Source organism: Schistocerca cancellata, chromosome 2, assembly GCF_023864275.1.
Source record: "Schistocerca cancellata isolate TAMUIC-IGC-003103 chromosome 2, iqSchCanc2.1, whole genome shotgun sequence".
Lineage (NCBI taxonomy): Eukaryota > Metazoa > Arthropoda > Insecta > Orthoptera > Acrididae > Schistocerca > Schistocerca cancellata.
The window spans coordinates 1,145,222,696-1,145,294,784 of record NC_064627.1 but is presented as its reverse complement, the minus strand read 5'-3'; positions in this window follow the sequence as shown (position 1 = coordinate 1,145,294,784).

The window sequence follows — 72,089 nt, the reverse complement described above, 5'->3', positions numbered from 1 at the left end:
TCAGTGAAATGAGCGAATAGTTGAAAAGTAGCAGTATACAACAGATGATCAGGTAAAGAAATTTGTGGAGAAACATAGCCGGACGTATGGATGGTAGAGACTACAGGAATTTTCCATGCTGAACATGAACACATATGAAAAGTCTGAGACGACGACCTAGTGGAACTGGATAAATGCATATAGTTGGAGATCGTGTTTTGTAGGAAAGTCTGGAGTTGACATCAGACTGGTAATAACGACGAACTATTTACAAGGAGAACTAGAAATTCTACACATCGTGCATTTTTAACACTCAGTGTCTATCTGAATCCTACATGTCTACCGCTTTCGATTATGGATCGTCTTCACAGAGCGAAAGGTGAAAAAGAGAGCAGGAAAAAATTTATTCCATGTCCCTCTTAGGGTGATACGACCTCAAAGCTGTGTTAGTGAGAATCCACAACCAATAGTCATCATTAACAGTTTTATATTCAGGTTAGTGATAATGCAGTGACAAAAATAGTTGTTTCTGGGATGACTGTTTACGAATGAATACTTCTGAGAGATCACAACGTAAACTTGTGTCAGAACAGGAGAAGAGGGAACAAGGAATTAAGAATAAACGGAAATGAGTTAACTGCCTAAAAAGCCAAAAGGAAAGTCTTGACAACCAGCATTCAGATATACACGAAACTTGTCACCTGAAGAGCTGTAATAAGGGAGAATAAAATTGGCAGATAAACTAGAAAACGAGAAGTGAAATTGTACCGTATCTGGTTTTAGCTCTATTCTTATCGTAAAATGTTTTTGCATAGGCTCTTCCTTTCGAAAACGATATCTCTTGGCGAAATTTAGTAGCAGTGAAACTAGCCTACTTCCGTGGTTGGCGGCTCGACAGTCTAGTTATCACGAAGAATTTATTTTATGTCAAAGTGAAACAATCTGAATACTGATGGAATTATAATTTCTTCATAAAGAAGCGCATCTCCGTATCTGCAGGTAAGTATACATTCCAAAAATATATCAATTACACTTCGCATTAGTTCGTAAATCAACAAGAAACCGAATTTATTGACTTTACGTTGGTTATACATGACGACTTGGCTCTAAAGAACATTGGATCATTCTGAAACAGAATAAAACTGATATAACCTGATATAGAGACAGAATGCGGCCAAGTTAGATCTAATGAGGTAATGCATGAAGTGAATGATCGACTGTTTTTATGTGCGCACGCTACACGCTCCTGCACATCATCCCGTAATCTCTGAAGAATGTCTCGGGACATCCTGCTACCGATCGGGATTTGTAACCTCTCCCTACGCAGCTCGCGCTGTCCGTAGCAATCACGCATTTTACCAGAGCAAATTACATCTTGCAGCAAAGAACGTAAAACACAACCTGGGTGGTATGCCGGTCATGGTACGGACAAAATAACGCGGTAAATAGGCAGTAAGAACAGAGAACTGTCGTCTACATACAGCTAATTGGAAAAGAACTGTGCCATTACAGAGTGAATTAGGAATCCAGGTTGGTCATAAAGTCGCCAACAAGGTATCTTTGGTCTGCAAGCATTATGTAAGTTACAGGCTGTTTCCACGAAATAAAAGCAGTCTGCTGAAGGACAGTTATTTTCCTGGCGTGGACATAAGCAGTGGTATAATCGTGCATGGGAAATAGGTAATGTTCACACCTTCTTGCAAAACACTTGGGGTGAGCTCTTTTTCTTTTTTGAGTAATTATCAAACACCGCACTGTCCGTGCGATTTTTCGCTTAATTGCATAAGAAGCGTGTTCAACAAATTGTGATGACAAGACGTTCTAGGGATACTAACGCATAACAGAATTCAAACTCTGTACATCCTGTTTATCAGTCTGTTCATTTTGTTGAATTATTTCGTGGCATCCAGCAGATACGAAATCTGAGACGCGAAATTTTAACGCTGTGCGAGAAATAACATTTAAAAATGACAGTTAAATTTCCAAACAAAGCTAAGTTGTAGCGTAAATTTTTAGAGATTTTATAAAGTACCTACACTCTACGGTGTATTTGAGGTCTTGCCGATAGAATATATTGATTGCTATTGCACGAGTGTTTGTTACTGCGTACAAGGACCGAAATGTAAAAAGTTGGTAATAAAGTTTCACTGCCATCGACCGTAGTTTTGATTGCCAGTATTGAGTTTAAGTGAGTTTAGAGTGCAGAATAAGACGGTCGTCTTCTGCTAAACAAGCAAATATTTAAATATAGTCTGTGACTGTAATGACTTTGAAATGACACTAGTATAGTGTGGCAATGACGAAGCAGCAACTTGACAAAATACACACGCTCTAGCTTGCATGTAAAAGACACGTGTACCATAAACACAAAAGCCGTTAATTTGAAATGCAATTTTGTTAGTTACCAAAACGATCACCAATAATAATCAATGACTAACAACACTTTATGTAAACCGAACTGTTACGTAACTCACGATAATGCTATCTGTTTGAAGGTATGCTTAATCGTGACAAAGACTGATTATTACTCTTTACCTATTATTCTCTAACCGATGCAGTTAAAATTTTCATACACGGCAACATTAATTTTTGGTACTAATGTTACGTAGGCGTACATATGTAATATCATTTACAAAATACAACAGAAATTCCTAAAACTACTTTGACTACAAGAAACCCAGCATACTTTTGTCATAGCAAACGAATTTCAATTAAATCACTTTTCATTTAAGCTGATCATCTGCAGTAGTAGTGCAGTGATTCTGAAACACTATAGTTACTATTGCTTTTGAAGACAATAAGTACAGCTGAAAACCAGCTGTAAATTTAACTAGATCTGGCTTGCCCTGCTAATGGTTAACGACTCAGGTCAATGAAGTTTCTCTCGATAAGTTTGTTGTTGTACTAAACACTCTATAACGTTCCAAAAATTTACTAAGAGGTTGGCATACTTACTACACAGCTACAAAATATTATCTGGATCTTACTTTGCGATGCGTTGTTTGCGGTGCGAAGTAGCGCTTATTATTGGATCCATTATTAGCAACAGCCTCTTCTTGATCAGCGAGCAGCTTGGGCCACACAGTATTCTTCATTACTTTTAAAATCTTGTGTGTCCACATACTTGCTCGCCCACTTAAAATTTGCCTGGCCACATATCACAACAAAAGTTTCAACGCAAAAAGACTCCGGCATTGGCGCACCAACACATACATCTGCTCCACACCATAGTCGCTTCCGAACTACATCTCTGCCTTCAACCCAACGACTGCGCACACTCGCGCCAACGATGTTACTGTTACGCGATAGATATTCGCTGAGCTCTATACAACATAAACTTCTCTGACATGGCCAGCGTCTTTACTACAATGATTTGACTTAAATAATTCTACTTATCCCATCAACTTACGTTACATTTTCATAAAAACTAATTACTGATAAAATTCATTAACACGTACACTATGTGATCAAAAGTATCCGGACAGTTCCAAAAACATACGTTTTTCATACTAGGTGCACTGTGCTGCCCCCTACTGCCAGGTACTCCATATCAGTGACCTCAGTAGTCATTAGACATCGTGAGAGAGCAGAATGGGGCGCTCCGCGGAACTCACGGACTTCGAAAGTGGTCAGGTGGTTGGGTGTCACTTGTGTTATACGTCTGTACACGAGATTTCCACATTCCTAGACATCCCTAGGTCCACTGTTTCTGATGTAATATTGAAGTGGAAACAAGAAGGGACACGTACAGCACAAAAGTGTACAGGCCGACCTCGTCTGTTGACTGAGAGTAACCGCCGACAGCTTAAGAGGGTCGAAATGTGTAATAGGCAGACAACTATGCAGACCCCACACAGGAATTCCAAACATAATCAGGATCCACTGCAAGTACTATGACAGTTAGGTGGGAGGAGAGAAAACTTGGATTTCATGGCCGAGCGGCTGCTCATAAGCCACACATCACGCCGGTAAATGGCAACGGCACACAATGTGGCGATCCGATGGCAGGGAGTGGGTATGGCGAATGCCCGGTGAATGTCATCTGCCAGCGTGTGTAGTGCCAACGGTAAAATTCGGAGGCGGTGGTGTTATGTTGTGGTCGTGTTTTTCATGGAAGGGCTTGCACCCCTTCTTGTTATGCGTGGCACTATCACAGCACAGGCCTACATTGATGTTTTAAGTACCTTCTTGCTTCCCACTGTTGAAGAGAATTTCGGGAATCGCGACTGCATATTTCAACACGATCGAGCACCTTTTCATAATGCACGGCCTGTCGCGGTGTGGTTACACAACAATAACTTCCCTGTAATGGACTGGCCTGCACAGAGTCCTGAACTAAATCCTATAGAACACCTTTGAGATGTTTTGGAACGCCGACTTCGTGCCAGGTCTCACCGACCGACATCGACACCTGTCCTCAGTGCAGTATTCCGTGAAGAAGAGGGTGTCATTTCCCAAGAAACCTTCCAGCAGCTGATTGAACGTATGCCTGCTAGAGTGGAAGCTGTCATCAAGGATACCGGTGGGCCAACACCATATTGAATTCCGACATTACCAATGGAGGGTGCCACGAACTTGTAAGGCATTTTCAGCCAGGTGTCAAGATACTTCTGATCACATAGTGTATATTTAAAAGAAATGGTTATAAACTCGAGAAAGCAAATAGCCGAAAAATGAGTGAGGCACTGTGTTGTAGTTGTACAATTTCCAGACTGAATCCTTCATTCCACAACAAAGTACGTACTGCTATGAACTTTCCACCTTTGCGGACTGGGACCGAAACTTGGACCTTTCCATTACGAGGGTAGTATTCTACCGCTTGTACTTCCTAGCTCTCTGAAGCCTGAAAGAGATTTGAATGGATTCCCTAGAAACAAGATATTCGATTCTTTATGTGTCTTTCAAAAATTATTGAGAGACCTAGTTTTACCCATACAAAACAACAGTTCACTGGCTGACAAACTGAAGCAGCTAGAAGCGGAGGAGAAAACGAAATGAAGCTTCGTGGGTAGGGAGGGTCTACTATTTTCTATTTCAACGTTTACTGTTTCGAGTCAACTTTACAAAGAACTTCTATGATCTCATTTATGAATATGATGTTGCTCCGTCTGGCGCCGATTCACTTCTGGAGAGTGTCATAAAGCCATTGCAGCCTCTTCTGAGGCAACCTGACCCACAACTGTTGTAGCTAGTTCTTAATATCCAAGATACTGGCTCTGAAATGGAGTTAAAATCCGAGCTAGTCCTACACATATTCTATCGGGGACTGATCCGGGGATCTTATTGGCCACGAGAGTAACTCAACATCACCCGCACAGTTCATAGAGACATGTACCACGTGTGGCTACCATGTGTGGCCGAGCATTGTCCTGCTGGGAAATGACAACGCCATACTGTTGCACGACAGGTAACACTTGAGCACACAGTTTGCCTGTGACGCATCGTTGTGCTACCAGAGTTCCATGAGTCAGTACCAGGCGTGACTTGAAATCATACCCAGTGGCTCACCACACCGTGACGCTAGGTGTAACACGCTTTGCCTCTCCAAAGCATACTCGCTGACGATGATCATCCAGGATTGAGTAGAGCCGCTATTCATAGCTGAATACCGTGTTGCATCGAGGCACATGTCCAGTCCACCAATAAAGAGTTGGTGTGGCGTACATGGCGCAATCAGGACACTGACGTCATAGGAGGTCGGGTGTGGTAGTAGGTTTCCCCTAATTAACCTTTGTAATGGAGAAGAGAGGGAGTAGAGTCTCCTCGATTGTTTATTGTTGGTTCTAGAACTCGGGAACAGAGATTCGGAATTTGACGGGGACGGTGGCCAGCGGAAGTAACCAGTTGGAGTAAAAGTCCTCATTCCCTTCACACAAATTTTTTTACTGTCCAACACACTTATATATCAGGTGTCTGGCCAACTATCACTTTATTACGTGTAGAATCAGCTGGAATCCCTTTCAATATTATTCAGTCGTGTTACACACGTGCTTTAGCGTAGCACAGAGACACGTGTACTTTTTGTCATTCGTTCAGCTGCCCCTAAAGAATTGGCTCCTTGGCCTAACTTACCAGTGGACCCTTGGTCAGATTATTATGTCACTGACCCCTTGGCCTGATTTAATAACAATCAGTGGCCTCTTGGCTGAAGTTACTACTGATTAATGGCTCCTTGGCCTAATTCACAAGAGACATATGTTATTAGGTTACGAAGCCTTCCGTCCACCTTCCATTCATAGCTACCTTATTTTTCGGGACTTCTGGAATATTCTGTCTTAGTGTCTCCATATTCTACATCTACATTTACATCTACATCCATACTCCGCAAGCCACCTGGTGGTGCGTGACGGAGGGTACTTTGAGTACCTCTATCGGTTCTCCAAAAAAATGGTTCAAATGGCTCTGAGCACTATGGGACCCAACATCTGTGGTCATCAGTCCCCTAGAACTTAGAACTACTTAAACCTAACTAACCTAAGGACATCACACACATCCATGCCCGAGGCAGGATTCGAACCTGCGACCGTAGCGGTCGCGCGGTTCCAGACTGTAGCGCCTTTAACCGCGTGGCCACCACGGCCGGCATCGGTTCTCCCTTCTATTCCAGTCTCGTATTATTCGTGGAAAGAAAGATTGTCGGTATGCCTCTGCGTGGGCTCTATTCTCCCTGATTTTATCCTCATGGTCTCTTCGCGAGATATACGTAGGAGGGAGCAATATACTGCTTGACTGCTCGGTGAAGGTATGTTCTCGAATCTTCAACAAAAGCCCTTACCGAGCTACTGAGCGTCTCTCCTGCAAAGGCCTCCACTGGAGTTTATCTATCATCTCCGTAACGCTTTCGCGATTACCAAATGATCCCGTAACGAAGCGCGCTGCTCTCCGTTGGATCTTCTCTATCTCCTCTATCAACCCTATCTGGCACGGATCCCACACCGGTAAGCAGTATTCAAGCAGTAAACGAACTAGTGTACCGTAACCTACTTCCTTTGTTTTCGGATTGCATTTCCTTAGAATTCTTCCAATGAATCTCAGTCTGGCATCTGCTTTACCGACGATCAACTTTGTATGATCATTCCATTTCAAATCACTCCTAATGCGTACTCCCAGATAATTTATAGAATTAACTGCTTCCAGCTGCAGACCTGCTATATTGTAGCTAAATGATAAGGGATCTTTTTTTCTATTTATTCGCAGCACATTACACTTGTCTACATTGAGATTCAATTGCCATTCCCTGTACCATGCGTCAATTCGCTGCAGATCCTCCTGCATTTCAGTACAATTTTCCATTGTTACAACCTCTAGATATACCACAGCATCATCCGCAAAAAGCCTCAGTGAACTTCCCATGTTATCCACAAGATCATTTACCTATATTGTGAATAGCAAGGGTCCTACGACACTACCCTGCGGCACACCTGAAATCACTCTTACTGCGGAATTCTCTCCATTGAGAATGACATGGTGCGTTCTGTTATCTAGGCACTCTTCAATCCAATCACACAATTGGTCTGATAGTCCATATGCTCTTACTTTGTTCATTAAACGACTGTGAGGAACTGTATCGAACGCCTTGCGGAAGTCAAGAAACACGGTATCTACCTGTGAACCCGTGTCTATGGCCCTCTGAGTCTCGTGGACGAATAGCGCGAGCTGGGTTTCACACGACCTTCTTTTTCGAAACCCATGCTGATTCCTGCAGAGTAGATTTCTAGTCTCCAGAAAAGTCATTATACTCGAACACAATACGTGTTCCAAAATTCTACAACTAATCGACGTTAGAGATAGAGGTCTATAGTTCTGCACATCTGTTCGACGTCCCTTCTTGAAAACGGGGATGACCTGTGACCTTTTCCAATCCTTTGGAACGCTACGCTCATCTAGAGACCTACGGTACACCGCTGCAAGAAGGGGGGCAAGTTCCTTCGCGTACTCTGTGTAAAATCAAACTGGTTTCCCATCAGGTCCAGCAGCCTTTCCTCTTTTGAGCGATTCTAATTGTTTCTTTTCCATCTAGCAGGCAGAGGTTCCGGTTGGAACTTCCCTACAAGTATGCGAGACGTGGATCCTTTGCTATCCTTGGCCAGCTGTGAAGTGTTTACCTGCGTTGACTATTCTCAGTTGTCTTACATTCTCTAAACTCTCATCTACAGCTATGTGTCACGAAGTGGGGCACAAGCTGTTCGGGGATTGTAACTGAATATGTAACAGAAGTAACAGAAGTAAAAATATTCTACGTTCACAAAAAATGCGACGCCATTCATCAGCAGTCCATGTTGCCCAGTCACTCCAGCCGTTTCTGTTGTTATCAGCTGCCTATGTGTGGGACAGTAATTCCGTAATGTGGTCGCCCCTAGTCTCCGATCAGTGGTACGGGATGACACAAATTCCTACAGTGAATACATCATTTGTTTTCAGGTGCCAGGAGCAGATGCGAAGGACTTGAGATGCACTTGGTGCTGAATATGGCGATCCTCCGTTGAGTGATCTGATATGGTCAAACTGAACCTTGACGATTGGAAAGGCCATCCTCACATCATGTCACTGTCATATCCAAATGGCCATAAACTTGCGTGTATTATGACTGGAGACCCACGATGGCGCCGTGTCTCTGTCAGTGATGATAACAATGTCTCAGACGAGTCGTAACACGGACAGATTTTTCCACCAAACATAAATTATATGTTTCATATTTCAAGTTTCTTTTGTTTGGGTTCGCATTTTTACGTGGACTTGTCTAATTATTAATAATCTGTTGGTTGATACTAGGTAGCCTCAATATAACATCTCTGAAGAGTTGCATGTTTTGAGGATAATTTTACACTTGCTCTGACAGCACAGAGAAAGAGGACCTCCATAGTCTTGGAAAGCGACACGGGCTGAGGGCTGGAAGCAGCGCAGGTTTTATGGCTCTGAGAAAAATGGGACAATGGGGGCGTTTATTGCCTAGAATTGCTGTCCGTCGAGAAGCCGCTGGAATGGGTTCCTCACGGCAGCCGTGCCCTTGCTGAGAAAGAGTCTTGGGCGAGGTGTCGCTGAAAGCTTAAGATCGTAGAGATAGCAGCTTACAAGTGCTCCCACCAGCCCTATGAACACGGATGTATGTGCGAGAATGCCTGCTGCAGATGCGTGCTAAATGTCGCACAACCTCTCACGCCAGACGCCGAGGCAATTTGCAGCCACAAGGCAGTAAAACGATTCAGGTTGGCTGAAATTGTTCTCGGAAGAGTAGTTAACAATTAATTCTAGAAGTTCTAACGAACTGAGTACAAGTTGAAGGCGGCTGGATGACAATTCGAAAGTTAGACGTTAATACTTCTTTGCAAAGTTGACTGACGATTCTGCTGTGGTGCGCATGCACAAACTCTTGAGTCTGACATTTTAGTACCGAGCGAACGCTTGTTGAGAGGGTTCGGAAGCGGTTGGATACAGACTGCGGTGGAAAGAAGCCGTGAGGCGTGAAAGGTCGCAGCCTGCCATGGTCGTGCTAATAGAGGCGGAGGCGCCTTTGGTATTAATTGACGATTTTTGCTAATTTACCTCTTTGTTGCACTTAGTTTTTGCTTGCTTGCGCAGTCGAGTCATTTTGTCAGATTTGTGCAAGCATGCGTTGAGAGTAATATTTGTATCGTTGTTATGGCCAGAGACATTTTTATTGCGTAAATGTATTCTGGAATAATTAAAGTGTCAGTGCTAAAGAAATCTATTTTACGATAGTAAATTAAAGTCTTTATTGGTTTCTTTCATTTTTTTTAAAAAAAATCACTTACTTTTATATTTTTGTTGTGTCGTCTGTTGTCTCAACAATATCAACAGACTGTACATGTTCAAGTCTAGACTCAAGATTAATAATATCAGACTTGAGTTCCTCTCGTAACTAGAATTTCCTCGAATTTACGATTTTAATTATCATTAATCCCGTTCCGAAAAAGTTTAAAGTTCTGTTCCTGTTTGCTACCAGATTTCTTGATCTTGTCATTTATCTCCTCACGAAACGACTTGAAATTGCCTTCCTGTTTGCCATTAGATTCTTTGATCTCCCCACGAAGTTCGTCGTTCGTCTGCATCTACATATAAGTGATTACTCTGCTATTCACAATAAAGTGCATGGCAGAGGGTTCAATGACCCACCCTCAAACTGTCTCTCTCCGTTCCACTCTCTAACGGTGCGCGGGAAAAACGAGCACTTATATTTTTCTGTGCCAACCCTGACTTATTTTATCGTGACGATCGTTTCTCCCTATGTAGGTGTGTGCCAACAGAATCTTTCCGCATTTCGAGGAGAAAAATTCTGATTGAAATTTCATGAGAAGATCCCGTCGCAACGAAAAATGCCTTTGTTTTAATGACTGCCACTCCAATTCACGTATCATGTCTGTGGAACTATCTCCCCTATTTCGCGATAATACAAAATGATCCGCCTCTTCCTTGAACTTTTTCGATGTCATCCGTCAGTCTCACCTGATGCGGATCCCACACCGCATAGCAATACTCCTGAACAGGGCGGACAAGTACAGTGTAAGGTGTAAGCAGTCTCTTTAGTAGATCTGTTGCACCTTCTAAGTGTTCCGCCAAAGAATCGCAGTCTCTGGTTTGCTCTTCCCATATTATTATCTATGTGATCGTTCCAATTTAGATTATTTGTGATTGCAATCCCTAAGTATTTAGTTGAAATTACTGCCTTCAGATTTGTGTGACTTATAGCGTAACCGAAATTTAGCTGATTTCTTTTAGTACTCATATGAATAACTTCACACTTTTCTTTATTCAGGGTCAACTGCCACTTTTCGCACCATACAGATATCTTATCTAAATGATTTTGCTATTCGTTTTGGTCATGTGATGACTTTACAAGGTGGTAAATGACAGCATCATCTGCAAACAATCTAGGAGGTTTCACTTATCGAGCCTCTTTTTTATTTACTTGCTTTGTTTTATTATTATTTTTATTATTATTCGCGTAACAACTCATATATTGAATGAGATATTTTACTACGAAAAGAGACTCGAAATACCTTTTAACGGTGCTGTGCTATGCCTTTCTTTGGATCACTAATTTTTAACAAAAGAAAATGTAATATGTTCCTATTGTTCTGTATCTGGCTTTCTATTAAAGCAGTTATATTACGCAATGATTGTTCAGCATCGTAATTTTGCAGTGGATTTTTGTTAATAGTAAAACAACAATAAGCACCACGGCTAACCCGAGAACATGAGACTATCATCGGAGAAAAATAATGTTTTTACTATAAGGTTGCCAGACCAGAACTACGCACAGCAAGATTTCTTTCATGTGATGAAAATAAATTATCTCTTTTCACTATGAGTATTATATTATCAGCAGCCCGTGTCAGCCTGTAAAACACATCATAAAATCTGCAGCTCTGCTCTGCGACTTCGAAAGCTGAAAGAAATAATTTTTCACTTCACTATTACCTGACCGCTTCTTTGCGGTATGATAGGTTTCATGTACTGCAATTTAAATGAACCGCGGCAGCGGCTGGCTCGTTCGTAGCGCCGCTCTGTACCACGAATAATATTTAAACAACTGAAAATGTCTTAAAGGGATGGGATAAAATACCAGGCAAGCTTGACATGAATCATAATGCAAGGTTTCACTAAATGACTCTATTCAAACATTTAAACAATTTGAGTAGTACACACCTTTTTTAACAATCTTGCCAAATGGCGTACCTCTTACAAACTTGACAAAAGAATGCTACGCTAGCATACAATATCACGTCACAGGCTATCCTTCTCACACAACTCCAAGAAGAAGACAGAGAAATTAATGTTTGTTTGATATTTATCGTCTGTGGCGGTTTCATTACTCGCCGACACAGATATTATCTAAAATAAATAATAAAAAAATACATAATTTTATACAATAACAAAATCTGATACACATGTTTTCTCTTTATCACATAATATGTCTTTTACTAAGAGAAGTTACAGAGGGCTACTCAGATTGTCTAATATGTCGTTATTATAGATCAAGAACAATAGAGGGCCTATAACACTTCGTTGGGGAATGCTGGATATTACTTCTGTTTTACTCGATGACTTTCCGTCTATTACTACGAAGTGTGACCTTTTTGACAGGAAATCACGAATCCAGACGCACACCGGAGGTGATATTTCATAGACACGGAATTTGGTTAGAAGACGCTTGTGAGGAACGGTGTCGAAAGCCTTCTGGAAATCTAAAAATATTGAATCAGTTTGACACCCCCTATCGATAACACTCATTACTTCATGAGTTGAAACAGCTAGTTGTGTTTCGCAAGAACGATATTTTCTGAATCGGTACTGACTATGTGTAAATCGTTTTCTTCGAGGTACTTCATAACATTCGAATGCAAATCGACATAAGTGATATGGGCCTGTAATTCAGCACATTACTCCTATTTCCCTTTTTGGGTATTGGTGTGACTTGAGCAATTTTCTAGTCTTTAGGTACGGAACTTTCTGTGAACGAGCTTTTGTATACAATTGCTAAATATGGAGCTATTGTATCAGCATACTCTAAGAGGAACCTGACTGGTCATCAATCTGGACTGGAGGCCTTGCCTTTATTAAGTGATTTAAGCTGCTTTGCTACACCGAGGACACCTACTTCTATGTTTCTCATCTTGGCAGTTGTTCTTGATTGGAATTCAGGAATATTCACTTCTTCTTCTTTGGTGAAGGAGTTTCCCGAAAACCGTGTTTAATAACTCTGCTTTAGTGGCACTGTCATCAGTGACTTCACCATTGTTATCGCGCAGTGAAGGTATTGATTGCGTGTTCCCACTGATGTGCTTTATATATGACCAGAATCTCTTTGTGTTTTCTGCTAGATTCCGAGACGGAGTTTCATTGTGGAAATTATTAAAAGCATCTCTCATTGAAGCACGCGCTATATTTCGAACTTCTGCATAACTTAAATTTTGTAATCTCATTACTGAATTCTCTAATTTCATTATTGGATTTTCAAAACTATTTATTACTGGATTTTCTCATCTCATCAATTTGAGTTAGTGTTAATTGTGTAACATTATTATTGAAAGAGGGGAATACAAAATTACTTTGCTCTGTAGAAATAGAAGCAATACCTTAATCTCTTGTTAAAAAAGTCGGTTTGTATTACAATATTTTAATCTCCTGAACTGCATTAGTTCCCTGTAGTTCATCACGCATGACTGGCAAATAATACCCAGCACTCTGATTATCACAGTATTGTTCGGATGTTCCCTGACTGGAGAAGAATTTTCCACACTGTGTGTCAAATTTTCCGATACTTCATTTGAAGCAACCTCTGGAGTCTTTGCAAAACAGCTATCTCGCACAAAACTGTTCATTTCGCTGTAACAAAATAAACTCTGAACTCGAAAATTGCTGAAATAAAAAGTTTCAAATTAGTGCAGAGCAGCTAGAAGGCAACAAAAGCGCTATGCGACAATTGCTGAGTAAGTACTGTTGCATAAAATTTTCCAAATGCAATAGCAAGACAAGCGTCTCCAAGTGCGAAATCGTCCATCGAAACGAAATCCTGGCAGACAGGTCGACAGCTGAAACTGAATCGTCGTTATTTTACTTTTAACCTCGTGTACATTTGTTCTGCTGAAAGACGTACGCAGATACGTGACGTTGCATTTTTTACAATAATGTAATTCTGATTGAGAACAAAGGAAACAGATATTAATTACTTTTCCTACAAATCATAAAGAAATCAATTCTCAAGTGTCTACAAAATTGTTAAGGCTTTCGTGGCCACTTGTTGACAAACTGCCTATTGGCTTCTGTCTCGGGTTCTTCGGCCAACGTTCATCTAATGATTTTTCTGACGTTTCGCCAGCACGAGTGGCTGGCATTATCAAAGCTTCATCCTCCATTGCCGGTGGTGAACTGGAGGCGAGCTCGCGGCCGCAGACTATATGTACCTGGCGCGCCAACGTCCGAGGGCTTCTTCGCGGTCATTTCCGGTGCGGTTCTCCTCTTGCTACCTGCGACGGTCGTTCGCTGCAGTGCGGGAAGCCAGGATCCGTTTACCTTAAGGCTTTCCTCTTTCTTGTTGAAACTGTTCGCGTGTTTTTGGATTTCTACAGCTTCTCTAAACAAGCGCGAGTGATAGTGCTTCTCTACAGACAGAACTTCCGTGTCGGCGAATTTTATTACGTGGTCGGTCTCATTCAGTGCGTGCTCTGCCACGGCCGATTTCTCCACCTGCCCCAACCTGCAATGTCGCTTATGCTCTTTGATCCAATGGAGGACATCATTGCCAACACCGAAGCAACCATTCGGACCCTTCCTTGTGAAAGGGCAGAGGAAATACGCACTGAAACAGCCAGGATACTGCGCCGAGCAAAACCACCAACTTGCAACCTGAAGAAAGAAGAGGTACAAGCCATTAAGAATCTCAACGCCGACAAGAGTATATTGGTACTGCCTGCCGATAAGGGGAATGCGACCGTCGTAATGAAGACCGAAGATTATGAGCAAAAGATCCGAGACCTATTAGATCCGACGACGTACCGAAAACTAAGCGCAGATCTGACGCAGCGTATCACTCGGAATACGAATCGATTAATCAAGGCATCTTCTCTGTCGGCGGACATACAGAGAAACCTGTGCAACACAGAAGCCCTACCACCTCGGCTGTATGGATTACCCAAGATCCATAAGAACAACGTTCCACTGCGACCGATCGTTAGCGCTATTGGCTCGCCAAAGTATAAACTGGTGAAACACTTGGCCTCTCTGCTCCAGCCACACGTGGGAAAGACCGACACATACATTAAGGACTCAGGACATTTCATTGAGAAGCTGAAGAAACTGAAACTTGCGCCAAACGACATCCTGGTCAGTTTTGAAGTTGTTTCGTTATTTACCTCCATCGACGCGCAAGTCGCCGAAGTGGCGTCAAATCGAAAGACTTGCACCAGGCGAACGGCCTACCCGACGGGAGGCCCTCGTCACACGACATTTCATTTTTCATTTACGAAAGTGCCACTCAGCGACGCTCTGGAGCACATCGGTTCCATGTTCCCGCAAGACATCAAAAAGCTCTTCCATGCATGTCTCATCACGAGCTATTTCACGTGGAATGGCGATTTCTACGAACAGCTGGAAGGCGTCGCCATGGGTAGTCCTCTCAGTCCAGTGGTGGCCAACTTCTTCATGGAACAATTCGAAGCACAGGCACTGGACTCGGCGACTTGCAAACCTAAGTTGTGGTACAGGTACGTCGATGATACTTTCGTGGTGTGGAGCCATGGCGAAGAACAGCTCGGTGAATTCCTGAGACACTTGAACAGCCTCCATGCCAACATAATATTTACCATGGAAGTAGAAAAGGACAAGAAACTGCCATTTCTAGATGTGCTGGTCACAAGGGACGGCGAAAACCTGGGACACAGCGTGTATCGAAAACCGACACACACGGATCGATACCTGCACAAACTGTCAAACCACCACCCGAGCCAGAAAAGAGGCATGATTAGTACGCTCGTAACGAGAGCAGGACGAATATGTGAGCCTCAACACCTCAAAGAGAAATGCAACACCTGGAAACTGTTCTGAAGAGCAATGGGTACTCCACAAATTACATTAGAAGTGTAACAGAGCCAAACACTCGGCGAAGTAAGGAACCAGAAAAAGAAATGTCGGGTACGGCCTTTCTGCCATACATTCCCAGAGTGACGGACAGAATCGGCCGTATATTGCGCAAACACGGCGTAAAGACGATTTTCAAACCGACAAGGAAGATCAAAGAGTGTCTTAGATCGGCGAAGGAGAAAAGAGAACCACTTGCAATGTCGGGAATATACCGTATACCTTGCACATGCGGAAAAGTTTATGTCGGAATGACTGGACGATCCATTAACACCAGGATCAAAGAAAATAAGCGACATTGCAGGTTGGGGCAGGTGGAGAAATCGGCCGTGGCAGAGCACGCACTGAATGAGACGGACCACGTAATAAAATTCGCCGACACGGAAGTTCTGTCTGTAGAGAAGCACTATCACACGCGCTTGTTTAGAGAAGCTGTAGAAATCCAAAATCACGCGAACAGTTTCAACAAGAAAGAGGAAAGCCTTAAGGTAAACGGATCCTGGCTTCCCGTACTGCAGCGAACGACCGTCGCAGGTAGGAAGAGGAGAAACGCACCGGAAATGACCGCGGAGAAGCCCTCGGACGTCTGGAGGGTGAAGCTTTGACTCGTGCTGGCGAAACGTCAGAAAAATCATTAGATGAACGTTGCCCGAAGAACCCGAGACAGAAGCCAATAGGCAGTTTGTCTCAAGTGTCTGATTGCGAGTTTTAAAATATTCTCTAACAGTCTTAACAACTGTACCTAACTAACCTAAGGACACCACACAGATCCATGCCCGAGGCAGGATTCGAACCTGCGACCGAAACAGTCTCGCGGTTCCAGGCTGTAGCGCCTAGAACAGCACGGCCATGGCCACTCCGGTCGGCGATAAAAAAAAAAAGGAAGCAGTAAAGGCTATAATTTAGTATTTTCGCAAAATGGATTACATAAGTACTGACAAACTTTACACAGACTTTAATTATTGCACAATGCTTACAATCAATAAACACGTCTCTGACCATAACAAAGATACGATTATTACTCTCAATTTATGCATAGACAGGTCTGACAAAATCACTTCACTGCGCAAGAAGTACGTGCAACAAAAAGGCAAATTACCAAAAATCCTGAGTTAATATACCAAAGTCTCGTCCGGCGCTACTAGCACGATCACGGAAGGCTTCTGTCCACCGCAGCCTGCGTCCGACCACTTCCGACTCCGCTCCAACAACAGTTTGCTCGCCGCTACTCGCGATAATAATATCTCAGACTCAAGAGTTTGTGTGCACACCACAGCAGAATCATTGGTCAACTTTGCAATGAAGTCCAACTTTCAAGCTTCATGACTCATAGGGTGGGAGGTATTCCGTTTATAACGGGCGCAATGATTGGCCCCATGAATAGTGCGTGCCAAGGATGCAAGGTTTGCTCTAACTGCAACACACAGACCTTGCGGGCTGAGAAGGCTTCCTCTGGAACAGGGTGGACGACAAGATAAAACTCCATACATAATTTCCAATTTGAATTTTGGGGTACGAATAACTGCTGAATATATAATGTCATTTTTATAAGTTGCGGTTTTGAAAAGATCTCATTTTATGTTAAAGAATGCTTGCGTTTGACCACTCAAGATGTGTAATGTTCTGTATATTAATCTATGTGAAGGAAGGAAAGAGTTAATTTTTCATTATAGAATTTTCCTAATTACAACTGGCGTTATAATTTATGACAAGTCATTGTCCGCATCCTGGGTCCATTTCAAAATATGACTGAATTTTCTCATTATGAGACTATTGAAGGGCGAACTGTTATAATGGTTAAAAACCGTTCAAAAGCCAAGATAGCGCAAAATATTTTATATTCAAGACAACCAGTTTCAACTGACTTAGCTGTCATCTTCACTTGAAATCCTGTGCATGAGGTTCAGCGTGAATGAACATGCTTTACTACACACAAAAAATACTCAAGTTTCGTACTGACCTGAAGACTGTTGAAACCAGTTGTCTTGAATAAAAAATATTTTCTGTAATCTTGGCTTTTGAATGGTTTTTACCAAAATATGAATCATCGTATTTATTTATTCAGATTTGTTATGAACCGAGTACACTTCGCCTTTTTTTTTTCAGGCGGATCTCAACAGATAGTTGCAGCTCAGCAAATGCGACACGCTTTTAGCACAGGAGGAGTGTCACGGTGTTTTCATCATGCAGCAGGTAAGCCAAATTTAAATAACAAAAAGGACCAAGTTATCAGTTTAAAAGTTTAATGATTGACAGTGTTGAATTCAGACTGTATTCTTGCAGTTATGGATGTTTAAACAGACAGGGAACCATGTAGGGACAATCAAATTGTTTCCCCGCAGCCAGATTTTGCAACACATTCTTGCAGTCCAATCCTTACAGTTGAAGTTGAAATCCTATGTTGAAAGCTTACGTAAGACTACAGATACCGTACACTGTCAGCAAGCAAAACTTTGGTGAGTGTGGAAGTAGCTTGCTGTCAGAGTCTTCAGGACAATGTAGCTCTTAAATACAATCGTTAATAACCCAATAGTCTATGAAGCACTCACTTTCTAAACTCAGATACAATCGTTATAAATGTACGATTTGCAGATCAGCGATGAATCGATGTGTGCCTGGTGACGAAGAAGAGATAGACAGTCAGAGCGATGTATTATCGTAATTTATAATGTACAATTACACTCTTGAAACGGCTACTCAGTATGAGGCTGAATCAACACACATTCCCGACTCATGCGCGAACAGGAAACGATCCGTAGTAAAATGTTGTGGTACTAGGTTTTTTCTAATGAACGGATTGATGACAAGAAGTAATAACATTAATAGTATCAGGCAGATAAAAGTAGACTGCGCTCGTTTTAAAACAATACGGTGCTTATTAATAAAATTAACTAAATATACTGGAAGACTGGATCAATTCCTTTAAACAAATGGATCAGCGCAGAGGAACAGGGTCGTCATTTGGGACAATGGAAGTTCAGGAAATATTTTAAAAATACTTCTGTCTCAAATTTATTCTACAGGAATGGGGAAAAGCTGGTAAATTGTCTCCTATATGTGAGAACTGATGTAGTTCTTTGCTTTTACCAAAGAGAAATCGTGCAGAACCTACCGTCGATTCATCCAATTCCAGATAAAAGTAGCAGTTCCTCGCTCATTTAAAGGATGTAGTTGAACTACAAACATGGCCGCCATCAACAGACCTTGTTGTGTACTCACTGCGTAGCCCAGAAAATTTCTGCACGTCCGTTTTCATAGTCCAAAAAGAGAAAAGACAACCACAAAGTCCCGAATAGAGCTCGCGCTGCAATCACTGCCTTGTTCTGCGGCGCCAAACAATGCAAATTAAGAGCAGCCGCAACGTCTTGTTTGGTCCACCTAAAAGCTGCGACCACACCGGAGGCGCAGCACCGCGCAACGCAGCGGTTCGGCTCTGAACGGAACAGTGTGTTCGTAGGTGCGCAGCGTGGTCCCAGCGTGTGTGCGCACACGTCATTAAGGTCAGGTTCTCATTCAAATGAGCAGAAAGTAGGCAAAGTTATTTTCTTTTTTTTTTTTTACAATGAAAAGCTCTGTTTGGGGATTATGACTGATAAAATTTCGAACTTAATGTTAGGTTTCCAACACAAAAAGGGAGGGGGGGGGGCGTAATTATGTTCTGATAAAGGACCTGCGAGTCTGAAGCGGCAGACTGCGTGCAGTGTAGCCCCTCAGCAGTTATCTGAAATAAAAAATGGATAACATCAATCGATACTACATTAAATTTATGGGAGCTTATACCTAACCACAATGAAGTAATCTCAGATTTAACGATATGCTGCGAACTCGAACTTTGAGTTCGATTTTTGGTGTCTTGTTTCATTTTTTTAACAAATGTCATACACTGTGGCCCTTTTCTGGTGTGAAAGATGAGAAGTTAATAGATTGAACCCTTTTCATTTTATGACACACACAGTTTTGAAAAATAGTTTCTTAAGAAAAACCTGTTTAAAATTTGGGGAAAACGTTTATACGTATAGTTAGTTCAGTTTCCATAAAGACTACATGTTATTATATATTTCGATGTCGCTGAACACAAGTCTGAAGTTGGATTTTTTTTTAAGTTCATTTACGTCTCGGTAGTGATCGGTAGGATATCGGTTTAAAGACTCGCTGATGACATCTCTACCCTTAGTGAAAGCGCAGAGAACTGAAAGGAATCAACAGCCTACTGAGCACAGAATATCGACTGAGAGTAAATGGGAGAAAGACGAAAGTAATGAGCAGTAGCAAAAACGAGATGAATGAGAAACTGCCCATGAAAAATGGCAGACGAACTTGAGGAATTCTGGTGTCTTGGAAGCAAAATGAGACATGACGGAGTTACCACAGAGGGCAGAGAGAGTAGAGTAGCGCTGGCAAAGACGGCATTCCTGGCCAGAAGAGGTCTGCTGGTGTCAGGTACACTACAATTTGAGGCAGAAGTATCTGAGAACGTTCGCTCGGAGCACAGTATTGTATGAAAGTGAATCATGGACAGAAAAAAAGGAACAAAAGAGAATCGAAGCATTTGAGATATGGGGGCTACAGAAAAATGTTGAACTTTTGATGGGCTGATAAGACAAGGAGTGATAAGGTTCTTTGCAGACACAATAAACTGGTAGCCAAGATCGCAGGAATTCTTTTTATTCCATGATTACCGGTTTCGGCGAAACTAAAGCCACCATCATCGGATCTTAGGACACATACAGGTTACAACATCAAGGCACACAATGGTGATATTAATAGTTGCCTATAACACGCAGGCTTTACAAAATTGTCGTGAGTAGCACATACGTGTCCAAGATGACATAAATGTTAAGTGTGTGCAGCACATACAAGCGCACGCTAGGTTTTTGCAGAATCGGCGAAGAAAGGAACATATGGAAAACACTAAAAAAAAGGGAAATAACATTGTGGTACTAGATGGAGCTGTAGACGTTAAAATTGTAAGAGAAGACGGAGATTCCAGTACACTCACCACATAATTGAGGATATTGAGTGGAAATTCTTCTCTGAAGTTGGCGCATGAGAGAAACTTCTGGCAGGCCCGCAGGAGAGAAACTTCTGGCAGGCCACAACAGACTAGTCAAAAGAAGAACGCCCTGCCCATGAAAGTGATGGGAAGTCTGAAAATTTTCATCGCATGTTGTCGAAAGGCTTCGAATACTTGGTTAGTACGACAGAACCCGTAATGTAGAACTGAGACGTTAATTGTAGAATTGCGTTAGCAATAACATGGCTTTTCTTTTATTTTTTATGTATTTCTTCAGAATATTGAAGCAAATTATCTGAAAGATTATTCTTGATGACGCTCTCAAAAGTATTTTATTTATTCAAAAATACTATTATCAGCAGTACAACTTAGGAGGTAAAAGCATCGATAAATTCCTGCAGCGAACCCCAATACAGATACTGAAGCCCATGGTGTCCTCCTTGTGGGGGCAGCTTGGCTACCTGACGTGGAGGACGTACAGGTGAAGGAATCGGAGCTGAATGGCGGGCGGTGGTTGCGATTTCGATTCTATTCACAACTGCAACGAGGACCACGGTTATTTTATTTTATTTCTTCAGTGGTAATCACTATGTTCCGGATTCCACAATTCCGATTGTTCTCGATAGAGATATGCACCGCCCAGGCACATCAATACGACCACTACCTATGTTCGATTTCAAAGTGCAATGACCACTCATAGAAGACATGTGGCAGCATTAGCTGTGGAGGATAGATACAGCGCGTCGGAGGACAACGATGGCTGCGGAGAAACGCACGAGCGAACAGGCGTTCCGATCTTGAGCAACTGACTGCCCAAATTAGCCAGAGTCTCCACAACGACGGTTCAGCCAACGCTGCTGGGTATGAGACTCCGCAGCACCGATGCTGACTGCTGTTCGTCGGCGACCAAGACTGGAATTCACCGCAACTGGACGACCTCTGAGTGGCAACTGTGGTCTTTCCAGATGTATCAGGTTTTTGTGATCCACAAGACAGCTGGCCATTAGCGTGCACGGCGTGAGTCGTGTGAAAGTAAACAGCCTGCAGAACAGTCGGAAGGGTCCAGACAAGTAGGGAGAGCGTTATGGTCTGGGGAATGTTTTTGTGGCATTCCGTGGTGTGTCTCGTCATTCTGGAGGACACAATGAATCAACAGGAAGTATGCGTCAATCCTGGGACCACTTCGACCCCTACATGCAGTTCTGTTTCTCCTCGGCACGATGGCATCTACCAGCAGGACACTGCAACGAGTCACACAGCCCACAGCGCACGTGCTTGGTCCGAACAGCACCGGGGTGAGTTTACGCACTTCTCTGGCCTCCAAAATCCCCGGAGTTGAACACAGTTGACAAACTCGATCGGTTTGTTTGCGCCATGGATCCTCAACCCAGGAACCCTGCGCTGCTGACCATGACACTGGCTGTGACGTAGTAAGCAGGGATATTTTTAATTCGCCTCTTGTTTTGCCATCTGCCTCCTTTAAAGTCATTTTTTCATGTTAACTAATTACCATTATCATACGCGAGTATAATCTGCATTTTCATAATAAAGAAAGGTTGGTCCTCAGTTTTAAAGAATAGCACACCAGATCTAATTTTGAGCTTAGTTTTATATATGTATTTGACTTTCTAATTTATTTTGACTATTGTTAGTTAGTCTGTTTCTTTATAGGAAGAAATCAGTAATTTTTTCGTAACTTAAACTAAATTGTTGACGTATAAACAAATATAAATTCAGTAATAATTGTAAACATTTGGAAAACCATGGACCTAGCCGTTGGTGGGGAGACTTGTGTGCCTCAGCGATACAGATAGCCGTACCGTAGGTGCAACCACAACGGAGGGGTATCTGTTGAGAGGCCAGACAAACATGTGGTTCCTGAAGAGGGGCAGCAGCCTTTTCAGTAATTGCAGGGGCAACAGTCTGGATGATTGACTGATCTGGCCTTGCAACACTAACCAAAACAGCCTCGCTGTGCTGGTACTGCGAACGGTTGAAAGCAAGGGGAAACTACAGACGTTATTTTTCCCGAGGGCACGCAGCTTTCATATATGGTTAATGATGGCGGCGTCCTCTTGGGTAAAATATTTCGGAGGTAAAACAGTCCCCCATTCGGATCTCCGGGCGGGGACTACTCAAGAGGACGTCGTTATCAGGAGAAAGAAAACTGGCGTTTTACGGATCGGAGCGTGGAATGTCAGATCACTTAATCGGGCAGGTAGGTTAGAAAATTTAAAAAGGGAAATGGATAGGTTAAAGTTAGATATAGTGGGAATTAGTGAAGTTCGGTGGCAGGACGAACAAGACTTTTGGTCAGGCGAATACACGGTTATAAATACAAAGTCAAATAGGGGTAATGCTGGAGTAGGTTTAATAATGAATAAAAAAATAGGAGTGCGGGTAAGCTACTACAAACAGCATAGTGAACGAATTATTGTGGCCAAGACAGACATGAAGCCCACGCCTAGTACAGTAGTACAAGTTTATATGCCAACTAGCTCTGCAGATGACGAAGAAATTGAAGAAATGTATGACGAAATAAAAGAAATTATTCAGATGGTGAAGGGAGCCGAAAAATTAATAGTCATGGGTGACTGGAATTCAGTAGTAGGAAAAGGGAGTGAAGGAAACGTAGTAGGTGAATATGGATTGGGGCTAAGAAATGAAAGAGGAAGCCGTCTGTTAGAATTTTGCACAGAGCACAACTTACTCATAGCTAACATTTGCTTCAGGAATCATAAAAGAAGGTTGTATAAATGGAAGAAGCCTGGAGATAGTGACAGATTTCAGATAGATTATATAATGGTAAGACAGAGATTTAGGAACCAGGTTTGAAATTGTAAGACATTTCCAGGGGCAGATGTGGACTCTGACCACACTCTATTGGTTATGAACAGTAGATTAAAACTGAAGAAACTGCAAAAAGGTGGGAATTTAAGGAGATGGGACCTTGATAAACTGACTAAACCAGAGGTTGTACAGAGTTTCGGGGTTGGCGTAAGGGAACAAATGGCAGAAATGGGGGAAGGAAATACAGTAGAAGAAGAATGGGTAGCTTTGAGGGATGAAGTAGTGAAGGCAGCAGAGGATCAAGTAGGTAAAAAGATGAGGGCTAGTAGAAATCCTTGGGTAACAGAAGAAATATTGAATTTAATTGATGAAAGGAGAAAATATAAAAATGCAGTAAATGAAGCAGGCAAAAAGGAATACAAACGTCTCAAAAATGAGATCAACAGGAAGTGCAAAACGGCTAAGCAGGGATGGCTAAAGGATAAATGTAAGGATGTAGAGGCTTATCTCACTAGGGGTAAGATAGATACTGACTACAGGAAAATTAAAGAGACATTTGGAGAAAAGAGAACCACTTGTATGAATATTAAGAGCTCAGATGGAAACCCAGTTCTAAGCAAAGAAGGGAAAGCAGAAAGGTGGAAGGAGTATATAGAGGGTCTATACAAAAGCGATGTACTTGAGGACAATATTATGGAAATGGAAGAGGATGTATATGAAGATGAAATGGGAGATATGATACTGCGTGAAGAGTTTGACAGAGCACAGAAAGATCTAAATCGAAACAAGGCCCCGGGAGTTGACAACATTCCATTAGAACTACTGACGGCCTTGGGAGAGCCAGTCCTGACAAAACTCTATCATCTGGTGAGCAAGATGTTTGAGCCAGGCGAAATACCCTCAGACGTCAAGAACAATATAATAATTCCAATCCCAAAGAAAGCAGGTGTTGACAGATGTTAAAATTACCGAAATATCAGTTTAATAAGTCACGGCTGCAAAATACGAAAGCGAATTCTTTACAGACGAATGGAAAAACTAGTAGAAGCCGACCTAGGGGAAGATCAGTTTGGATTCCGTAGAAATAGTGGAACACGTGAGGCAATACTGACCCTACGCCTTATCTTTGAAGCTAGATTAAGGAAAGGCAAACCTACGTTTCTAGCATTTGTAGACTTAGAGAAAGCTTTTCACAATGTTGACTGGAATACTCTCTTTCAAATTCTGAAGGTGGCAGAGGTAAAATACAGGGAGCGAAAGGCTATTTACAATTTGTATAGAAACCAAATGGCAGTTATAAGAGTTGAGAGGCATGAAAGGAAAGCAGTGGTTGGGAAGGGAGTGAGATAGGGTTGTAGCCTCTCTCCGATGTTATTCAATCTGTATATTGAGCAAGCAGTGAAGGAAACAAAAGAAAAATTCGCAGTAGGTATTAAAATCCATGTAGAAGAAATAAAAACTTTGAGGTTCGCCGATGACATTGTAATTCTGTCAGAGACAGCAAAGGACTTGGAAGAGCAGTTGAACGGAATGGATAGTGTCTTGAAAGGAGGATATAAGATGAACATCAACAACAGCAAATCGAGGATAATGGAATGTAGTCGAATTAAGTCGGGTGATGCTGAGGGTATTAGATTAGGAAATGAGACACTTAAAGTAGTAAATGAGTTTTGCTATTTGGGGAGCAAAATAACTAATGATGGTCGAAGTAGAGAGGATATAAAATGTAGACTGGCAATGGGAAGGAAAGCGTTTCTGAAGAAGAGAAATTTGTTAAAATCGAGTATAGATTTAAGTGTCAGGAAGTCGTTTCTGAAAGTCTTTGTATGGAGTGTAGCCATGTAGGGAAGTGAAACATGGACGATAAATAATTGAGACAAGAAGAGAATAGAAGCTTTCGAAATGTGGTGCAACAGAAGAATGCTGAAGATAAGATGGGTAGATCACATAACTAATGAGGAGGTGTTGTATAGGATTGGGGAGAAGAGAAGTTTGTGGCACAACTTGACTAGAAGAAGGGATCGGTTGGTAGGACATGTTCTGAGGCATCAAGGGATCGCCAATTTAGTATTGGAGGGCAGCGTAGAGGGCAAAAATCGTAGAGGGAGACCAAGAGATGAATACACCAAGCAGATTCAGAAGGATGTAGGTTGCAGTAGGTACTGGGAGATGAAGAGGCTTGCACAGGATAGAGTAGCATGGAGAGCTGCATCAAACCAGTCTCAGGACTGAAGACCACAACAACAACAAAGAATATGAAACACATACAGCCATCGTTATGGTGTCATTTATTGTATGGCTACCAGTTCGGTACTTCAGTGCACCATCTTCAGATCTAGCTGATGCTGAAGGGGTGAACATCATCGGTATACACGAAGCATCAGTGGCCATCATCTATAACTGGTTTACGCAGACTAACCTGTAGCCGCGATGTTGCCTGTCCAACCATCAACTAACTCGGCTATCAACTCAGTTGACAGTTGATGGTTGGAGAGACAACGTGTTATTTTTTTTTTTTTTTTATTTACACGTCTAGTTTCGTAGCACCAATCTGAGGAGCAAACCTCCAAGGTTATGGAACGTATCAGTACATGAAGGTACAACACAGAAGCAGTAACAGATAAAATACAATGTTTCTGAACCCAAAAAAAGTCAAGCCATAAGTTTAAGTAAACGCAATCAACAATATAGTCGGCGTTCATTTTCTTCATACATGAACGACCGAAGTCTCTCAGATCTCCATTCAAAAGGATCGACATACAAAACTAAAATTTACATTATGTCTGTCGTTCCATTACGGTGAGTGGGAAATCATTCTATACTTCACATCAGCGCCGAAGAAACAAAACATTTTCATTAATGCAGTGTCTTATGTGACAGCGCTTGCCTAAAGTTCCGTGCAATGTTCCTTCGCAAACGCACGCATGCAGACAGCGGATACGAGAACACCACAGCTATGCAGTTTAATGGAAACCAATGAAAATCTGTGCCGGAGCGAGACTCGAGCCCGGATTTCTCTCTTTACGTGCGTGCATGCATGCATGTCCAAGGGAACACTGCAACTACCTTTACAGACGCTGTCAAATACAGACACTGCACTAATGAATTTCATGTCAAAGCAAAGGCAACCGGACGAGAAAATCAAATAAGTGTCTCCATGTGAGGGAATCATATCATTGTGCGAGCGCTATGGGAAGCAGACATTGGGCCGTAAGGAAGTTAGGATAACAGAAGTTGCTAAGGCGGCCGCTCACGTAAAGCGAGCTATCCGGGATCGAACCCCGATCCGGCACAGATTTTCACTGTTTTCAGTAAAATGCATAGCTGCCGTGGTCACGTATTCGCAGTTTGTGGATACACTTGCTGAAAAAATTTTTCGGTAGTGAATGAACGAACGGTTACTGTCTTTTCTTGTTCCACAATATACCAACAGGACTAATGTGCATTTCGAAATGTTGCTGACACTGCACTGAAAAGTTGCAAACTTGCGACGAGGAATGCTAGAGTGGGGAGTTACGGCGTTCATCCGTTAAATGCACTTTGCACTTAAAAACCATTGCATTTATTGAGTTGATTTGTTTCACAATCCAGCTATCACTAAAATGAGTTTCAATTGTTTCCATCGTCGAAGTAGCATTTTGGTGGAAAGACCTACGGCGACGAGGGACCATAGCGTAGTCGTTAGTAGATAAGGCACAACACATGACAGATGTTGAAAGAAGTTCCATTGGTGACTGAGGGTGAAGGAACTAAATGTATGTTCAAAAATTAATCATCTTGGGGTTGAAGCTCTTTTCTTCCGTGTTTGCTTTAACAATACGTATGTTTCTGGATAGGGTCCGCCTTCAGCAAAACACAGTTTGGTTTTTTAACCCAAACCTGTTTCACTGCAGTTGCAGCATATTCAGTGGGCTTTTCTTTTTCATCTGTTAAAGAGTGTTCTTTGCTGTTTGTATACGCGTAACTATTAGTTTTTAAATCGTAATAACAGATATTTCGAAAAACACATAAATTACGAATTCATACCTTTTTACCACATGGTGTGGTTTTTCTGATGTGTTGTGTTTCTACAGTGACCGTTTTGTTGCACAGTTTGTCATCTCCAACCACTTATACCTTAAAGTAGATAAATTGTTTAAGCCAAAATTACGATTTGAAAACTTGTTATTTCTGTGCTTGAAATTATTTAGTTCTATGTATGAGTCTATTTACATAATGTTTCACTTACATTTTACTTTTAATCATCTTCATCACTGTCAAACACTATATATAGATTTGCCACTGTCCTGTTACTGTAACTGTTTCACTGCTTTACCAGCTGTAAAAACAAACGTGGCAGTCAGTGGGAAAAATTGAAGGTGTAAAAACAAGACGGCTAACAGTGGAGTAGTTGAAGATGTTCCTGGCAGTTGATCTGAATCTTTCAGAGGTGTCTGTGATTTTTTCCTTCTTTTTGTGTGTGTGTGTGTGTGTGTGTGTGTGTGTGTGTGTGTCTGTGTGTGTGTGTGTGTGTGTGTGTGTGTGTGTGTGTGTGTGTGTGTGAAAGGGAGAGAGAGAGAGAGAGAGAGGGTGACGGTAGGTTTATATATATATATATATATATATATATATATATATATATATATATACCTACCGTCACCCTCTCTCTCTCTCTCTCTCTCTCTCCCTTTTCAAGTCGTAATTTTGGCTTAAGCAATTTATCTACTTTAAGGTATAAGTGGTTGGAGACGACAAACCGTGCAACAAAACTGTCACTGTAGAAACACAACACATCAGAAAAACCACACCATGTGGTAAAAAGGTATGAATTCGTAATTTATGTGTTTTTCGAAATATCTGTAATTACGATTTAAAAACTAATAATTACATGAATACAAGCAGCAAAGATCACTCTTTATCTTTAACAGATGACAAATAAAAGCCCACTGAAGATGCTGCAACTGCAGGGAAACAGGTTTGGGTTAAAAAAACCAAACTGTGTTTTGCTGAAGGTGGACCCTATCCAGAAACATACGTATTGTTCAAAACGTACTTCAAGTTAATATCAAACAATAGCTCTCGTAAATATTTTACGTGCATTCGATTTATTGTTGCTAGTGTGAAGCGAATGCTATTCGAATGAAATGATTATTCCTCCTCGCTATATTTGAGTATACATCGTTTGGGTACAAATCCATAGAGAGGATGCTGAAAATACAGGACTGATGCCCGTCCTCTGCAATTATGTGATCGAGCAATCCGCTTAGACGTTTGTTAAAAATCATTACAGTGTTGGACTGATAGAAGCGGCAGAGAAAATTCCACGAAGAGCGGCTCGTTTCGTCACGGGTTCGTTTGCTAAGCGCGAGAACGTTATGGGATACTTAACGACTTCCAGTGGCTGCCACTACAAAGGAGGTGTTGGGCATCGGGAGGCGTTTAGTGGTGAGATTTCCAGGAAGAATCAGACACCGTATTACACCTACCACACAAGTCTCGTGAAATGACCATGACGAGAAAAATCAGAGAAATTTGATCTCATGCTGAGGCTTGTCGGCAGCCATTCTTCTCACGTACCATTCTCGAATGCAACAGACAGAAATGATAGTGCTACCAGAAGTTTCCGCTGCTACATATGGTAAACAGGCTTGTGAAGTAGGCTTATTGACGTAGACGTAGCTGTAGAAAAGTAGAATGGGGTTCTAAGAAATATTAAAACCGTTATTATTCGCGTTTTTTAATTTATTTTTGAATTCAACTCTTTTCATTTGGAGACTCACGAAATTGACATAACGCTCATACTTCCTATTTTGGCGCATCACCCTAACTCTTCGTGGCCTTAAGCAGTAGGTGTGTCGCTTGAAAACCGTTCTCTAGCGTTGGTAGGATATCATTTTATACTGTTAATCATTACATAACATCTTATCGGATATGTAAATCATAGCTTCCACAACATGTAAATAATGGGAATTAAAGCAGCACAGTAAGCTGTGTGGATTATGTACATTCAGGATTCCTCGTACCTGCGCTATGACGACGACCTAATCTGCATAATCAGTATTATCAAGGCGTGCGCAACCGTCACATAGTCTTCAAAAGGGTGCCCGCCTGGAAGAAATAAACTGCCCTATACGACACTGCCTTGTAGTTGCTGACAGCATACGACTCAATAGAACAGGAACACTGATATAGGCGTCTGCAAGGGCGGTAGGGGGCAGCCGATGTTGCTACAGGAGGAATTTGACCCTCCCCCCCACCCCCTCTCTCTGGAGTACGGGGTTTTCATTCACAAACTGAGACAGAAACCGTCAATTCTCTGGGATATTATAATTTTTCTGTGTCGCCTACAATGCTCAGTTTCTGTGTCTCGAAACTGACCAACTCATTTATATAAAAAATTATAGTTTGAGTGTCCCGCCTACTTCCACAGGAAAAAATTTCTGAGGACGCCCATGAGTGCAACATAGTTATGGACAAACTTTACCTGTCAATAAATATGCAACTGATACCTAGCTATTTGAACATACGTCAAATGATCTTACCATAGTTAGATTGGATTAGTTTTGTGAACAAGTACCATACAACAACAATAACTCATGTTTAAATCTTTAATTAATAAAAAATATAATGACGTCATCTAAATGATATATTTGTTTCAATTATCGCAACCTGAGTTTTAGAGAATTATTTTTCCTCTTAATGCTATGGTACGATGCAACATTTCTTAAATTCTGTAGAGATCACACTATAATTTCGTGACACTCACGTGTATTTTTTATAGTTCATGAAAATAACGTTTTTTAAAAGAAATATCAAGAATTAATATCTCTGCGAATTTTTAAACTAATTGAATAGCATGTGACTCTCGCTGTGGTCTGTCAGAAAGAACTGGATTAAGCACTGTAACCTTAATGGAAGGATATCTGTATGTCTGTTATAAAAATTTAGTTTTTTTCCTAGCGTGATATAATTTTGAACACTTGACGCTAAAAGAAAGGGTCAGTATCTACATAACATTTCTAAAAAACATCATCTCCGCCTTTCCCAACGTTTTAAGCTAATTGCGTATGTTCGTTGAAATTAATAAGTTCGTATTAATAGTTCGTTGAAATTAAAAAGTTTGTATTAATAGTTCGTTTTAGTTTTATATTCCACTGTTAACAGTTTTACGAACAGAAGTCATGCTACTTAAAAGATACCTGACACTGTATTTTTGATGTAATATTGTTCCGCTATTTTGTTGCACAGTGGAGAAGTTGCATAAAAAAGGCACTTTGAAGCGTTCTTCTGCAGAACACCAGTACTCTGCTTCGGTTTCAACAGCTGGCTTTTACGTTAAAGAAAATTATTATGGTAATGACAGTGGTACAAATGAAAAGGTCTCTAAAAATGATAGGACACTGAATGCTCCTACGACGCAGAATATTTACTAAAAAACATAGGAAATATTATGAAATTTATTTATATATCAGGTACATGAACATAACCTAAACTGTATTACATGTAGCAAAATTCTTAATTCTTCTTTCGAAAGCGTGACGAAATTCTAAAGCCGAAAAAGTTCAAACCAGAAATACGGTGAAGGAAAAATCGACTGAGGTATCTTACTACGTCAGCTATCACATAGCTCAACTTGGTGAATCCTACTCCAGTGCGGGAAATCTTACTAAACCTTCCGCTGTGCAAGAATGCGAAACGATTGTTACATAAAAAGTTAGCAAAATTATTAACTAAGATCCCACGCCGGCCGGAGTGGCCGTGCGGTTCTAAGCACTGCAGTCTGGGACCGAGCGACCGCTACGGTCGCAGGTTCGAATCCTGCCTAACAGGTTAGTTAGGTTTAATTAGTTCTAAGTTCTAGGCGACTGATCACCTCAGAAGTTAAGTCGCATATTGCTCAGAGCCATTTGAACTATTTAAGATCCCACTTTCGAATGACATGATATCTCAATACATCGTATATTTAAGAATCAATTTTAAAAATGAACTTACTTGTCGTTTCAAATCACGCAGATTTTCATTACAAATCAGAAGATCAAAACAAACTGCAAAACGATTTAGAAGAGATATGTGAATGGTGCGAAAAGTGGCAGGTGACCCTAAATAACGAAAAGTGTGAGGTTATCCGCATGAGTGCTAAAAGGAACTTTTTAAACTTCGGTTACACGACAAATCAGTAAGCCGCAAATTCAACTAAATACCTAGGTATTACAATTACTAACAACTTAAATTGGAAGGAACACAGAAAATGTTGTGTGGAAGGCTAACCAAAGACTGCGTTTTATTGGCAGCACACCTAGAAAATGTAACAGACCAACTAAGGACACTGCCTATACTACGCTTGTCCGTCCTCTTTTAGAATACTGCTGCGCATTGTGGGATCCTTATAAGATAGGACTGACGGAGTACATCGAAAAAGTTGAAAAAAGAGCAGCAAGTTTTGTATTATCGCGAAATATGGGAGAGAGTGTCACAGAAATGATACGGGATTTGGGCTGGAAATCATTAAAAGAAAGGCGTTTTTCGTTGCGACGGAATCTTCTCACGAAATTCCAATCACTAACTTTCTCCTCCGAATGCGGATATATTTTGTTGACACCGACCTACATAGGGAGGAACGATCACCACGATAAAATAAGGGAAATCAGAGCTCGTACGGAAAAATATAGGTGTTCATTCTTTTCGCGAGCTATACGAGATTGGAATAATAGAGAATTGTGAAGGTGATTCGATGAACCCTCTGACAGGTACTTGAATGTGATTTGCAAAGTTTCCATATGGATGTAGATGTAAATCTAACGCTGTACTGGACGATCTTCTTTTACGCAAATCTCTATAACTGTGAACAACTGGAATTGAAAACAAATGCAGCCGCGACCGCGAGCGCTATTGTGCAGCTGTATGGGGTGGAAACAGCCCCCCCCCCCCTCTTCCAGCCCTACTCCACTGACCGTCCCTAAAGCACTGAATTCATCTGCTATTAAGACCTTGTCTTTACAGTCACAGTGGATTACATCAAGCGTCACACTACATTAAGGATGGTAAAGGGTAACACAAGTCTACTTAAATAATAGTCGACTACAGACTGAAGTAAATATGTATATTTTGCTAAAGGAACACAAATACAATATTAATGGCGCTCACATGACTGAACAAGATAAGCGGTAGAAGTACCTGGATACAAGATAATTGTTATTTGACTGGGAGACAGAACATGATCAAATAAGTAAAACCACAGACATACATAATTATGGGACACGTACAATATGAAGAAATATAACACATAACTGAGTTTCAGCTGAAGAGAAATGGATATATCCAAAGAAGACCATCGCAGAAATTGTATGAACAAGCATAAGTACAAATAAGGTGACTGCGAAATAACCCTGGGTGACAGATTAAATACTTCAGTTCATCAATGAATGAAGCCTGTACAAAACTGGTTCAGTACAGAAAGCCAAGGCGATATGGATGAAAAAAAAGAAAAGAAAAAAAGTCCAAAGGACTGATTCAGCGTACAGAAAATTCAAAAAGAGCAAGGGCTCCGGCTTCAATATTAAGGGTACAAAGGAAATTCCACATTTAAATGCTAAGGAGGGAGATGATAGGTGGAAAGAGTACGCTTGAGGCCTCTAGACGGAGGGGACTTGTCTGATGACATGATAAAACAAGAAGTAGGAGCCGATATGAAAAAATAGGGGGTCCAGAATCGATGTCACAATTTAACTGAGCTTAGGAAGGCCTGTGATCAAGTAAGGCTGACAGCATAGAAAACAAAAGTAGTATTGAAAAGATTGTCCCTTGAATTGCTTTCTCAAGGAGGATAGAATACCATGCGGCATCTACGTTTATATCTGCACCGATGGAGCAAAGGCTATGAGAGGTATAATTAATGAGGCTGTACAGCTTATTAGCCTACAAATACCAGCAATAACTGTGCTAGAAGGCATGCATGATCCAACAAACTGTAGCGAGAGTCTGTCAACACGAACAATTTCCTCAAATCCCTGCCATTAAATAATAATTTACATAGAATACTGCGTGAGGGCATGGGATGAGAATCTTAAAAAATTATATAATAATTGGATCATTTTACCGACCTCCCAATTCAGATGATACAGTTGCTGAAAGGTTCAAAGAAAACTTGAGTACGATTTCAAACACGCAACCGTCTCATACGATAATAGTTGGTGGTGACTTTAATTTACTCTCGATATGCTGGCGAAAATACATGTTCAGTCCCGGAGGTAAGCATAATATATCATCCTAAATTGTGGTAAACGCATTCTCTGAAAATTATTTCGAGCAGTTAGTTCACGACCCCACGCGAATAGTAAAAGAGTGTGAAAACACACTTGACCTCTTAGCAACAAATAATTCAGAGTTAGTAACGATCATCAAAACCGATTCAGGGATTAGTGAACACAGGGTTGTCGTAGCGAGACTGAATATTGTAATTCCCAAATCCTCGAAAAACAAGCGAAAAATATACCTATTCAAAAAGCCGATAAAAATTCACTTGACGCCTTCCTGAGACACAGTCTCCACTCATTCCAAATTAATAATATAAGAGTAGACCAGATGTGGCCTCAATTCAAAGAAATATTATCGGCAGAAATTGAGAGATTTATACAAAATAAATTAAGAAACGACGGAGCTCATCCTCCCTGGCACATAAAACGAGTATGAAGACTGTTGCAGAAGCAACGAAACGAACATGCCAAATTTAAACAGACGCAAAATCCCCAAGATTGGCGATCTTTTACAGAAGCTCGAAATTTAGAGCGGACTTCAACGCGAGAAGCTTATAACAGTTTCCACAACGCAACGTTATCTCGAAACCTGGCAGAAAATCCAAAGAGATTCAGGTCGTATGTGAAATATGTTAGCGGAAATAAAAACAATCAATGCCTCTCTGCGCGGTGGCAATGGAGATACTATCGAACACACTGCTCACAAAGCAGAGTTACTAAACACAGCCTTCCGAAATGCCCTCACAAAAGAAGACGAAGTAAATATTCCAGATTTCGAATCGAGAAATGCTGCCAACAAGAGTAATGTAGAAGTAAATATCCTCGGAGTAAGGAAGCAACTTAAATCACTTAGTAAAAGCAAGTCTTCTGGTCCAGACTGTATACCAATTACGTTCCTTTCGGAGTATGCTGATGGATTAGCTCCCTACTTAACAATCACATACAACCGTTCGCTCGACAAAAGATCCATATACAAAGACGGGAAAGTTTCACAGGTCTCACCAATATTCAAGAAAGGTAGTAGGAGTAATCCACTAAATTACAGGCCCATATCGTTAACGTCGATATGCAGCGCGATTTTGGAACTTATATTGATTTCGAACATTTTGAATTACCTCGAAGAAAATGGTCTATTGACACACAGTCAACATGGGTTTAGAAAACGTTGTTGCTGTGATACACAACTAGCTCTTTATTCACATGAAGTGTTGAGAGCTATTGATAAGGGATTTCAGATTGATTCCGTATTTCTCTACTTCCGGAAGGCTTTTGACACAGTACCACACAAGAGACTCGTAGTGAAATAGCGTGATTATGGAATATCGTCTGACTTATTTGACTGGATTTCTGATTTCCTGTCAGAGAGGTCGCAGTCCGTAGTAACTGACGGGAAGTCATCGAGTAAAACAGAAGTGATTTCTGGCCTTCCGCAAGGTAGTGTTATAGGCCCTTTACTGTTCCTTATCTATATAAACGATTGGGCAGACAATCTGAGCAGCCGTCATCAGTTGTTTGTAGATGACGCTGTCGTTTATCGACTAATCAAGTCATCAGACGATCAAAACGAACTGCAAAACGATTTAGAAGAGATATGTGAATGGTGCGAAAAGTGGCAGTTGACCCTAAATAACGAAAAGTGTGAGGTTATCCGCATCAGTGCTAAAAGGAACTTTTTAAACTTCGGTTACACGATAAATCAGTGTAATCTAAAAGTCGCAAATTCAGCTAAATACCTAGGTATTACAATTACTAACAACTTAAATTGGAAGGAACACACAGAAAATGTTGTGGGGAAGGTTAACCAAGACTGCGTTTCATTGGCAGCACACCTAGAAAATGCAACAGACCTACTAAGGACACTGCCTACACTACGCTTGTCCGTCCTCTTTTAGAATACTGCTGCGCATTGTGGGATCCATACCAGATAGGACTGACGAAGTACATCGAAAAAGTTGAAAAAAGGGCAGCAAGTTTTGTATTATCGCGAAATATGGGAGAGAGTGTCACAGAAATGGTACGGGATTTGGGCTGGAAATCATTAAAAGAAAGGCGTTTTTCGTTGCAACGGAATCTTCTCACGAAATTCCAATCACTAACTTTCTCCTCCGAATGCGGATATATTTTGTTGACACCGACCTACATAGGGAAGAACGATCACCACGATAAAATAAGGGAAATCAGAGCTCGTACGGAAAAATATAGGTGTTCATTCTTTCCGCGAGCTAGACGAGATTTGAATAATAGAGAATTGTGAAAGTGGTTCGATGAACCCTGTGCCAGGCATTTGAATGTGATTTGCAGGGTATCCATGTAGATGTAGAGGGGACTCGACACTGGCAATGCAGGCACCAGTAACAGAAGACGAAGTCTCCGATGTTATCCAAGCGGGAGCTACCAACATGTCACCTGACCGTGACGGCATGTTCCTGGAAATTTGTCGTGCTTTCCGACATCTCTTAACGCCCACGTGAACTGTTATCTGTGGAGAAATGATGTCCCCAGCGGTGAGCGTCCCCGATGCCTTTCTAGACGGCCTAATTGTCTCTATTCACAAACCCCACAGGGGTCCACACATCAGAAACTGTCGCCCCTTGACCCTGCTAAATAGCGACATGAAGGTCCTTTTTGCCTTTTGGCATGCTGAATTGATGTCAGCGCGTCACGCCGTGTCCTACGATCAGCACTCCGCCGCTACAGGGATCTGGTTGTCCTTGCTGGAGCTCAGCAACGTACTTTCACTAGATGGACAACGATTTTGCTGCACCGCCTATGCGGACTTTTGGTCCTCCGCCTTCGAAGTGCCGACGACAGCGTGGCGGTGCTCGCGTTGATGGCGACTTACGCTGAGGCCTCGGGCAGCTGCCGTAACGTAAGCAAATCGCGAGTTGTGTACAACGGTACAGGTCTCCCTGAAGGGATCGTTGACCCACTCATCGTGACAGATACCTTAAGCTGCCTCGGCGTCTACTTTACGGCTGACCTGCGTCCCTCTGCAGTCCTCAGATGCAGACGGCTTGTAACCTCCCCCTCACTTATCGACCTTAATGACAGTGAAAAATTAAACCACGTGTACCTAATGGAAATTTGGGAAAAGCAATCGTCACCGAAGTTAATCTGTCGGTAAAGAGGGAGGAAAGGGTAACATCTAAATGAAAGGAAAAATGCTAATGAAACTGCTGGAAATTAATTTTGAAAAGGGGTAAAGTTAATCAAGAAAGTAAATGTGCGGCCGTTACGTTAACAGTCAACTAGCGGTAATTAGATATTTGAGATTTGGGGGAAATTACGGTCGCCAGTCCTAAGGACAATTACTATAGTAACTGAAAAAGAAAGGTTATTACACATAGAATTAGCACTAGAAGCGTGGCAACTGAACGTTGACACGTGTAGTGTGAAAACTGAAAGTTTGTCAGAAGTAATAAATTTCGCAACACTCTGACTTACTTTTGCAAAAGAATTAATAAAACCGGAAAATCGAAAGTTAATTTAGTGACTGAAGTTAATAGTGAGCTTTCTTTCTGAAGCACATCGAAATTCAGTAAAATACGGTTAGTCTTGGTCTACCTCAACAATCATTTCAAAAGCTACTTGAATCTACGCAATTTAGAAATAAGAGATTTAACTTTGAACTTGAATTAAATGATTCTGAACAATTAACAATAGTAAAATTTAGTACGTACCAAGCTGAGCTGCAGTCACAGGTAAGCTAAAATACAGTAACAAAACTCGCACTCGTAATTTGTGCTTGTGTAATGTAAATATTGTAGCCAGCTCTGAATGCCTTAACTGGACTTTGAAATTAAAGCAGAGAAATCTAATTATATTTCTTTAATGCTGGCGTTTGAATTTCAACGACGCTCGGATTCATTTCGGAAAAGGATGGGACCCTGCTTGGCAATGCAATTGGGACAATGAGCAACAAAGGTTCGTGCTAAGTTGCTGTAATTTTGTGATGCAACAATTTTAAAAGTTTGAAAAGCTGAGGTCTGCCATACAGTTCTAAAACTTTACATGCTTCCAGTCTTCCTTGTTGGCTGATTGAAGGTTTGAAGCTGTCGATCGAGGAGGTGGCGACAGTCACTCATTGTCGGCCGCCGCTGTTGCTGAAGCTGGATGTTGGCGCGCCTTCTTCTCGACACGGTCAGCAGACGAAACGGGCTCTTGATGTGCGCCAGCTAATGCTTCCCGTCCGCCACACCACGTCAGAAACTATCATCGCAAGTCGAGCGCACTTACATTCTGCCAAACCCCTAAAGCGCGGCAACTCGCGGGAGCTTCACACAACACACCTGCTCCACTGCACCACCCCAGCCAGACACCCTCTGCCCGCGCTCCACGCGGCAGAGTTAACACTACCAAAGATCCTACACACTTTGATTCTTCACACGACCTATCGATGTAATCGTTCGATAGCAGTTTTCCCTAGGCAAGACCCAGCGTAAAAATACAAATAATATTTACGAAACAAACCAAATATACATCGACATAAATGCATAAATATATATTTACAAATAGTAAAACAATTACAATATGTAAAGACACAGAAATGTCATATACTCAGGTAAGAAAAATAAGGAATACAAATTTATAGTACAATAGATGGAAATAGGAGGATATGCATTTCCGGCGTTACAGGCTGCTGCACCGTATTAGGTTTGGACTCGCTGAACATCGGCTGCGCTCCCCTGAAATATTGTAATGTATGCGCTATGTCAACACCTACACAGCGTCGCGGTCCCTCATGTGGCGCAAATTCTTCCGACCGCGCAGACCCTTGCTCACCTCATGGCAGCTTCGATGGGTTCATTTATTAGGCCAGGGAACGGTCTTCAAAATACGCTAGAAGTCCCTCGTCCTTCCTCAGGCTAGAGGGGGCGTGGATAGAACTCGGTCACGTTTTGTAAGTTCGCAGTTGCCCAACCTGCCTTCCAGCTCACTGCCTGATGCATGTGCTCCGGCCTCGTTGGCTCCTCCGGTGACCCATTAAGCCATGACTTCACAACAAAAGACATGATGTTAGTGGGAACCGTGACTCACTCCAACCATAATACAAAAAGAAAACAACGCAATCTGTGCCACTTGCAATGTTTTACCTGGATAACCAGCTACGATCCATAAGGTAGGTCACCTACATATCCAAGTAACTAGTACTGTAAACAGCAGATTGTCAGCAGGGCGAGGATTCACTGAAAATTTATCCATTATCCCCGCTGTACGTAACGAGTCGAAAACGGCTATTCAAGTCGAACAAGGGAGTGATCCAGATGGTGTCTGTCTTCATGAAACTACCCCACTTATTACTGCAAGCCTGGAGAATTTATTTGCTAACGTAAGTAACATAATACAAACCAATACGTGAATTGCATAACTAGTACTGTTGAAGATCGGGTGTTTTTAATTTTCGCTTTCTTCAATTTCTCAATTATTTTGTTTACGTTTGAGTTATCTTCAATTGGCCGGCCGGTGTGGCCGAGCGGTTCTAGGCGCTTCAGTCTCGAACCGTGCGGCCGCTACGGTCGCAGGTTCGAATCCTGCCTCGGGTATGGATGTGTGATGTTCTTAGGTTAGTTAGGTTTAAGTACTTCTAAGTTCTAGGGGACTGATGACCTCAGATGTTAAGTCCCTTAGTGCTCACAGCCATTTGAACCATTTGTGTGTGTGTGTGTGTGTGTGTGTGTGTGTGTGTGTGTGTGTGTTGGTGTGTTCGACATCTCCTCCTAAACGATTGGACCGATTTCAAGCAAACTTGGTAAGCATACACATATCCCTTGCTGTCAGGGGCAACAGTCTCTGTGGGGTAAGACCCATCTATCTATTACAATTCAGGAGTTATGAAGTCGTAAACACTTGTAAGATGTATACATTGCCAGCGATGGGCGAGGCATGGCAGAATCTCTGACCAGAGAGTAGTTTATCGTTAGCTGTTGCTAGTCTGCGCTTGACTGCGCGAGTCGACAGTTGTAGTAGCGAGTCGACAATAGTAGTAGTTAGTCCGTAGTAGTCGTCAGTCCGTGCTAGTCGGCGGGAGTCGGCATGCGTCGGCTGTGTGCTCTGCTCGCGACTCTGGTCAGGACTCTGGAGGATGAGTATTGTTGTAGAAGGTAAAGAAGCAACCTTGCGCATATCTAATAATGTATGTTAATTGTAATATAATTTGTTCAACGAAATCCCCAATAATAATTTTATAATATAAAGCAACTCTTTTAAAGAAAAGCATTCATTTCAATTTAAAGAATTTCCAATGCATTATCATTGCATCCAAGAATAAAAAAAAATATACGCCAGCATTGCACTAAGCTGTGTCGACAAATGAGTAATTAAGAGCGGATATAATTGCAGTTTTATTGAGGTAAGAATTTTTTGCTTTTTTATTCAGAATGCAGGACCGAAGGTCAGCGCTGCTGTCCTCATAAAATTTATCAGGTTACAGAACCTTTTTTATTAATTTTGGTGTTTAGGAATTTTTCTATTTCGAACTTGACATTAAAAGAGAAAATAATTTTGTGGGAATATTAAGTGTGAATTCATTCTTTGCATAGAGACTATAAGTCGGAGCCAATTTTGTTCAGAGGTTACATTTAATTCATTTAAATAATATTTTTTGTGGCGAGATTACGCTTGGTTCCATTTCCATTTCCATTTAACGATATTTTGTGGGGAGTTTACATTTGGCTCACATTTTCATTTAATTATTAATGTTTGCGGGGAGGTTACACACTGAGGTGCTTAAAAATCTACCGCATCATGCATGTCGCTTAAATTCATTGCTTCTTTACTCATAACTCCATTCGCAACAGATTTCGGAGACAGTATCCACATATGCCGCTGAATGTATCTACACAAATATATAATTGTACGACACATAGCCGCGCCGGGTAGCCGCGCGGTCTGGGACCTCTTGTCACGGTCCGTGCGGCTCTCCCGACGGAGGTTCGAGTCTTCCCTCAGGCATGGGTGAGTGTGTTGTCGTTAGCGTAAGTTAGTTTAGGTTAGACTAAGTAGTGCATAAGCTTAGGGACCGATGACCTCAGCAGTTGGGTCCCATAATCTTACCACAAATTTCCAAAATTTTCGACACATAGTTGAAGAGATATGATGTCATAAACACTGAAACGATTGAAAAAATGCCGCAGCATACATGACATCTTAATACATTTATTCCTTAGTACCAGGACAGAACATCCAGAATAAAGAGGAAGATGTCGGAGCTTCTCAAGTGGGCTTCACTGGATGAGAATATCAAAAAACTCCCAGCCATGTACATCGTTAGGCATTGCAAAGTTTCATAATAATAACATACCCCTGCATCCTATCGAGAGCATCCTTGGACAACCAGCTTACAGACTTGCAAAACATCTGGCCTGCTTCTTGAAACCACATGTTGATCATTGTGTGTATCACATCAAGAATACGAACGATTTTATCAGTCGAATTAAATGCTTGCGTCTTGGAGAAGGACATTCGATAGTCAACCCCAATACGGTGACACAATTACGCGCGTTCGCATCGAAGATTCTATAGATCAGCTCTCCCAGCTATTACACAACACTCTTGCGGATTTATTTAAGCACATCCTGACGACATCGTCGTTTTTTTTTTTATGATGATGAATAGTTTAACCAAGCGGACGACTTTGCGAAGGGGAGCCAGTTAGCTTCAGTTATAGCAACCTGTTTATGAAGTACTTTGCAGACATCGCCCTAGAAAACTGGGAAAATTCTTCGACCACATCAACAGCATCCATGACAACATCAAGTACAAGATGGATGTAGAGATGGATGGCCCCTTGCCGTTTCTTGACATCCTCGTCCACCGTACACCAAATGGGTGTCTCAACCACAATGTTTACCGGAAACCCACATACACGAAATTTCAATCACAAACTTTCTCCACAGAATGCGAAGATATTTTGTTGACACCAACCTACATGGGGAGGAACGATCACCAAGATAAAATAAGGGAAATCAGAGCTCGTAAGGAAAGATACAGGTGTTCATTATCTCCGCGCGCTATACGAGATTGGAATAATAGAGAATTGTGAAGGTGGTTCGATGAACCCTCTGCCAGGCACTTAAATGTGATTTGCAGGGTATCCATGTAGATGTAGATGTGGACATGGGCTGATTTCTGCACGCTATCAGCTATCACCACCCTTCGCACAAAGTTCGTTCTGAGGACGATGGTGCATGAGCGAGAGCCGTTTCAGAAACTGGAAACTTTTCGAAGGAAGATAATCAAACACAGAAAGCTTTCACGGAAAACGGCTACAGCAATCGCCAGCAACCTTCTGTAAGAAACGTAAGCAGAAAGCCCCCGAAGCAAAAGACCGCCCGAGGAGAACGGTAAGAAACTCGAGTTTTTGCCGCTCTGTGGCTCAGCAACAGCCTAAAGGAGCATAACTCGATTCGGTCTGTAGGACTCAACAGAAATTCGACAGCTAACGAGGCCTGTGAAAGCCCATGTGGACCTCAGAACGCCAGGAGTATATAAAATACCTTGTGGGTGTTTTCCGCTGCACAGCGTCGTCTTTTTTTCTGTGGCACCATGGCTACCAGATGATTTGTTTCATCATATCTAATATCATGCACCACTCTGCCCTGATCTGAATTACCTGCAGGGCGTCGAGGACCTCTTGGTACTGCAGCATTGGAAGTCAGGTAACATTTCACGACGTATCCCCGGAAGTGCAGGTGAGGCATATTTATACCAGTCTTTCTATGAAGAAGCCACCCATTATGTATAGAGATATCTAGAAGCCATGTAAAAATTGGCCACCACAGTTTCTTTCCTCTGACACTCACTCTATATAACGCTACATTTTCATCCATTCGGTCAGTTCCTCCCATATTTTTGTTGTATTCTCCAATTACATTAGGTCGAGGTACAAGTACTCTTTCCCTCTCTTGTCTAGAGTATCGGGCAACGGTGCTGCCTGGACTGATACCACGGCTTGTGGAAGCAATTGTTGCTGCAGAATTATCTGGCCATCTGGCAACGATTACTCCACTTTCTTGGCTGCTCTTGGAATCAAAATCTCCTCTCTTATTCCTTTTGGACATAGACTTAGAAGGTATGAGATGACACTTTTTAGGCAGACGATTTTCGCGAATAGTCCCAGTTGCACCAAAACCTCTTTGCTTCAGGTAAATCAACAATGTTTGTGAATGTAAACAGGTTGTCAAAATAAAGCCGGTAGGGAAGATGTATGTTCTTTTCAGGAAGAGAATCGATCATTTAAATCAAAGGAGCAGCACATTTTCCAAATGCTTTCTCATATTTTTCATTCCTCTGAGGATCAGCTCCTTAGTATATTTGACAGTCCGCTAGATTACCCTTGGTTGTGTTTAGACTCCACGCTTTGTACCCAAATCTAATGGGCTTACCTTTCAGAAACTGTTTATATCCATGTCTGCCAAAATACTTTATCATGCTCTCATCGTAAGAGAAATCTTGCTCAGGGTGAAAGTGGAGAGCAAACTTTTTTCTTAGCATATTTATTAATGGACGATGTTTCCACAGTCTATCATTAGCATCTATTTATGTGTTGTCACACGACTGAATGAATCTCATAATTGTTTCAAACGTGTCCCTTCTCATCGTGCTGTGGACCATTTCATTTCTCATGTCCAATCCAGAATTCCAGTAATATCTTCTGCTAGGTAAAGGATTATAGGCAGAAAGAATCACAATTCCTAGGAAACCTTCTATCCCTTCATATGTTATTTTCGGATCTGAGCAGTTCTTGAACAAAGCGTACTTCGTCGATTCAGTGAGAAGAAATTCCATTACTTCGTCGTTCCAAAATAATTAGAACCACTGAACTGGTGACAAGTTTCTGTATTTACTATAATCATTCTCAGGAAATACAGAATTAACACTAGGCAGATCGCCTTTTTTCCTTTTAAGACCTGTGACTTTCCCTATTCAACTGATTTATCATCAGGAGAGAAATTAATCTCAGGTTCACTACCTATCCTGCTTTTACTTGCTAAAACCACTTCTGCACCAGCCTGGAGTTGCCTTGGTCCAAGATTATCGACGTTTCCTCCCCCATCTTCTTGCCCAGAATCTTCATCCGAATCCACATTAGCTTCGGGAGGTTCAATAAATATATCTGTTGCATTTTCCTCCCTTTCAATAATAGCCAGGATTTCATGGACAGATAGACCTCTAAAGAGAATGAACCGTTATTTTCACTGTTTTGCCTAGCGTGGCATATATGCAACACAAAATTAAAACTGTATTTGGAGCCACAAAAATAAGAGTTGCATTTTGTAGATAACCATCAACATAAATTTCAGTACATTTAACATCATAATCAACCATAATTTAAACAAATTGTATTATAATTTCGATAAAAAAATGATACTTACTTCTTATTCCAAGACATAATCTCACTCAGAAAAGTCTTCTGTACTTGAAGCACCAGACACTGACCGCTTAATGCTTCCAGCTGAGTGAAACCTACCAAAACATGAACAACAAAGCCTCCTTATCTGAAAGCCATACAACAATAGCCATTCCAAACGCAAGCATTGTTGCCAACGAGAGAAAACTGTGACAGGCTGTTCCGTGACATATACGTTCCGCTAGGCAGAAATGGGTTAAGACTACTGGACAGCGCCGTGTAGAAAACGAGAGATATTTTCGTCTGCAGTGTCCTGAAAAATCAGCGGTGGCAGAACATGCTCTAGAAAACGTACAACGTATTGAATTCGACGTGACATTTGATATTATACAGACTAATAGTTACTTGGTTAGCGTTATAAAAGAAGCGACCGAGATAGAAATTTAAGACAACACCGTCAATAAAGACATGCGGGCGGCCTGCAGCTGAGCAGAGCTAGGAACTCGGCGGGCGCGCAACGAGAACATTGCAATGTATGGCGCTGGAGCGAGCACACGTGACGTCACAGAAGGCAGGGCAGCCGTACAAGGAAGGTAGCGGCCACCGAAAGACAGCCATTACTTGACAACAGCCGACGAGTACCAGGTCGAAAGCTCGTGGATTTTAAACCACTTGACGCGGCTGGAAGTTGGAGACAATTTTATCAGTAACACATCGCCGTGAAACCATGCTTCCGTATAAAACCTTCCGATACCTGAAGTAACAAAGTTCCGCACAAAAATGGTTCACATGGCTCTGAGCACTATGGGACTTAACATCTATGGTCATCAGTCCCCTAGAACTTAGAACTACTTAAACCTAACTAACCTAAGGACAGCACAAAACACCCAGCCATCACGAGGCAGAGAAAATCCCTGACCCCGCCGGGAATCGAACCTGGGAACCCGGGCAGCGAGAACGTTACCGCACGACCACGAGCTGCGGGCAAAGTCCCGCACATTATAAAGTGATACAAACTTCAGGGGAATCAGCAGACCGTTCAACTCTGACGAATAGTTGTCCAACTTCATTAGTGTCCATAATTTTCGTACAAAAGTCGTGCATTTTTATGCCTCTGCTCTGCTACTGAAAGAATGACTTGTACCGCGCAGATAGTAGTGAAGGTGGGAATATCCTGTTAGAGGCTGTACATCATTTCTTGTTTTATGCGTAAAGTAACGGACTTATGTGGGAGAGGTGAGGGCCTTCTTGGCTGTGCCACAGGCCATAGTGTTGTACATCTTGATCCGATGCGCTCGAAGCTGCAGTAACAGTTTCGATGCACGCGCCTCGTTGGTAGTCGATTGTCGGCCTCCACGATCGTTATAACTGGAGAATATTGAAGGCCGCATCCTAAAAGTTTATGGGTCAAAGATAAATGGTTCCTTTACACGCACATCCGTCTTCGTCCTCCATAGCTTCGCGGTGGTCTGCTTATTCAGTTCAGAGAACGTTCATCTCTTTTTACCTCTGGAAGCTAGAATTGATACAATACTTTCAGTTCTGGACTCAAATACGGAGAAATTCAGTAAATATATTACCTGTGAAGAGCACTTTTTGTGTCGTTCACTGTTATTTCAATAAATGGACCGTGTTGAATCTTTATTTTACAATTGCCATTGCCGACTTTAGCCCATATGAACAGGTACTCATCTGCATTTAAATTTTTTCTTCTTTCTCGTACTCAAAACAAATGGCATGCTTGGAACAAGAGTACCATAAGGCTGTTTAGCCAAGAGTCCTGTTGTCTCCGCAGTGGTTAGCACACTGGACTCGCATTCGGGAGGACGACGGTTCAATCCCGTCTCCGGCCATCCTGATTTAGGTTTTCCGTGATTTCCCTAAATCGCTTCAGGCAAATGCCGGGATGGTTCCTTTGAAAGGGCGCGGCCGGATTCCTTCCCCATCCTTCCCCCACCCGAGCTTGCGCTCCGTCTCTAATGACCTCGCTGTCGACGGGACGTTAAACACTAATCTCCTCCTCCTCCTCCTGTTGTCTCAGCTATACTCCATGTCTTCCAAGCCAAGATGTTAGCATCTGGAAATGCTTCAAGGCCACCATCATCTGCGTGACTGCCCCATACAACAGCCAGTGTCAGCCAGGTACTACCTCCAAACACTGCTTGTACATCACAGGTAAAGTTCACATGGAGTCCACGAAAAACATTTGAACCTCCAATCAATTGCTGTTTATTAAACTGCCCAGCCAAGTCAATATCAATCGCCTTCAAACTGCGATACATAGGTACGCTGCGCCGCCAGCGACGACGCTATGCACGTCGCAGAGGCATTGCTGTGGCACGTAATTGGAGGTCCAAATGTTTTACGTGGACTCCATGTGAACTTTACCTGTGATGTACAAGCAGTGTTTGGAGGTAGTACCTGGTTGACACTTGCTGTTGTATGGGGCAATCACGCAGATTATGGTGGCCTTGAAGCATTTCCAGATGCTAACATCTTGGCTTGGAAGACATGGAGTATAGCTGAGACAACAGGACTCTTGGCTAAACAGCCTTATGGTACTCTTGTTCCAAGCATGCCATTTGTTTTGAGTACGAGAAAGAAGAAAAAATTAAATGCAGATGAGTACCTGCTCATATGGGCTAAAGTCGGCAATGACAATTGTAAAATAAAGATCAATGGTGACTGTATGTTGTATTATAGACAATAAACTGAGTTCTGTCCTTTCCTTATCTCATTTCCTATCTGCGACCGGAAGTTGCGGTTACGATAAGGTCTACTGGGGTCCAGCTGCGCCGCAGCACAGAGCGTCATTCGCTCTGCGAACGTCGAGGAGTGCAGACGCATAGCTCTGGGTGTCTCGCTGGGCGTTGTCTTGCTACGTTCACTTGTGTTAACGTGCACAGCAATGCCTCTGCGACGTGCAGATAAACTGCTCAGGATGTGACGTTAACACTAAGTTTGTGATATTAACGGGTATTCTTAGGAAGAATAGTGCAGCTGACAGCGGATGTTACACAGCTACATGGGCAGTATGACAGCGAGGGACAAACGCTTAACATTGCTTCAGGTACCACAGTGTGAGATGGGTCCAGCTGCTGCAGGATTAATTGGTCTCATCTCTGGAAAATCATATGAGGATGTGCGGTCGTTCTCAGAGGACCTGAAGACGTCGGCGGAGATGGGTGGTTGGTCTGAGAGCCAATTATTGCGTGTAGCAACGTTGCGACCATTGCAACCACTGGGAGAAGCAAAAGCACACAGTGATCAGTGAAAACACTGTGACCACTGACCAACCACGACGTTGGATGCTATGCTGCCCGGTAGTGCTGCGGGCACGTGACACGGTAGCAGAAGTGTACAAGCAGAGCAGACAAAGACGTGCATCACCCTCACGAAGATATGGCTTACAAATGCGGAAATCCATTCATAAGTGACTTTGACAAAGGGCGGATTATTATTACGCACAGGCTCTGAATGAGTATCTCGAATTCGGCGAATCAGGTCGAATGTTCACGTGCTACTGTCGTGAGCGTCTACGGAAAGAGGAAGAAGGACAGAGAAACTACCACTTGGCGCTAAATGGTTCGACGTCGACGACTCTTCACAGAACATGGGGTTTGGAGGCTTGTCTTCTCTCTAAAGTATGATAGATTGTGATTTGTGGCATCTCTGCCGAAAGGGCACAACGGTGGTGCAGGCACCATTGTTTCGCAGCATGTCTTTCATCGTACATAGCTGAAGATGGAGCTCCGCAGCAGTTCACCCCTACGTGTTCACATGTTGACCCAACGACATCGGCAATTACAATTGCAGTGGGCACCGGACCATCGGGATTCAACCCTCGATGGATGGAAACGTGTCAGCTCTTTGGATGAATCATATTTATGCTACACTAGATCTATGATCGTCTCCACAAACGTCGTCATCGAATTGAACAACGGCACGAAACGTGCAGGCGCCACGGACGCAGGCTGGTGGGAGCAATGTTATGCTAAGAGAGCAATTCTCCTGCGCTTGCACGGGGCATGTGGTATTAATCAAAGACACGCAGACTACCCGCATCCCTCCATACTTGATGTCTTCCTCGATGGCGATGTCATCTTTCAGAAGTTTAACTATGCGTATTTCGGAGCCAGAACCGTGTTACAGTGGTTTGAGGAGCGTTGTACTTCAATCACGTCGATGTAAATCCTGTGGAACTCATCTGGGTCGCTATAGGGCTCCATCACCTCATACGGAAACCAGCAGCTCGATATTTAAGCGTATTAAATGACCTGTGCATAGACATCTAATGCGAAATTCCTATACAAACCCACCAAGAATCTGTTGGATATCTGATACGGAGAATCAGTATTTCATTCGAGACATGGACAAAACAGCTATTGAGCAGGTGGTCATAATGTTTTGGCTCATAAGTGTACGTGAGGTATACAGACGCATTAAACAATGTAGCAGCATTTTTGCTGTTGAAAACAGGGCTTTTGCAAAGACACAAGAAACAATATAGAGGAATTTTCGTGAACAGTTGAGCGATATTGTGAAGAGACATGGTGAAACTGTAGAAGATTTCGTCGACGGGATAAGGAAATGTAATTAACACACGCATGACTTCGGGCGTATTGTTGCAGTAAACGCAGTTTCGTTGCAGCTAGCTGAACAGGGGGCGCTCGAAGCTTTCCTGAGGGGATTGCGTAGGATATGTCAAGAAGGTTGAGTACAGGTGCACCAAAGGATCTGCATTATGCTGTTAGAGTAGGGATACAGTGCGAAGAAACTGACATGTCAACAACGGTACGGGATAAACGTGAGCTATATGCAGCGAACATTAAAAGTTGCAGGTGTGGACTGAAGGGATATTTACAGAGGCAGTGTCGCCAGTCACAGAGAAACAAAAGAGAGGGAAGGTATCAGCAGCAGAATTCTGGCAACGGGCATCTGGGTGGATGAGAATGTGGTTAGCAGAGATTAAACGAAACGTAAAGGAATTTCCGTTACAATTAGATGTAAGTAATACTTATCCAGAGAGGGGCTGTGCAGTAAACGATGTTTTAAGAGGTACGGAGTACAAGTTCTGAAACTTTCCAGGAGACTGAAACGGTGCACCTGACCGAGAATCGAACGCGGAACCTTTGCCTCTCACGGACAAATGCTCTACCGACTGAGTTACCTAACCACGACTGACATCGTCTCCTCAGCATTTGCTTGCAAAAGGCAAATATTCCGAGTTTGAGTCTTAATCCGCACACAGGTTTAAACTGCCATGAAACTCCATATCAGCACACACTCCGCTGCAGAGTGAAAATTTTATTTCAGAACAAGTTTTTATTGGATAGAAGGTCGCATTTGTCGGTTGCCAGTGAGATTTAATGAGTGGGAAGAAATGAATCAGCCAGATATAGGTTACGTGAGGTCGGGGACAATGATGTGAAATGTCAAATGTGTGTGAAATCTTATGGGACTTAACTGCTAAGGTCATCAGTCCCTAAGCTTACACACTACTTAACCTAAATTATCCTAAGGACAAACACACACACCCATGCCCGAGAAATGACTCGAACCTCCTCCGGGATCAGCCGCACAGTCCATGACTGCAGCGCCTGAGACGGCTCGGCTAATCCCGTGCGGCACAATGATGTGAAATCGCTGGCGTCAGCAGAGGTAGATTTTGTGTAGGGGCTCCTGAAGTTAAACAGTCTCTATAGATAGTGCTGCATGTAAGCGAGGGCTACAGCATGATCGTAGGTCTAGACTTTGTATCAACGCTGTGCCAACATAGAACTTTGTCAACAAACATTAGAACTTAGTGGAATGGCATTCCAGCTAGGGTAAGCTGTTTGGAGCGTATAACTGTCGCAAAAGAGTCTAGAGTGTTAGACAAACTAATTGAACAACGTACAGTTGCACTAAGGACACTTTTGCAAGATCGAGTGCCAAATGGCATTGCGAAATCACTTTGGGTGAACATGCTGCCAAATCTACTTATGGGCCGCTTATGTGTAGTAGAACTTCTGAATGAGAACGATAGGCTGGAACTCGCAAGTTGTTTTATTAAGAAATGTGTTGCATGTACACGAGAGCAGAATGTTGGGATAGTAAAAGCTGTGAATGTAGATAATTTTGGAGCTGAAGAAGTGAAGGAAGGGGGTGTTAATAGCAAGTTTGGACATTCCAAATTTGCGTGAGGAGTCTGAACCACAAGCAGCCACGAGCCATCGTTACGACTGCATTATGGAGGAAAGTGGACCATCTAAATGGGATAGAGAGAGAGACAACGAATGAGTAGACCGAAGAACTGCTGTTCGAATTTGAGGATTTGTTTTTTCCAGATGGCCCACTGCCAGTAACACTGATGACTGAACACCGATTACCAACAAGGAATGAAGTGCTGGTATATCAGAAACCGTGTCACATTCCTAGTGTTTGCAGCTGATTATTGAGGATTTAATTAATCGGCATTTAGCTGATGGAATAATAAAATAGCAGGCCACGAGGTGCAGGAATCGTGGTCGTACCAAAAAAGTCTACAGACCATAATTATCGTGCCTCTAACTTGCAGGTGCCCTACACACAAAATCTTGTGCAGTATACAGATGGTTTCAGATAATAAGTTGGGACACTTCCATTCAAGATAATGCCATTTGTATTGAAAAAACGTGCCTTCAAGGTTTCACAGGTTACTGGATAGTCTGTTGAGAGGTGTGAAACCATGCAAAAGGTCTGGTTTATATCATTCTATTCTCAAAAGACATGGAGCAGCAAAGAGGCCGTCTGTAGGTTGTGCCTAAGAGACTAAAGGCTGCATGTCTGACGTTGAGCACAGAGAAATGCACTTTTCAAAAGAGGTAGGATACTTAGGCCATGTAATTAGTAAAGATGGAGTAAGGACAAGCCATTCAAGAGTTCATAGGGCCTAAGCAGATTAAGGACCTGCAATCTTTTTTGGGGGTCTCAAAGTAGTACCGAAATTTCGTGAAAGGGTTTGCCGACACATTCCAACCATTCGAGAGTCACTAGAGCAAAGTGTGAAATTCATGTAGACACAGGAAAGTGTCAGGGTGCATTTGAAGAAGTGAAGAATTTTGATAGCCAGCCCATTTCTAGTATTTCCAGAACTTCAGAAGAAGTTCATCCTTTCGTGTGATGCATCTAATCATTCTTTGGCATGCGTTTTGGGCCAGGATGTTAATCGTGAATACAGCGAAGAAGAACTACTCAGCAGCACAGAAAGAGATGTCGAGCCTCATTTACGGTGTTACGTATATTAGATGTTATCTTTAAGGGAAAAAATTTCGAGTAGTGAGCAACCGTGCAGCTCTAAAGAGGTTTTTGGGACTCAAGGACCCATATGGCAGGCTGACAAAATTGACCCTGAAGCTTAGTGAATTTGACTCCGAATTAGTCCATAAACCAGGGAAGAAGCGTGGGAATTCAGACAATTAAGCAGGAAAGATACAGTGCTGAAAGTTCTGGGTCAAGATCTTGCAGAGTGACAGGCAGCACAGAGCACTGACATTGACTGTAAGAAGTGCGGAACACAATCTCGCTTTACCACATTTGGCAGACTGTTGTTCAAGGAAACGAGGATAGGGCCATGAGTACCAGCAGAGTTTGAGGAGGAGATCTTAAAGAAAGCACATGATAACGTGATATCTGGCCATGAAGGGTTCAGGGAAACAAACCCGTGAGTGGCAGAGAGATACTGGTGGAGAGGAAGAAAAATCAAAGGATATCAATCAGTACATGAGGTACTGTGTACAATGCACACATTAAGCTGACGTGAATTATAAGCAAGACGTGGCAGTGGTTACTGGAAGCCTCAAAACTATTTCACATGCTTGGGATGGCTCTATTAGGTCCATTCAATCGCGCACCACCAGGTAACTGATTTACATGATCAATAATAGACAATAATTAACAATAAAGACTGGAATATTCTCTTTCAAATTCTGGAGGTGGCAGGGGTAAAATACAGGGAGCGAATGGCTATTTACAATTTGTACAGAAACCAGATGGCAGTTATAAAAGTCGAGGGGCATGAAAGGAAAGCAGTGGTTGGGAAGGGAGTGAGACAGGGTTGTAGCCTATCCCCGATGTTATTCAATCTGTATATGGAGCAAGCAGCAAAAGAAACAAAAGAAAAATTTGGAGTAGGAATTAAAATTCGTGGAGAAGAAATTAAAACTTTGAGGTTCGCCGATGACATTGTAGTTCTGTCAGAGGCAGCAAAGAGTCTGTTTATGGACGACGTGACCCACCAACCACTCTGAGGGATCTACGCCGAATCGCCGTTGAGGAGTGGAACAATCTGGACCAACAGTGCATCGATGAACTGGTGGATAGTATGCCACGACGAATATAGGCATGCATCAGTGCAAGAGGACGTGCTACTGGGAATTAGAGGTACCGGTGTGTACAGGAATCAGGAGAACCACTTCTAAAGGCCTCTCTGTATGGTGGTACAACATGCAATTTGTGGTTTTCATGAGCAATAAAATCGGTGTAAATGATGTTTATGTTGATCTCTACTCCAAAATTCTGTACAGGTTCCGGAACTCTCGGAACCGAGGTGATGCACATTTTTTTTTGATATGTGTATATCAATGTCTAATGGACATAAAGAGATAGAAATAAATTTCCTAACTAATTTACTGATCAGTTGCCCAAATCTGCCCCTTTTTATGGTGATGCGATGTAATATAAATAACGCGAGATGAGTGATACTATCTACGTACCAAACACTAGAAGACACTACTTTCAAAAATGATCTACACTCGTGTCGAACCTCAGTGGAAATAAAACTTACGTGATCACAGCTGTTTAGCGTTATAGACCTAATAAGCTGAAGCAATTAGCAATATCACCTTATGTACTGCGTCCGGTGTGTCGGAGTGATGATTCTCGTACACGTCTGCGACAGTGAAGAACTCCAGCCACAAAATAAAAAAAAACTCATTCAAATACTAGGACGGCAGAAGGCGGTCCTCTGACTAGTATAATCTAAAATTTTTTTCTCCTCTCCGTGATCTGCAGAAAAGAAATGCGAACTCCTAGCCACAAGGACGGACTTTTGATAATACCTCAACGTGAGTATAGACAGAGGAAGTGCTCTCAATCACTGAATGCAACGTATTCAACGATGACTCCCTACCCGGAGGCGAGCTCCAGAATCGTATAAGTTCGCAACAGTACTGTGCCTAGGGCTTACAACTGTAAAATCTCCTGAGGGCAGCCGGCCGGAGTGGCCGAGCGGTTCTAGGCGCTACAGTCTGGAACCGCGCGACCGCTACGGTCGCAGGTTCGAATCCTGCCTCGGGCATGGTTGTGTGTGATGTCCTTAGGTTAGTTAGGTTTAAGTAGTTCTAAGTTCTAGGGGACTGATGACCACAGAAGTTAAGCCCATAGTGCTCAGAGCCATTTGATTTCTCCTGAGAGCAACGACAGCAAGTCCGTCTGTACCAACAAAAGCTGATACTGAGCGACCGTCAAACAGTGGTGCTCAAAACGGAAGACCCCTTTCTCTCCACCGCTGACTTCCCAGGAAGTTCGGCGCCCTCCCTCGCAACTGCAGAAGGCGAATCATATTCTCTCTACAGATTCTTTCGAACGCCGACCAACCATATTTTAGTCTTTTGTCGTCCAGCGGGGAAAGTTTGCGAGGGTACCTATAACCATTGATTAGGAATTCATACAATGGTACCCTTCTCTGTGTAAAAATCCTCGGAAATAACCCAGCTTGCGTGATTTCCGAGGTAACGCTTCCACGTTCCTCTCTGCTGCGTCCAAGATTTTCTGAGTTTCGGAAGTATTATCCGGTTATCCTTCCAGGCCCGCTACAGTACAGGCCGGCCACCGCTGTATTGTGCTTCGGCGCTCAGGTGACCTGACCGTCCGTCTTGGGTTACTTCCTGTGTTAAACAGGGCCAACTCACCATTGAGGGCTTTTCCACCCAGGGCCTCAGTTACGCCTGCCGTTTCATTTCCACTGGCGTTCCAACTTCTGGTAGAATAGGCAATAATTCATTACGCCGTTTTGATAATAAAGACACTCCATCACCTTTCGTGCAATAAGCGTTAACAACTATTTACGAGATGTATGTGACATTGTCAGTTTTCTTTAAATATTCAAATATACACTACTGGCCATTAAAATTGCTACACTACGAAGATCACGTGCTAGAGACGCGAAATTTAACCGACAGGAAGAAGATGCTGTGAGATGCAAATCATTAGCTTTTCAGAGTATTCACTCAATGTTGGCGCCGATGGCGACACTTACAACGTGCTGATATGAGGAAACTTCCCAAGCAATTTCTCATACACAAACAGCAGTTGACCGGCGTTTACTGGTGACACGTTGTTGTGATGTCTCGTGTAAGGAGGAGAAATGCGTACCACTACATTTCCGACTTTGATAAAGGTCGGACTGTAGCCTATCACGATTGCGGTTTATCGTATCGCGACATTGCTGCTCGCGTTGTTCGAGATCCAATGACTGTTAGCAGAATATGGAATCGGTGGGTTCAGGAGGGTAATACGGAACGCCGTGCTGGATCCCAACGGCCTCGTATCACTAGCAGTCGAGATGACAGGCATCTTATCCGCATGGCTGTAACGGATCGCGCAGCCACGTCTCGATCCGTGAGTCAACAGATGGGGACGTTTGCAAGATAACAACCATATGCACGAACAGTTCACGACTTTTGCAGCAGCATGAACTATCAGCTCGGACACCATGACTGCGGTTACCCTTGACGCTGCATCACAGACATGAGCGCCTGCGATGGTGTACTCAACGACGAACCTGGGTACGCGAATGGCAAAACGTCGTTTTCACGGATGAATGCAGGTTCTGTTTACAGCATCATGATGGTCGCATCCGTGTTTGGCAACATTGCGGTGAACGCATATTGGAAGCGTGTACTCATCATCGCCATACTGGCGTATCACCCGGCGTGATGGTATGGGGTGACATTGGTTACACGTCTCGGTCACCTCTTGTTGGCATTGACGGCACTTTGAACAGTGTACGTTACATTTCAGATCTGTTACGACCCGTGGCTCTACCCTTCATTCGATCCCTGCGTAACCCTACCATTCAGCAGGATAATGCACGACCGCATGTTGCAGTTCCTGTACGAGCCTTTCTGGATAGAGAAAATGTTCGACTGCTGCCCTGGCCAGCACATTCTCCGGATCTCTCACCAATTGAAAACGTCTGCTCAATGGTGGCCGAGCAACTGGTTCGTCACAATAATCCAGTCAGTACTCTTGATGAACTGCGGTATCGTGTTGAAGCTGCGTGGGCAGCTGTACCTGTACACGTCATCCAAGCTCTGTTCCACTCAATGCCCAGGCGTATCAAGGCCGTTATTATGGCCAGAGGTGGTTGTTCTGCGTACTGATTTCTCAGGATCTATGCACCCACATTGTGTGAAAATGTAATCACATGGCCGGCCGGTGTGGCAGTGCGGTTCTAGGCGCTTCAGCCTGGAACCGCGTGACCGCTACGGACGCAGGTTCGAATCCTGCCTCGGGCATGGATGTATGTGATGTCCTGGGGACTGATGACCTCAGAAGTTAAGTCCCATAGTACTCAGAGCCATTTGAATCATTATTTGTAATCACATGTCAGTTCTAGTATAATATAGAAAATGGGTATGAGGACTTAACTTCTGAGGTCTTCAGTCCCCTAGAACTTACAACTACTTAAACCTAACTAACCTAAGGACACCACACACATCCATGCCCGAGGCAGGATTCGAACCTGCGACCGTAGCGGTCACGCGGTTCCAGACTGTAGCGCCTAGAGCCGCTCGGCCACTCCGGCCGGCAGTATTATATATTTGTCCAATGAATACCCGTTTATCATCTGGGTTTCTTCTTGGTGTAGCAATTTTAATGGCCACTAGTGTACGATGTACAACCTATCAAATATACTTACTTCGGGTTGTATATTACGGCAAAGTATGTAGATGAGTGCTGGTAAGGTGCGAAATTATAGCCACCTTACAACTGTACCGAAAGCAACGAGTCGAAAGTTATAACCGACAACCCTTCTTATACCTCTAACAGTGAATATATGCACTGGTACTGCATTTGTTAAAATTGTAGGGTGGGCAACTTTCAGAGGTGATAGTATGTCAAAACATGGAAAAAATGAGGGGTAAACATGGCCTCTAAAATGCATACCTGTGGACCTATGAGCATTTGTTTATTTTCCTACTGTGAAACACATCTAGTATTCCACTGCCACAGGTACCAGAACGGACTGCACTTATAACTTTCAACTTGTTCGTTTCTGGTACAGGGATCCTTATCTCAAATCGATACGTTCATCCTTCTGCATCGTCCTAGAAAGTTTATAACATCATCAGGGAATCATCCTGCATATACTCATACATACACTTACAGGCGCTTGCGCCTGTCCTTTGTCGCTCTATAGCGTGATTGGATGGCGTTTTCGTACACAAGTTCCTGTGTAGAACTGGATGCCCTCTAGAACCCCCAGAAATGGGGAATATGTATTGTGAAACACCCTGTATAGTCCACAACCAGCTAACCAAGTAGCTAATTACAAACAACTTACTGAACGAAAACCAATCAGGTATTCACAACATCTGCCAGGCAACTGGCACCTACTTCTTAGACCTCAGAAAAACCTCCGACACTATCAACTTCGACGATTTACGTGTCACGTTTAACAGCCTAATTTTTCTCAACAAGCGCACTGCTTGCGCTAGTGGCTGACTGCTCGCCATCAATGCGTCATATCCGGCACCTTGAAATTATAATGAAAGCAGGTAGTATCAGGCGTGCCCCAGGGTTTGGCGTTAGGTCCTATAAATGATGTGTCATCAGTTTTGTGTTACTGCAAGTACCACACGTTTGCTGATGACCTCCAGTTGTACCTAAGTGCAAAACAAATAAACGTGAAGACAGCTACTGAAAGGTGGCTACACTGAGCCACAGCGCCAAAGATCGCGCCAGAGAGTATTGTTCCGCCGCCTCCACTGGCAGTGCTTATTGAGACGTAGCGGCAGGCAGTTCTTGCTGAGAAGTTGTGGTGGACACTGCTTGTCGCTGAAGTTGGAGTGAGATGGGGTAGTAGTGAGTGTTTGTTCCATGTTTTATGCAGCTATTTGATGGGAGAGATAGCAGATGTTATTCTAATGGAGACATTGTAATGATCAGAGAGCATTTCGTCAATATAAATTAAGGTAACAAACTACTTTTATTTTTCTCTCTCATTATTTCAGTGACCTAAATAATGCATCAATACAGGTTCAGTCAACAAAGCATCTGGCTTGTGTTCTTGTATTAGAGTGTAATTTTGGTTTTCTTGCACAATTATAGTATTTCTAATTTTCTTTTATCACGTCAGTATAATTGGTATTTAAAAATTCTTGTCTTGTTGAAGAAGAACCGTGCCAGATGTGCGTTGAGTCATACTACCACATACAGAACAGCTACACTTGGGCTTTGTTGGTTTCGTAGGTTTTATAGGTGCTGGGGACTTAATTAATTAATTGTATTAACTGAAATTTTCATTTCATTCTTTGTGGTTTTTCTATGCAGTCAGATTGCGTACTAATACTAGTCAAGGCCAGCCGTTTACGAAACAGCGTAATCGGACATACAGCGACAGAAAATTAAAAAGGATTTGCATTGCATTCTTATATCTTTATTTTAATTAAGCCCCCATGCACGTGGCGACCCTGCCAGGATCGTTCCTTGGAATTCTTCTGATTGTAAAAATAGTAGACAGTAGTATTGTTGTAGTAATCTGTAGTTTAGTAACTGTAGTCTATGTTGCATGTGTAAATTTGGTAACTGTCATTCTTCTAATGGTATTTTTTTTCTCAGAATTTGATTTGGTGTCTTGTATACGCGTTTGACAATTTAGTGCAATTATTTCAATTGTTCGATTAATCGTGTTTGAGGGAAACATTTCATGTAAATGGTATTGTTGGAGATAAAGAGTCATTGTGTGTAATTTTCGTACAGTGACGAATTTTTTATGTTTTGTAAATGATTACGCGGTCGATGAAAAAGGCGAAAATGATGAATAGTGAGAATGACGAAATTGTTGACATGGCGAACTCGCCAACACAGGACAACAGTATGATGAATAATGGAGTTGAAAACAATTTAATAAGTCGGGAAGACAGTCCGGAACCATTTCAAAATTTTTCTCAATCAGAAAATTCACAGAATCCGAGATTAACGACAGAAGATTCTGGAATAGTATCGAACTCAGATAGCTTTACTGCTATGACGAAGGAAGTTAGTTTTATGGGAAATGTTAGGGGCGAAAAGAATTTCGAACAAGTTAATATGGAGCAGTTGATGAGTGCAATATTAAATTTTCGATCTGAATTAAAAACAGATATCGGAACAATTAAAACTGAGATAGGAACAATTAAAACTGATATGGGAACAATGGAAACACGGTTAGACTCACTGGGATCACAGTTACGATCTGAACTAAAAACTGATATGGGAACAATGGGAACACAGTTAGACTCACTGGGATTGCAGTTTAGATCTGAATTAAAAACGCAGATGGGGACAATGGAAACACGGTTAGATTCACGAATAGGGACATGTTTCAAAAATATGAAAGATGAATTAAAGAAAGAAATCAGAGAAGAAGTACAACCGATTTTGAATGCTCACAATAACAGATTAGTTGCAGTAGAGATTAGACAAAGGGAACAGGATAGAGAACAGGAAGAAAGAGATCGCGTGATAGTACAGAAATTTTCAGAGTTAAATTTACAACGTGCAAAAGATAAGGAAGAAATATTTGAGAGACTCGAGGAATCTGTACCAAATGACAGATTAAATAACCTAACACAACAGTATGAACAGTTAACTACTAAATGTGTTAATACTGAAACCCGAGTCGCGACACTTACGGAAGACGTAAATAAACAGAAAGAACAAATAGGTGATTTATCGGAAAGAGTTGAGGAGATTTCAGATAAATTGACAAGTCTTAGTTTAAATGGGGACAGAGATTCAGATGATACAGCACCATTGCCATTTGCAGAAACCGAAGAGTACCAGAACATAAATAAGCATGTTGAAAATCAGGGAAAATTTAATGAACGCGTTAAAAGGGAAGTTGAGGCATTACGAAAGCAAGTCAAACAAATCGAAGGCGAAATTGTAGGAAAAGACAGCAAAAGAAATTTGGAATCACAGATAGCAGAAGGGTTTGAAGAAGATAATTTGTTTCATTTACGGGATGCAACAAGAGAGCGCCAGGCGCGCGAACTTGACAATAATCGACATTGGGACTGGGACAGACGCGGTAGGTCTTTGTCGCCACGAGGCGAAAACTTTGACTATAAACACTTTTTGACTGTTCGGAAATTTAAGATCTTCCGCAATTCTGAGAATGACATACATCCATGTTCATGGTTAGATCAATTTATGTACGCACTTCCACCAAATTGACCACTAAGTCACAAACTGGAATTTATGTGTGGGTATTTAGAAAACGAACCGACGACGCGGATGCGCGCACTCATTAGAGATTGTAATAATCTGAATGATTTTTATCATGCATTTCTATCGGCATATTGGTCCGAGAACACGCAAGACAGAGTCAAACACAGCCTTATTATGCAGCGTAATTTCAAACAGTCTGAGTTCCGCACGCCAGCGGAATATTTTGAAGACATGATTCGAAAGAATCAGTTCCTTTCCAACCCTTATAGCCCGACTGAATTAATTCGTATTTGTTTAACTAAGCTGCCACAATCCATAAGACAAATTGCTTTAGCCGGAAGATGTAAAGACGACATTGAGACTTTTAAGACTTTGTTGCAAGACAATGACGACGGGACTTCTTGTAATTTTTTCAGTAACAGTAATTACAGTAGATTTTCAGAGAAAAGGGATAGTGATCGGAACGGACGTTATAGCGGTAACTTTGAGAATGACAGACGTAACAGACAGGACAATAGATACCAGCCCTATGACAATAACAGACGTTCTAACAGAAATTACACAGACAATTATAACAACGGTAATTCGTACCGGAATGATCAATCATATGGAAACAGTAATCGGTATCACCAAGACAGAAATTATTCATACAGTAATAGAAATTCTTACTACAGAAATAACCAGGGTAGTAGATACAACAATAATTTTAGAAGTGACAGTCGAAATTACACAAGAAGTAGTTATGCAGACAGACAGGAAAACAGAAATTTTAATAACAGACACAACCAAGAATTTGTATCTAACAGACAGGAGGGACCTAATTGGCATCCTCCACGTGACAGAACTTCAGAGAGACGAGTGCAAATCGTAGAAATGGATCCGCGAAATGACGCGAATAATCAAAGACGTGACGCAAACAATCGACAATGACTAGCAGCTTCGGCTTCTGGCAGCAGTATAGACGGTTCAGAAAGTAATGACACTACGGCTTTACACTACGTACGCCTGGAAGACATGAGAGACATTTTGTTAGACGAAAAGGAAAATAATGTAGACGCATTTTTACATCCTGTTATTGAAGTATGTGTGGGTAAGAATAAGTTCACTGCAGTTTTAGATTCTGGGAGCCCATTGAACGTCATTAGTGAATCAGTTTTTCGTATATGTGAAAGGACTATTGCCTGTCCTGTGTTACCTATTTCTAAAACTACAATTCGAGGAGCGATTTCTGGAAAAGGTGTAGAAGTTAAACAACAGACCAACCTAAATTTCAATTGTCAAGGATACGAATTTTCTGCTAATTTTATTATTGTTCCATTACTCAGTACACAAATTATATTAGGTATGGAGTTTCTTAACGCACATAAGGCAATTTTGAACTTTAAAGAAGGAAGTGTGAATTTGAGTGTTGCCGGAATGCCGAAATGTTTGAAATTTTTCGAGTGTTTAACAAGATCTGAGTCAAATACAAAATGTTTAAGGTTTCTTACTTCTGATGTTTTCGTTGAGCATTATGACGACAGTGTGTTTATTCATGGCAATGACAATAGATACACAGACGCGATGGATGATATAATTAATAGCGAAGAATTAATTAATGAAAAGGTTAAGAAAGCTGAAGTGCCAGATGACGTTGCAAGAGAAGAGCTGCACCACATTTTGACTTCACATGCTACAGTATTTAGTCATCACACAGGAACTATACAAGGCTTACAATATTTATTTAAAGTAAAAGAATACACACCATTTCGCGGGAAAACGTACGCTATTGCTTTGGCTTACAGATACAAGGTTAAGAATGAACTTCAATACATGTTAGATCAGGGCATTATTGAGCCTGCAATCAGTCCTTATACTAGCCCATTACACGTTGTTCTTAAAAAGGATGGGTCAATTCGTTTGGTTCTGGATTACAGACAGATAAATAATATCATCATTCCTGAAACAGACCGTCCACAAAATTTAGATGAACTTCTTCAACATTTTCATGGAATTAAAGTTTTATCCACGATTGATATGCGCGCAAGTTTTTGGCAAATAGAACTCCACCCTGATTGTAGAAAATATACTGCCTTTTTAGCCTTTGGTAACTGTTACCAGTTTCGGAAATTACCGTTTGAACTTACTGTATCTTCAGCAGCATTCATTCGTAGCTTAAATGAAATTTTACCTGTTTATCTTCGTGACAATATTACTTCATATGTTGACGATATTCTTATTGCTAAACATTCTTGGAGTGAGCACAACAAAATTTTGGATTCATTGTTACGTATCTTTGCAAGAGTTGGCATTACAGTAAACTTGGAAAAATCTGATTTTGGTCGTTCCCAGGTGAAATTTCTCGGTTACATTATTTCTACAGAAGGTATTCTTCCTGATCCAGAGAAATTAGACGCAATTCGTAATTATGCTGTTCCTACCACAAAACGTGATGTTCGTAGTTTCCTTGGTGTCTGTAATTTTCTTCGACGCTTTGTTAAATTGGACGATTTGGCCACACCTCGTTTATGTGAACTATCTGGAAAGAAATCTAATTGGTGTTGGGATGAGGAAGCTCAGTCAGAATTTGAACAACTCCGTGATGCTTTAGTTGCTGCTCCACTTCTTTCACACCCGGATTTATCTAAAGACTTTTGTTTGGCGACGGACTCATCATACAAACGCCTAGGTCCACATTTATTTCAAGAGATAGAAGAAAACGGCGTTGTAGTCCAGAAAACTATTGCATTTGGAAGTCGTGTTCTCTCTAAATCAGAAAAGAAATATTCGATTACGGAACTTGAAGCTTTGGCTGTTGTTTGGGCTTTTACAAAATTTCGCACATTTTTGTTTGGCAGACATACTAAGGTTTACACCGATAATCGAGCTCTGGAGTTTCTTATGTCGACAAAATTAACTCATGGCAGATTGTCACGATGGGCGTTGTACCTACAGGAATTTGATTTTAGTATTGTTTACATACAGGGTTCTTCAAATATTGTTGCTGATGCTTTATCACGTGCACCTATGGATTTGAAACAAAGTGCTGAAGAGGACTGCAAGGAAAACAATTATTGTTTGATGTATATTCAAGGTGTTGCGTTTGAGAACTTTATTTCGTCTTCGCTCCAGGACATCGCTAAGGAGCAAAGTAAGGATCCAATCTGGAAGGACATTAAGGAGAAGTGGAAGAGAAAGGAAAGCGTAGCGATTAGACAGCATTATTTAGTTCGCAATGACATTCTTTTTAAACGAAAATCGGTCGACAACTCTGTTTGGTTAGTTTGTATTCCTGATGAGTGGGTTAATAAGCTGATTTGGTATACGCATTTCAGTTATGCACACTTTGGTCCCAGAAAATGCTTTCATAAATTACGAGAAAATTGCTACTTCAATAATATGGAAAAACGTATTCGATCTGTTCTGGCCAAATGCAAATTATGTCAAAAGGCTAAGCCGCCAACAGTTTCTCACAGAGCACCGTTGTTTCCTATCATTCCAGCGAAATTAAAGGAAATGGCTGCAGTTGATTTGTTCGGTCCAGTGGTTCGTTCTACTAATGGTTTTGCGTACATTTTCGTAGCAGTGGAGTTGACATCAAAATATGTGTGTTTTACAGCGTTACGCAAAGCAACAGCTCGTTCAGTATCTAACGCTTTCATCAAACATTTTCTTAAAGAAGTGGGTCATGTTGATAAGGTTATATCAGATAATGGATCACAGTTTCGTTCTAAAATTTGGCTTCGTACTCTACGGCGTCGTAAAATTAAACCAATTTTCATTTCACTTTTTCACCCCCAATCTAACGCTTCAGAGAGATGGATGAAGGAAATCAATAAATTGTGTCGTCTTTATTGTCATCAGAATCACAGAACGTGGGATCAGTATCTTCATATTTTTCAAAACATTCTGAATGAACTCCCTAATGATTCAACTTCTTTACCGCCTATACTGATATTAAAAAACAAAGCACCGACAAATCGCATATCTGAAATCGTTCCTTTTCCGCCTTCACGGAAACTGCGGCATTCTGAAGTTGTGAACCTGGCTTTGCAAAATATTGCATCTGCTGCTGCTAGAAGAGAGAAATCAGCTAAACATCCTGGTCGTTTAAAAATCTTGTCAGTTGGTCAAAAAGTGTTAATGAAGTCTCATCGATTGTCTCACAAAGGAAAAGGCTTGTGTCGCAAATTTTTTCTGCTTTATAAGTGCCCATATAGAATTCGCAAAATTATTCATGATAACACTGTTGAAGTAGAAACTCTTAAATCACGACGCTCTAAGGGAATACATAATATATCAAACGTTAAAATTTTTGTGGAATGACATACTTTCGAGAAACCAACAGTTTACGTAAACACGCAGAGAGTACAAGGATACCGCGCTGTGTCTTGGCGGCGGCATATACTCAAAGCAACAGTCAAGTCTGCGCGCCGCACAGGGCAGTCGTTGACCGCAAACAATTGCTTCCTACGTCACGCGCCTACAGCTGATCGAGCGCTCAGTGCGAATGCACTGACAGCCGTAAACAAATACACAGTCTTTCTCCGAATAAAATCAGTATAAAGCTATAATGACTTGATGAATTATGTTATTAACATTCAGTATTTTTCAGGATACGGTTCTATAAGATATTTAAGAACTTCAGGTAAATTCTGTCCGTGTCCGACGTTAAGACGACTTGCTATCGAGAAATTTTCAGGAAGAATGTAATTTCCAAGAAGAAACTAATAAACTAAAAAAGGTAACTATTAATTTAATTTATTTTTCAGGTAACATATTTCCACTTAGGTACGTACTTTAGACGTAATTTACTACTCGCGATTACGTGATTCATACTTTGTGCTAATTACATGTTCTATGAAATTACTTGTGAAGCGACGTGCTTGCGTACGTTAACTGATTTTGACAATGATTATTAATGAACTGGATTGTTACTTGTGTATTTTATGCATCGCTTGGCTGCACTGCTTTTTCACTGATGTCATATTTTTTAATTATGTGCCTGCTGTGCCTATTTATTTAAATTATAATTGTCACCTGATTAATTGTGCTGACTGTGGTTAGGTATGTAAGTTATACTTTGTGATTTATCTGCTTGCGCCTTCATGTTTACTTATTATAATTACATATGAACATTTATTTGCTTACGTTACGTAAGATATGTTTGCTGCTATACGTATGGATTGCATATTTATACATTTCTGTTTGTTGTCACAACTACTCTTTAATTTGGTATATAGAAATGCTGATATACTGTGAATGAACATAGAGTTTAGGTTACACCATGGTATTAGTTACAGATTGTTCGCTTGGCAGAGCCTCGTTGTAAGAATTGTGCTGCATCCACTTGTTGACATTCTGTTCTCTACTGGTATATTTACTCGCTATTGCTTGTTTTGCTTACGCTCAGTGCCTTATATTTTTAAGATAGGAAAATGAACTGCTATAATTCGACGAACAACATTAGTACAAGAAACTTCATAGAAGTCACATGAGCTGAGGTTCTATGGAAGCTGTATAAATGTATGCCAATAGGAAGGAAGCTAACGACATGACATATCAACACAGTTATTACACTGCATTTTTCGTGAGCAGTTGAAACAGGAAGTAACACTTGACACAAGAAATACTCCACATGTTTGATTCTGTTTGCCATAATTCTTGAAGTGGTGTACACACTGTGAAATATTAGGATCATTCACACTCCGTAATCGTACTTAATTACTGAGAGTTATTCGAACTAAGTCTGTTAGAGGTCATGTATGCATTCTTTGTTTATAATTCATAATGAGTAGAAGAATTTGGTCAGATGGATTACACAGAGGTTGTGTGTTGACAGTGTGTCTTCGGATTGTGTGGGATGTGGAGGTTTGCATTAGGATTTTATCTGTACTTGTTCGAGGAAACTGACTAGAGGAAAGAGTTGTTATGGAAGTGAAATGATACTGGCAATAAGGTTTATATGTATCGACGTATTGAAGAGGTATTATGGAGGTATTGAGATTATATGAAGTTGATTGGAGTTATGGTGTATAAGAGGTAAAATAAGTGAGGTGTATATTTTCTTGTTGTTGTTGGTCTATATGGAACAAGGAGGATGAAGATAGCAGACTAGAACACTAAAATGGAAGGAAGATTGTCTACACACACTTTGTTAAATCACTAAGCAGTATGTACTTTTTTTTTGGAGAGAGGAAGTTGCATATCTTGGCACACTGACAGTTGTTCAGCAACCGTACATTTTGATCTGGCTTGGCAAACATTGGTCTTGACATGATGACTATGACGTTGACTTAACTATTATTGACTGTTATACATTGCTGTCGCTACTACTTGATACACGTGATGAACATGAAATTTTGACAGAAGTGGATTTACACAGTTAACACTATTCAATTACACAGTAGTACTTAATGTGGGTGAAAGATGAGTGAGTGTGTTTTGTGTGTTTTCCTTTCCTAATCCTACCCACCTATCTCCTAAATATTATTTTATTTGTTTGTAGTGGCTTGCACTGACACCCATAAATATTATATGTTTACTGATGTTTGTGTACTTGTAATAGTTAATATGACAATTATCTGACATCATTTGTGTGTTTGTTATGATTTGTATGTGTATTCAAACTATTGTTCATGCTTGAACTGCCTGAGTAGTGATGGTGAATATTATGAACTGTTACCTGCACTTTTCAACATGATGTGTGACACATAGAAATGTTTAATTTCTGCTGATGAACTGTGTGATCAGTGATAGTAAATATTATGGACTGTTACTTGTACTTTTTCTACATGATTGGTGCCACTAGGCCATGTTTAATTTCTGCTGATGAACAGTGTGAGCAGTGATAGTGAATATTATGGACTGTTACTTGTACTTTTTCTACATGATTGGTGCCAATAGGACATGTTTACTTTCTGCTAATAAACGCTGGTGAACAGTGTGATCAGTAATAGTGAATATTATGGACTGCTGTCTGCACCTACTCGACATTGCTGGGTGCCATTGATGGACTGCTTCTACTGAAATGATGTCACCTGATGCTGTCTGCACCTGTTCCACAATTCTGGGTGCCACTGATGGACTGCTTCTACTGAAATGATGTCACCTGATGCTGTCTGTACCTGTTCCACAATGCTGGGTGCCACTGATGAACTGCTTCTACTGAGAAATGTGACTTGCTGCTGTGTGTACCTCTTCAACATTGCTGGGTACCACAAATGGAACTGCTTCTACTGAAATGATGTTACTTCTTGCTGTCTGTACCTCTTCAACATTGCTGGGTACCACAGATGGAACTCCTTCTACTGGAATGATGTCACCTGTTGCTGTTTGCACCTACTCAACATTGCTGGGTGCCACTGATGGACTGCTTCTACTGAAATGATGTTACTTCTTGCTGTGTGTACCTCTTCAACATTGCTGGGTACCACAGATGGAACTGCTTCTACTGAAATGATGTTACTTCTTGCTGTCTGCACCTACTCAACATTGCTGGGTGCCACTGATGGACTGCTTCTACTGAAATAATGTCACCTGATGGTGTCTGCACCTACTCGACATTGCTGGGTGCCACTGATGAACTGCTTCTACTGAAATGATGTCACCTGATGGTGTCTGCACCTACTAAACATTGATGGGTGCCATTGATGGACTGCTTCTACTGAAATGATGTCACCTGATGGAGTCTGCACCTGTTCCATAATGCTGGGTCCCACTGATGGACTGCTTCTACTGAAATGATGTCACCTGTTGGAGTCTGCACCTGTTCCACAATGCTGGGTGCCACTGATGGACTGCTTCTACTGAAATGATGTCACCTGTTGGAGTCTGCACCTGTTCCACAATGCTGGGTGCTACTGATGGACTGCTTCTACTGAAATGATGTCACCTGATGGTGTCTGCACCTACTCAACATTGCTGGGTGCTACTGCTGGAACTGTCAACCACTTGTTGTGAAAACATTTTATGTGAATATTTGTATAAACTGATTTTTTGTGTATTACTGTTTGTGAAAAGTTATAAGACTCTTACCTGCTCATATTCGTCATTGCTGACGCTATCGATTGAATTGTTTAACCACATGATATTTGTGTAAACTATTATGTAAAGTCACATGTATGAAAGAATTTGTATTGCTTAGTGTATTTTATATATTAGGCTATTGAAAGGTCAGTGCAAAGCCAAAATTTTATCTAGTTATATGATATTTACATATTAAAATTATCTTTTATTTTTGTCTGTATTTTTTTGACGAATTTGGTGGTATTTTCACCACCAATGCTGGCAAAAATACCATCAAATTCTAGCCCGTGGAGGAAGGGCATATGAAAGGTGGCTACACTGAGCCACAGCGCCAAAGATCGCGCCAGAGAGTATTGTTCCGCCGCCTCCACTGGCAGTGCTTATTGAGACGAAGCGGCAGGCAGTTCTTGCTGAGAAGTTGTGGTGGACACTGCTTGTCGCTGAAGTTGGAGTGAGATGGGGTAGTAGTGAGTGTTTGTTCCATGTTTTATGCAGCTATTTGATGGGAGAGATAGCAGATGTTATTCTAATGGAGACATTGTAATGATCAGAGAGCATTTCGTCAATATAAATTAAGGTAACAAACTACTTTTATTTTTCTCTCTCATTATTTCAGTGACCTAAATAATGCATCATTACAGGTTCAGTCAACAAAACATCTGGCTTGTGTTCTTGTATTAGAGTGTAATTTTGGTTTTCTTGCACAATTATAGTATTTCTAATTTTCTTTTATCACGTCAGTATAATTGGTATTTAAAAATTCTTGTCTTGTTGAAGAAGAACCGTTCCAGACGTGCGTTGAGTCATACTACCACATACAGAACAGCTACACTTGGGCTTTGTTGGTTTCGTAGGTTTTATAGTTGCTGGGGACTTAATTAATTAATTGTATTAACTGAAATTTTCATTTCATTCTTTGTGGTTTTTCTATGCAGTCAGATTGCGTACTAATACTAGTCAGGGCCAGCCGTTTACGAAACAGCGTAATCGGACATACAGCGACAGAAAATTAAGAAGTATTTGCATTGCATTCTTATATCTTTATTTTAATTAAGCCCCCATGCACTACTTAAATCTCAGTACCGTACTGTGTGCAATACCAAAATGGGTGCAGGCCATAGCGTTAAAGCACAACCCCTGCAATGCTCAGACGGTACTGATCCTCGTCCTCGGCTCATTATCCCGAAACGTCGGGAATACCTTCCGTCTTTAAGCTTAAATGGGACAAATATCGACTTCTCTTCTTCAGCAAAGACTCTGGGAATAATAACAGATGAAAATGTAAATTGGACTGAGAACATAGATGCATCTCACCATGCCTTAATAATATATAAAAAGCTTGTCCCTCTTGATCTGAAAAAGAAACTTGTACGGCGCTTGGAACTGGTTATGAATGTCTGTATTCGTTATATCCGTGATTTTCTACTCTTTGCTCATATTTCACCATCATACACACAGGTATCCTGGCTGTGTGCAAACAAGCGCTCTGATTTCCATACCATCTATCTTCTCTACTGCCTTATCAATTAACACTTTCCCTCATATCTCTCCTCGAACTTAAAACTCTTGACTGAACACTGCAGTAACGCTCATTCCCATTAGAGAAAAATTCTTTCTGTCCCATTCCATCGTTCAGTCAGTTTTCCGACATCCTTCACAGTAGCAGGAACGAGACTCCCGAACAACCTGCCGCATTATATTAGAGGACTTAGTAACATTTACAGCTTCAGTAGACAGTTAGGGACGTCTTCTAAAGTCAATTAGGCTTCCTAATTGACCACTTGCATGAATATCAATAGCTATGATGGAAACCCAGTTCTAAGCAAAGAAGGGAAAGCAGAAAAGTGGAAGGAGCATATAGAGGGTCTTTACAAGGGCGATGTACTTGAGGACAGTATTATGGAAATGGAAGAGGATGTAATGAAGATGAAATGGGATATATGATACTGCGTGAAGAGTTTGACAGAGCACTGAAACACCTGAGTCGAAACAAGGCCCAGGGAGTAGACAACATTCCATTAGAACTACTGACAGCCTTGGGAGAGCCAGTCTTGACAAAACTCTACCATCTGGTGAGCAAGATGTATGAGACAGGCGAAATACCCTCAGATTTCAAGAAGAATATAATAATTCCAATCCCAAAGAAAACGGGTGTTGACAGATGTGAAAATTACCGAACTATCAGTTTAATAAGTCACAGCAGCAAAATACTAACGCGAATTCTTTACAGACGAATGGAAAAACTGATAGAAGCCGACCTCGGGGAAGATCAGTTTGGATTCCGTAGAAATGTTGGAACACGTGAGGCAATACTGACCCTACGACTTATATTAGAAGAAAGATTAAGGAAAGGCAAATCTACGTTTCTAGCATTTGTAGACTTGGAGAAAGCTTTTGGCAATGTTGACTGGAATACTCTCTTTCAAATTCTGAAGGTGGCAGGGGCAAAATACAGGGAGCGAAAGGCTATTTACAATTTGTACAGAAACCAGATGGCAGTTATAAGAGTCGAGGGACATGAAAGGGAAGCAGTGGTTGAGAAGGGAGTGAGACAGGGTTGTAGCCTATCCCCGATGTTATTCAATCCGTATATTGAACAAGCAATAAAGGAAACAAAAGAAAAGTTCGGAGTAGGTATTAAAATCCATGGAGAAAAAACAAAAGCTTTGAGGTTCGCCGATGACATTGTAATTCTGTCAGAGACAGCAAAGGACTTGGAAGATCAGTTGAACGGAATGGACACTGTCTTGAAAGGAGGGTATAAGATGAACATCAACAAAAGCAAAACAAGGATAATGGAATGAAATCGAATTACGTCGGGTGATGCTGAGGGAATTAGATTAGGAAATGAGACACTTATGGTAGTAAAGGAGTTTTGCTATTCTGGGAGCAAAATAACTGACATTGGTCGGAGTAGAGAGGATATAAAATGTAGACTGGCAATGGCAAGCAAAGCGTTTCTGTAGAAGGAAAATTTGTTAACATCGAGTATAGATTTAAGTGTCAGGAAGTCATTTCTGAAAGTATTTGTATGGAGTGTAGCCATGTATGCGAGTGAAACGTGGACGATAAATAGTTTAGACAAGAAGAGAATAGAAGCTTTCGAAATGTGGTGCTACAGAAGAATGCTGAAGATTAGATGGGTAGATCACGTAACTAATGAGGAGGTATTGAATAGAATTGGGGAGGAGTTTGTGGCACAATTTGACTAGAAGAAGGGATCGTTTGGTGGGACATGTTCTGAGGCATCGAGGGATCACCAATTTAGTATTGGAGGGCAGCGTGGAGGGTAAAAACCGTAGAGAAAGACCAAGAGATGAATACACTAAGCAGATTCAGAAGGTTGTAGGCTGCAGTAGGTACTGGGAGATGAAGAAGCTTGCACAGGATAGAGTAGCATGGAGAGCTGCATCAAACCAATCTCAGGACTGAAGACCACAACAACAACAACAGGCTTCCTATTGTCACTATAGGCACTCGTTACCCCTGTACATCCTTCTTTCGAACCAAATCTTGTTTATTACCCAGTATTCTCAGCTAATGCAGTCTCCTTAAATTTATTTTCTCTAGAAGTCTCTGTATCAGAAAACATCTATTCTGTGCACCTACACATTCTTTTTTATCTCCCACTATCAATATTGTTGTTGTTGTCATTATTATTAGTAGTAGTAATAGTAGCAGTAGCAATAATATTACTATTATCACAATTAGCTGCAGTAGTACAAGTACTACCAGTACTAACTTCATTGGTTCTTAGCATTATTTACTCGCATTACCACTTCAGACACTCAAATCATTTAATACTATTTGTCATATTAATATCGTTATTTCTTAGGTAATTACGATGTAAAGTGTTGTATGTGAGAAACACTGGTCCGATGTAAGTGAGCTGATTAAATAAATAAAATATTATTAAGTGCTCCCTGGTGCACGCAAACGCGTGCGTTCGTGAGCGCGCGCCCACACACCCACCCACCCAGCCACACACACACACACACACACACACACACACACACACACAGGCGTTCGGGAGCAAGAAAAGTGTTTACGACCTATTTAAAACGCAGTCGGAAAGGAAAGAAAGCTAGATGAGGCACCACGTTCGGGTCACTGTCAGCAAACGAAAACGAGGTACCATTCAAGAGGAGGTTTAACTTCAAGAAGGCTGACTGGCAGAAGCTTGAGTCACAAGTGATAAACATTCCACCGCAACCTGAAATGTACGAAACCTTCGTCAAATGCGTCCAACAAGTTCCGAGGAACACTATTCCGAGAGGATGCAGAACTCAGTATGTTCCAGGCACGTCCAGTGACGACAAACTATTGTTAGAAAGATACCAAACTCTCTATGAAGAGGATACGTTTACAGAAGAAGCGATCCAAGCTGGTAAAATTTTGCTGGAAGCCATTTCAGCAACTCGCAAAGCTAAGTGGAGTAACCTGGTAGAGAACCTCGACATGAAGCTGAATGATAGACAAACCTGGAAAATGCTTAAGAACCGGAGTGGCGACCCTGTAAAATCATAAGACAATTTTACGAGTGTGACTCCTGATAAAGTGGCAACTCAGCTCCTGCAGAATGGCGCTCAAGTTCAGAGAGGGGGGGGGGGGGGGAGGGAGGGACGAGAAGATGGAGAGAAAGGGGGTAGTAAATGGATACAGA